Below are 72089 nucleotides of genomic sequence, written 5' to 3'. Positions count from 1 at the left end.
TATTTAAAGATGACAATGAGAAGACATTATTACTTATTTTCCATTCTTTGAAATTTATCAATAAGTATCACACCAAAATTAGCTTCTGAAAAAATATGTTTAAAGCAAATAAATTAATAGAAGTCATAGACAAATGATATGCTATGATAATGCCAGAAAAAGTCATAGAGAAATTCAATAAGTGAGTAGAAGAATGTTCAAACTATTTAATAATTTAAAACACACAACTTGAAGTAATAAAATACTTTATTTAAAAAAAAAAGATTTTATTTATTTATTTATTTATTTATTTATTTATTTATTTATGAGAAAGAGTGTAAGTGGGGAGAGGAGTAGAGGGAGAGGGACAAGCAGACTCTGTGCTGTGTACGGAGTCTGACTCGGGGCTCCATCTCACGACCCTGAGATCAAGACCTGAGCTGAAATCAAGAGTTGGACACTTAACCGACTGAGCCACCCAGGCACCCCAATAACAAAATATATTTCATAGGAACTAATAGATAAATTGCTAATATATTGTGTAAGAAAGTAAAAAAATATGCATTCACATCAATTTTTAGTGAAAGCATAAATTCGTGTAGATTTTCAGAGAACAAAAGCAGTGACTATCAGGATTCTTTTAAAAGATGCATAGCCTTTGCCCCCTAAAATTCCCCTTCTAGACTTCTCTCTTATAGAAATCTCAATGTGAAAAATATTTAAGTTGACTTGTTTATTTTGTTTTTTAGATTCCATATGTAAGTGAAATCAGATAGTATTTGTCTTTATCTGACTTATATTTTAGCATAATATACTCTATGTCCATCCATGTTGTTGGAAATGATAAGATCTCATTCTTTTTTATGGCTGAGTAATATTCAGGGGAGGTGAGTAGGAGGGTGGGTGAAAAAGATAAAGAGGATTAAGAGGTACAAACTTCCAGTTATAAGATAAATAAGTCACATAGATGAAAAGTATAGCATAGGGACTATAGTCAATAATCTTATAACGATGTTTGGTGACAGATGATGACTACACTTGTGTTGGTGAACATTTAGAAATGTATAGAATTGTTGAATCAGTATGTTGCATACCTGAAACTAATATAACATTGTATGTTAATTATACTTCAACAAAAATATTTAACTTGAGGGTGCCTGGGTGGCTCAACTGGTTGGGCGTCTGCCTTCGGCTCAGGTCATGATCCCAAATCCCAGGACTGAGGCTTGCATCGGGCTCCCTGCTTGGCGGGAAGTCTGCTTCTCCCTCTGACCCTTATCCTGCTCCTGCTCTTTCTCTCTCTTTCTGTCTCTCTCACTCTCTCTCAAATAAATAAATGAAATCTTTAAAAAAATATTTAAGTTGAAAATATAATTGGTAGCATTGTGTGTGATAGCAAAAAAAATAGTCTATCAAAAAGCGACTAGTCAACAAAGTTAAATATGAGATAGAATCTTAGGTAGACATGAAAAGAACACCAAATATGTAATGGCTACTTTATGTCATGATACCAGAGGATAATCATTTATATTATTTAAATAGAGAAAAACATGGTAGCCCAACTTTTTATATAAAAAAAAATTCAACACATGTAAATATTTTTGTATACATTGAGCTACAAAATGGCAACTCTTACTATTTAGACTAGCAAAGTCTTGCACAGCCCCTCAGCTATTACTATGACTTTTGGGGGTCAGAAGTTCACTCTAGTGCTAATTTGATGTTTTTATACTTTCAGAGGCAGGCATGGTAATTGCCAACCAGAGGCAATTTCAGCCAACTGTAGATGTAGGCATGTCAACGCTAGATACTAAAAACAGGAATGAGATCAGGGCCTTTCTATTTTCCCTGTAAGTAGATTTCACTGTATGTCTTAACACATTTTAGAGCTCTAATGTATCTTGGCTTATAAGTACAGTGCATTAAAAATGTTGCCAACTTTTTTTCTCAATAAGTAAACAGTTTCTCACTGTCACTTAAAATAATCTCTTAGAAACTTGTAAAGCAGTAAGAGCAGAGAGATTCTTGTTTAGAAAAAAACAGTTTAGACAAATACACATTCTCCAAGCTATCTAAAATATTTTAAGCTAGAAAGCAGGAACAGATAGAAGTTAACAATGGCCATAAAAAAAGATAAACACAATAGTTTAGAAATCACTGTAGGTAAGAATATTTTAAATATATTTTATTATATATTTCTGATGCAAACCTTGAAAAAATCAGAATATGTTTTTGGTTTTGGATTTAAGCTTCAGTTAGGGTGAGACAGAATGTCCTCCCATATGTGGTTTACAGGTGCTATGAACTAACTTAAAAGCTTGTATATGGGGGCGCCTGGGTGGCTCAGTTGGTTAAGCGACTGCCTTCGGCTCAGGTCATGATCCTGGAGTCCCTGGATCGAGTCCCGCATCGGACTTCCTGCTCGGCAGGGAGTCTGCTTCTTCCTCTGACCCTCTTCCCTCTCGTGCTCTCTGTTTCTCATTCTCTCTCAAATAAATAAATAAAAATCTTAACAAAAAAAAAATAAAATAAAAGCTTGTATATGAACAGAGACTAAAACTTTGATTATGGGAGACAGTATTGTTCTTTGTTTATTTTTTCCAGGTTTATTGAGATATAATTGGCATATAAGATCGTATAAGTTTAATGATAACATGACAATGATTTCATATAGTACATACTGTGAAATCATACCACAATAAATTTATTTAACAGTCATCATCTTACATAGTCAGAATTTTTTTCTTATGATGAGAACTTTAAAGATTTTTTCTCTTAGCAACTTTCAAATATACAAGACAGTATTGTTAATTATATTTGCCATGTTGTACATTACATCCTCAGAACTTTTTTATCTTATAACTGGAAATTTATGCTTTTTGAACATCTTCACTCCTTTTCCACACCCCCACCTTCTGCATCTGGTAACCACTAATCTGTTCCCTGTTTCTATGAGCTTGTTTTTCTTTTCTTCTTTTCTTTTGGATTTCACATATAAGCAAGATCATATAGTATTTGTCTTTCTCTATGTGACTTATTTCACTTAGCATAATGCCCTCAAGCTTCACCCATGTTGCAGGATTTCCTTCTTTAATGTGGCTGAGTAATATTCCATTGTGTATGTACACTACATTTTCTTTATCCACTCATCCATCAATGGACACTTAAGTTGTTTCCATGTTTGGGTTATTGTAAATAATGTTGCAATAAACATGGGGGTGCAGATATCTCCTTGAGATTGCAATTTCATTTCCTTTGGATATATACCCAGAAGAGGAATTACTGGTCTTGTGCCAAAAATGACTTAAATATTTTATTTTAATATTTTAAAAATAATACTTAATCACTAGCAGATAGATATTGTATATAAATTATTTTACTAAACGTTATTTTAATATTTTTAAAATATTTATTTAAAATTAGTTTGCTTTAAAGGATAATATTTTTAACTTCTCCAACAGATTTTTTTAATGTTGACATGAAAATCATCAAATCATCAAATTTATAAAAATCAAATCTAATTGTGTATTAATTATTATTATATATAATTTGTTGAATGAAGTAAGCTATAGCGAAATCATCTATTAATTGTCAAGATGGTTAATCACTAGTCATGAAGTTAAGATTGCTATTGACCAAACTTTTTTTTTAAAAGACTTTATTTATTTATTTGACAGAGCAAGAGAGTACAAGCAGGGGGAACAGTAGAGGGAGAGGGGGGAGAGGGAGAAGCAGACTTCCCGTGGAGCAAGGAGCCCAATGTGGGGCTTGATCCCAGGACCCTGGGATCATGATCTGATCCGAAGGCAGATGCTTGGGGCGCCTGGGTGGCTCAGTTGGTTAAGCGACTGCCTTCGGCTCAGGTCATGATCCTGGAGTCCCGGGATCGAGTCCCGCATCGGGCTCCCTGCTCGGCAGGGAGTCTGCTTCTCCCTCTGACCCTCCTCCCTCTCATGCTCTCTGTCTCTCATTCTCTCTGTCTCAAATAAATAAATAAAATCTTTAAAAAAAAAAAAACAAAAACAAAACGAAGGCAGATGCTTAACCATCTGAGCCACACAGGTGCCCCTGACCAAACTTTTCTTAATGACCCTTATATTTCCCCATGCTGAATACTGTCCCAATCTATGCCTGTGCACCTAGTGACCTTATCTCTTTTCAGTTTCATTGCTCATGTGCTACCCTGTGACTTTTCCCTTATGTTCTTAGATACCAACTATGGTCTTTTTCTAATTATAGATCTAAACACATGTGTTTTCTGCTCAGGAATGAGAAGTTAAATGCTACAGAGGAAAAAAAAAAAACATAGTTGGTATCTAAGAACAATTTTGTACTTCTATGTACATTTTGTATACCTCTCTCTGTACATCTCTTGATTCGAACACCTTTAAAAGCTAGTTCAAATTATTACCCATCCCACATATTATTACAATATTTTGTGTAAAATTACTTCATTTGGGCCTTTGAAAATAATTTTAGTAGTCATTTTTTTTTTCAGAATTCATGACTTTTTTGGTAATTTCATAAACAATATTTGTTATTTGATCTTTTGAAGAGTTTATAGATGTCAGCATATCTTAGTTTTAAAATAAAAAACAGCATACATAGCACTGTAATGTGATAAAAAATGCTCACTGCGTCAGTGTGTAGTGGAGTTTTGGTAAGAGTTGTTGTTATGCACAATATATACAGATGTGGATATAGGTATAAAATCACCTTTAAAGATTAGTAGTATTGTTTTCTTTCTTCCAGTTTTCTTTTTGCTTATTAATTTTTGTATTTTTACAGACATGACCGACATGTCATAAAGTGCCCTGGAAATGGTTTAGCAACTCTCACTTCCATAGTGGGAAAGTTAGAATAGATATAATTAATAATGCTTAAGGAAACATTGTCTACAGTGGGAACAGCAACATAGCATAGACAATATGCCTTCTTTAAGTGTTCTCCATATTTATTTATTTATTTATTTTTTTTTTAAAGATTTTTATTTATTTGAGAGAGAGAGAGAATGAGAGACAGAGAGCATGAGAGGGAGGAGGGTCAGAGGGAGAAGCAGACTCTCTGCCAAGCAGGGAGCCCGATGCGGGACTCGATCCCGGGACTCCAGGATCATGACCTGAGCCGAAGGCAGTTGCTTAACCAACTGAGCCACCCAGGCACCCCAAGTGTTCTCCATATTTAAAGAATAATGTCTACAGAGCAATACAAGGCCTTCCATGAACTAATCTTTGACTTTTTATTTTCACTAGTCATTGAAGAAAGGACTGGGGCTTGGAAACTTGAGGAAAAGAGATGAGGTAGAAAGATATTGTAATAGTTAATATGAAAGTTGATAAAGCTTGAACTAAGGCAGTAAGGATGGGAAAAATATAGTGGGATTCAAGAGACCCTTTTGATAGAATTGAGATACTTTGCTTATTAGTTGGAAGTAAAGAGAATGACTGCAAAAAAAAAAAAAAATTGCGGGGCGAAGGGAAAATGTACGTCTTTTCCTTGAAATGATGATCTGTTTAATAATGCGATCCCAAAGCAGCATAGAAAAATGGCAGATCTGAAGGTGTTGCATTTGGAATCAAGTTAATGATGTGACTTCTGTTTATACATTCTTGAGGTTTTCTGCTCAGGAATGAGAAGTTAAATGCTACAGAGGAAAAAAAATAGCATGTCAGGCTGTATTCTTAGTATTTAGCAAATATATTGTCCATTAAATGGAATGCAATTTGAAAACTAGACTCTAGATATGTAGACATGTTTCAGAAATTGGAAACTATTTCAATGTAGGACTTTGTGACAAATCAAGGTGTTATATAATAATACCATTAGATGTTAAATTATGCATCCATGGAACATTGGGTAGCAAGCACACTTACACAAAAGTCAAATATTTTCAAGTTTTCCCACTCAAAAGGACATAAAAAATGAAAACAAATGTCAATAAAATCTCTCAATTTTAAGTTTCCCTGCTCAATATTTTTCAACCTTTGATACCTAGCAAGAAACAAAAGAAAGAACAACAACAAAAAAGTTAAATGAAAGTAATGGAAATGTCAGAAATATGATTATAAGAAAATCTTATATGTATTACTTTTTAGTTGCAGGAACTTGCTTACATATACCCGGGTATTTTGTTAGTAAAGTCATTACTATTTCACAGAAATGATTAAATATATCAGTTCTCCTGAAATTCTTTAAATAGCACCATGACTTCCAGACTCACTGCCTGCCCCCTAACAAGTGTGAATTACAGCTAGGAAGCTACACTGAAAATAGGTGGGGATGGAAATGAATAAAGAACCAAAAACAAGAGAGAAAGGCAGGAGAAGAGTGATACAAAGGGGAAATAACTTTATTTCTTAACTTTCTCCTCTGTTTCAGTCTCTGTGTTAGGATTAATTCTTTCATTATTTTTTCTATTATCTTCAATTCCACTATGAGATGGCATAATTTTAATAAACAGGTGAGAACCTGAAACCCAGAGAAGTTCAATTACTTTCCCTAAGCCTCACAGCAAGTAAGTATCTGAGATAGTTTAGACTGATTTCAAAGTCTGTTTTACTCTCCCAAAGCTAGGCTATTTTGAAGGCATAAAATTAAGAGCAGTTAATCAGCTAAACTCAATAGCTTATTAGATAGATTCTAGTTATTTATAATTTAATGGAAGAAAATGGCTAATATTTTTATTTGCGGGCTGGTGCTACTATTTATACCTCCTTAAATAGTTCAAACTCATCTGGTTGTGCTTGTTTTGCTCAAAAATGAAAAAAAAAAACAGTTTTTAAAATGCACCTTTTAAACTAGAACAAAATAAAAACATGATAAAATTCCAGAAAATCAAGTAGAATTCAAATAAGATAAACACAGATTTAGTGGCCTCATTTCAATATACTAGAATTAGGACACACTCCTTGAATTAAGATTAAGTTTAGTACATGGCCACTTAATTTAGGTCTACCTTAACCACCATTGGGGGAATGGACCTGCCATTCATTAGAATAAGAACTTTCCCAGAAGGTCTAGGATATTTCAATGTAGCAGCAATTCAAGAATTGGGACTAAAGATATGAGTCTGATCACAAAACATAAAAATTTGACTATAGCCTTTGATTAAGTGACAAAATGGCCAGGAATTAATTCCAAGAATTATGTCAGGTATTTGTTTCATAGCATATCATTTTTTTCTCCCCAGTTCTGATCTCAGCTTAATAATAGAATCTAAAACTACTCTCTGTCTGTGATCAGATTCTTAGCTCAGAGCCTCAAAGTTTACTAAGCCTGTTTCCTTTCTTTGCTGCCCATCCAACCATAAACACTTGCATTAGGTTTACTTACATTCTCTACCTTCCTCACACACACACACACACTCCAGGAGATGAAAGCAATGTTTCTATCTTGAGCTCAGATTGCCATGGTGCACAGGTGTTGTACCTAAAACATCTCAAGTATAACTTTCCAACATAGGAGATGAAACTTGAAACAAACCTAAGATATTTAAATAAATCCATAAGTGATGAGTATATGGTTGGTTTTAAGAGAATTTATGACACTTTGACCAGGGCCATGTCTCATTTATTTGTATGGTATTTGGCACAGCACATAGCACCCATAGAATAAATATTCAATAATCAGATGATTAGTTGAAAAGAAACATTGATATCAGTAAGGTTCTTAGATTTAAGCAAATGAAGCTGACTCTGCCTGATTCAAGTAGCAAAGGAATAGACTGAAAGATTGGGGGAAAATGTTGGGACATGAATCTTGTACAATGGGTAGGGACAAAGGCAGTTAGGGGAAAGTGAGAATGACAGAATTACTCTAGAGAATGAGTTTGGTGCAGACACCACAACCACTGTTTTGAAACAGATACCATAGCTTGCTCCATCATCATCACCAGATGACCCACACTGGACACCTGACTCAGCCTCTTGCATTGCTGTCTCTATTGTCCCTTGAAGCTTGATCATGTTACTACCATCATTTGTCCACCTCCGGTATTAGGTGGTTCTCTGACCATGTCTCAACTGTTCTGTTTAATTTGAATATTGTATTCTATTTAAAATAAAATAGCACCAAAGTAGAGATCAGGGTGGTTAAAGGAAAACTGGTTGAAATATTTAGCTTGAGAAGATGAATAAAAGCTGTTTTAAATATTTAAAAGACAAACATATGAACTAATTTCAACTTTTTCAGGAGGATAGAGCAAAGATTAATGAGTAAAAATTATGACAAGATTTCTTTTTAATATAAAAAAGCCCAGAATTGGAATCGGCAAGATCCCTGCTGCAAAGAGTAATTATGCAGGAACAAGACAGTCACTTCCTAGGTTGTCATGGAACAAATTACTGTTTGAGTATGAGACTGGACTACATAATTGGTAAGATTAGAGTAACTCCAAGTCTCCACAGTCCTTTGATCTCTGCCTTTGAATTTCATGTAAAATATTTTAAATAGTTTACATTGCTAATTGGTCTTCAAGTTGAAAGAAATTTTACGTTTGTACAAAAGAACAAAATTTGCCTCCAGCCTCTTGAGCATGATTATTTATTTGTGATGCCACACCATTATTATTTCTCAGTGCTTTTCTTAGCAATTTATGGTGTTAACAGATACATCTCAACTTGGTGTGGCTATGGAATTATTTGAACTATGACTATTGGAAACATATATCCTGTGTGCTTTTGGAATTTAGTATTTGGATTTTCATTCAAATAGTTTGCTAGACATTATAGAACATTTCATGCACATTTTTGCATGATTATTTAACTTTTTATTTTGAAAAATATTCCAAAGTATAAAGAAGTTGCAAAACAGTACAAAGAGTTCCTGTTAGCCCTTCACTCAGGTTCCCCAAAAGTTAATGTTACTATATTCGTTTAATCATTTTTTTTCACTGTGTGTGTGTGTGTGTATGATCAAAGAAAAATTGCACTGATGGAGTTAAATAGGTAAAAAAGACTATTTGAGACTATCACAGTAGAGGAGCGAGACTGAACTCAATCCCCCTGAAACAAAATGTGAGAAGAATTTTAAACCGTGGGGTGACCTAATGGGTAGGTACTGGAGGACATTATAGAGGAGGTTGGTCAATGTGATCAGGCCATCTATGTTTGCTAATTGGTGTTTATCTAAATTCAGCTCCTACTCTCCCTCAGAGATGGGAAAATAGGGACACTATCTTTCTTGATGATTACATTTCAAAGGGATGACTCCTAGGTCATTGAGAAAGATATTGCTGAGTTATAAAACTGACAAAAGCTATGGAAATATTTACATCTCTAAGGGGCAAGAAAGAATTTACAATTGCAAGTTTTCCAAAGTAAATACTCTAAGAAAAAGTGAAGTGAGGGGCCTAGGGTTGGGAAGGAAGTTGTCAAAAGGTGAGAAGAATGGTAAGGCCATGTTGGCCAGTGTGTGTCTATATGGGTCATGATGGGTACAAATTATGGCATCCAGAGTTCAAAACAGCAGATGAATACACACACACACAAATACCTATATACATGTACATGTGTACGTGAATGTGTGCATATTTATATTTTTTCTAAAATGTATGAGAGTATGTTGCAGACATGTTACCTCTTAACCTCTAAACATTACAGTATGTACTCATACAAACGATATCATTCTTTTCTATACATTTTCATGTATAGATTTTCTTTTATTTTCTTCCATTACATAACCATAGTATAATTATTAAAATCAGAAAGTTAATCTCACATGTTTTTCACAACAAACCCAGGCTGGACAGTTACTGTTAGGCTAGTTTCTACAAATGAAAGGACCATGCATATTAACATTTGGCCCCAGTACTGGGGGCCAGAGATCTTCCCCAGATTCTATCGATTTAGGAAAGAAAAATTATTTAAGATTTACTACATGCTGTTTTCTCAGGATGCTGAACAGTAATTGATAGTGGTTAGGCATGTTTGTAATGAATATGAGGATTTATGTTTTAGTAATCTCAAGACGATATGTTTTCCATCAAGGTCTCTAGAATTTTGGAATTCCCTACTACTTCTGGCTGTGTCAGAAAACTGAGTAGTTTGAACTTAAATGCCTGTGGTGAGACCCATATGTTGTATTATGCTTTTGCCAGATTGACGTAGGAAGCTCAGCAAAAGCAAGGGAGTCCCTTCCATTATTAATGATTCTCTAGGCCCTTAGCCACACTCTGTGAGCCATAAAAATAAATAAATGAAATATTCATTAAAACATTTAAACTATCAATATTGTATAAATGAAGATGAAAGAAATGACATGGTATGAATAGACGCTCATTAGACCAAGTTATCATGTTAAAATTTTCCAAGAAAAATGAGTAGCTTTTGAAATCCCTCAATAATTCAAAGGATAAATTATTTTTTGTAAGTATCTGTAAGTCTTCAGTTTGGCTAGATACAAAAATCCACAGATACCAGAATGAGTATTTTTATGTATTAAAAATATCAGTAAGGAAAACAAGGGAATTATCCTCCATTTTACCATTTCTAGTAAATTTGCATTTGTAAGCTTCTAGATATAAACTAACATTTTTAATTTAGATCTTAACAGCATCCTGTTAGCATGTGGATATACAAGATACCTGATTGTTGAACAAGAATTTTGATTCAAAGTCCCCATCAGGAGCTGACATGTTTTTTCTGTAAAGTGAGATAGTAAATACTTTAGGTTTTGCAGGCCATGTATGGTCCCAATAACATATCTTTTTAAAATTTCTTTTGCAGCTTTATAAAAATATAAAAATTATTTTTAGCTCAAGGGCCATGACAAAACATACCAAGGATAGTATTTGGTTCATGGGTTTAAACTGTTTGCTAATCCATGGTCTAAATCATATATATATTCAGCTGCAGAAGATTATAATAAACATAATTTATTTATATGGACTCATAGAAATTCTTAATTTTTTTGTTTAAGGAATTCATTGCTTTAATTTAACTGAAAACATTCAGTGGCAACAGTTCTAAAATGTATGTATTGCTGATCTTATTGCCAAATGACTAACAAACTGGTGATTCAATTAATATTTTAGGGCTGAGTAAAATGAAAGGCTGAATTCAGGTTTAGAAAATATGCAGTTTATATTTGTCAACCTATTGGTATACTTGTATAGACAAACCTAACATGTTCAAGGTTATTATAAATCAATACCTAACTGAATATGGAAACAGTAATGCAGGGGTTACTTAGTTATTGTGTGATTTTGTGTGTGTATGTGCATGCATTTGTGCATGTGACTGTGTGTGTGTGATTATATCATGCAACTATTACAATTACTAATTAACCTACAATAATAATGATTGTTGTAAGCAATTTTAGTTGCAAAATGAAGAAGCCTGACATGAGATGGGCAAATACATTATGGTTTATTTTACTCACCACTATATAATTAGTATTTAGTAGAGTGTATCCATTGAGGATACTAAATAAATACTAAATGAATGGATAAAAAGAAGTTCCGATGAGCAAACTATTGATATCAGTGGGGCTCTAGTGATAGAGAGAAAATCAGGCCTGAAGTAATAAAGGAAACCAAACAGAAAATCAGGACAAGATTCAGACTCAAGGGAAGAGACAGGGACGACTTCTGGAACAGGAATACATGATAGGAGTTGAGAGTTAGGGTAGAAAAAGTCCCAGTACTACAACTCAAACATAAGAACAGAGGGGAACCATGCTGAATCCCTGAACTGATGGCCTGTAAACTCTTGTTTCTCTTGACTAGCAAATTTGGCCTCAGAGTATGTGTTGAGTTGACCCTACAAATGGTGATCTGAGGGTTTCTCTGAAAAAAAGGCATCTTTGATTCGCCTTTCCCTGAAGATGAGCGATGTTGAGCATCTTTTCATATGTCTGCTGGCCATCTGTATATATTCTTTGGAAAAATGTCTATTCAGGTCCTCTGCCCATTTTTAATCAGATTTTTTTGGTGTTGAGTTGTATACGTTTTTAATATATTTTAGATATTGACCCCTTGTCAGATACGTCATTTGCAAATACCTTCTCCCTTTCAGTAGGTTGCCTTTTTGTTTTGTTGAGAGTTTCCCTCACTATGCAAAATCTTTTTATTTTGATGCAGTTCCAATAGTTTAATACACTAACAACAATAAAAAGATGTGTTCTAACCTAAAAATGACATCTTTGATTCTCAAAGGCAGCCCAGAGTCTGACATCTGACAGTTGTTTCCTACTTAACTAATTAAATAAATAAATATAGTGGAAAATAAGTCAAGTAGATCATTAAATTTCCATTTTTAAAAATTTATTTGTATGTATAAAGTGTCCACACAGTCTTTATGAAATGATTACTAAATATGTTGGGACTCATAATGACTAACAATTTAGTAACTAAATGCTATTTTCTTTACATTATGATTCATAGTTACTAATTACTCATCATGATTTTGATATTAATTCCTTGGGCTGTAGGACTAATATCAGTTCAAACCATGAACTTTTTTTGCCTCTTTCTTATAAAATCAGAGTAAATATGTCATAAAAATATCATTTAAAAATAATATTACATATTACAGGCACTAGTAAGATGCATAATTTCTGCAATAATAAAATCAGTATGAAAACAGAAGGATTTAATAATTTTATTTCACAGACAGCGCTGCGTTTAGATGATTTTTTTATTCTTTCAAAACTAAGAATTGGGAAAAATGATCACAAAGAAAACAGAGTAGTAATGTAAGTAGAAAATGCCTACATAACTTCATAGTGCTGTTAGCAATGAACTCTGAGTAACAGAAACAGGTGAATTGCTCTTCTATAACTCCGGATTTTCCTGAATTCCCATCCAGCCTAAGAGTTGCAATACTTCACACAGTTCTTAGCATAACATAGTAATCCATAAATAATTGCTGTGCTGCAAAACCACAATTTTTTTTAACCAAAATCTTGAATGAAGTTTCAGACTCTAAGGCGGAGGAGCACTACGGCTGGCCCCTATCAGTTTGCACAAGCAAAGTGTTCACTTTTCAGGAAAGATGCAAAACCTTATTGAACAATTAAATTGTATGAACTTAAAATTAAATTATACTAAAAACACAAGTAAAACATACGGAACTCACCATTTCCTAGCCATTTGATTACAGTGTACTACCTTTGATCCTGATTATTTAGATCTATTGTTTCCAGGTGGTGAAAATACTGTATATGGGTATATTTACTGCGCATCACTTCCCATTTTCACATTCAGCGAGGTCACTTTATAGCATGAAGTATGCCATGGTGGAAGTATTTATAGCAAAGAAATTAGCAAATGCTATAAACCAGAGCTATTTTCCAGTTAGAACACCCATCATTAAACATTTACCAGCACATAAATGTTCATCAAAATCAACATTTCTTTTTTCTATTTGTAGGATGATCGTATAAATGAAACAAGGGCTGCAAAGAGAGAACTTGATTCAAAATATTACACAAGGTGAAAACAAGTGACATGTTCATGCAGGTTTACTCATCAAAGAAGTCCTTCTGAATTAGGTAATAACACAGAAACAAACATTTTACTGGAAAGGACAGTCTGAATTATCCTTTAAGAAGACTTGCTAAGGTAGATCAATCGATATGTAATTGTCTCTAAATGGCAAGAAGACAAGGACAAGTTATTACAGTCTGCATGTGTTGATGAGTGATATTCATAAAGGTTCAACTTTTTCTCAGCCTTGAAAATGTCAAACATGTTTTTCATTTTGACCTCTACATTGACCACTGTATTAGTAACTATGCAACATGTTATTAGTGACATGAGCAAGCTTCTGGAAGTTGGATTCAGACATTTGGTACATTCATTAGAAGCCAAGCCTGGAGATTATTATCCTCTCTGAGCAGCCTCTTTATTAGTTTTACTTCCTATGGAAGGAAACAAATTTGGAAGAGAGATTGGCACTCATCAAGGGGAAAATAAAAACTCCCGGGAAAATAGATTCAAGATTAGTGTCTAAATTTCTCCCTGTTAACCATTGGGTTTGTATGGATGTGGCAAATGAGAGAGGAATTAAATAAACAAATAAAATTTCATTTACAAACTCCAGAAATACAGATATGTATATGAATGTGTCTATAGAAATATATTTGCGGGCGCCTGGGTGGCTCAGTTGGTTAAGCAACTGTCTTCGGCTCAGGTCATGATCCCGGAGTCCCGGGATCGAGTCCCACATCGGGCTCCCTGCTCGGCGGGGAGTCTGGTTCTCCCTCTAACCCTACCCCCTCTTGTGCTCTCTCTCTCACTCTCTCTCTCTCTCAAATAAATAAATAAAAAAAATCTTAAAAAAAAAAAGAAATATATTTGCATACATACACAATAAAGAATTTCCCACCAAATATTGACAGTAATTGTCTCTGGGTGGTGGTGTGTATGGTGATTTTATTTTCTCTCTTTTTCTTAATTTAAAAATTTACCATTTAAAGCTCTTACAACTAGCATGCATTCCTTTATTATAAACAAAATAAATTAAAATAAAAATTCTAGAAAATTTAAAATATTGAGTTTTTAATATCTTCAAATTTGATATGGAGGTAGGTTGTTCCTAATTTCCTAAAAAATAAAAAAAAAATAGAATTTAAAGCAAGAAGCCAAGTTTGCTCTCTTAAATGCAGTAATATTTCTTTTTGTCCTAAAAAAACCCACCAAAACTAAGTAGGGAAACAATTCTGTACAATTATATATAGATATGTTATTGTTTTTGCAATTTAAGTATAAAGTATAATTTAAGTATAAAATACCGGTTAAAAGTATAAGCTGCAAATGCCAGCAGATGCAGCTTAAAATCTTCACCACACCATTTACTATGGGATTTTGAAACAACTTATTTAACCTTTCTCCTTGTTTTCTCAACCATAAAATAGAGATAATAAAATCTACCTTGTAGGAATTTTATGAAGATTAAATATGAAAATACGTCTAGCATGTAATTAGCCATCAATAAATAGTAGCTTGAAATATCACTAAAAGTGGGAAAGGAATTTCAGAAATACATTTTAGCAGACTTCAATGGAATCCAGATATTCAGTCTTGAGATTTTGTTCTAACATTAGAACGTATTACTTTCACGTTGGAAAATGAAATGCTCAGACCTCTGACATTTAGAATGATAGCCATGATACAAGCGTTCATTACAAACTAAAGTAACTTATGCTGCTAGGAGAGTTGTGTAATCTTTGCTGCTCTCATTGGTGTGGTTGCAGTGTCTGCATCCTTCTGAACAGGCAGGAAGCAGAGCTGCGAATGTTTCCAGTTGCTGTTGCTTCAGGCTTTACACTCTAGCGTTAACTTGTGAAGCTCTAATGTGCAGAGCCAAGGATCTTCTTGAATATTTTCACAGTGCCTTTACCTGGCAAACTGTTATTTTGTAATCTATGAGTCTAGGTGTTGCGTAGATTTGTGTTAATGTAACGCCTTCTTCAAATGTGGCAGAAGTCCAATTCAATGTGATACATACAGTCACCCAATAGTTACTGAGAGGCCGCTATGTGCTGGATCTTATTCCTGGAACTAGGAATCAATGAACACAGTAAATAAGTATATTTTATGAAGCTTATCCTTTAGTTGTAGGGAGATAATTATTTTTTTTATTTTTTAAAAGATTTTATTTATTTTTCAACAGAGAGAGAGAGACAGCGAAAGAGGGAACACAAGCGGGGGAGTGGGAGAGAGGGAAAAGCAGGCTTCCTGCTGAGCAGGGAGCCCAATGCGGCCCTCAATCCCAGGACCCTGGATCATGACCTGAGCCAAAGGCAGATGCTTAACGACTGAGCCACCCAGGCGCCCCACTAAGCCTGCTTCTCCCTCTCCCACTCTCCCTGCTTGTGTTCCTGCTCTCTCTCTCTCTCTCTCTCTGTCAAATAAATAAATAAAATCTTTAAAAAATGATAATAATAAATAAATAAAAAGGATATAAGACACTGGTGAGGAACTAATATAATAAGCACTCTCATAGCTTTCAAAGATTTTTTTTTAACTACAACCCATGTTAAGAAATACACAAGCAGGGGGAGTGGGAGAAGGAGAAGCAGGCTTCCCCCTGAGCAGGGAGCCCGATGCAGGGCTCGATCCCAGGACCCTGGGATCATGACCTGAGGTGAAGGCAGACGCTTAACGACTGAGCCACCCAGGCGCCTTAGTTGTAGGGAGATAATTATAATAAGTAATTTATAGATATGTTAGAAGCTGAGACGTACTGTGCGAAAATAGTGCAAGGTAAGAGAATTTGGTAAGATATATTTACGTGTACTTCTAGTCCCTGCATAAATATCACCTCAATGACACCTCCCCTGGCCACACTATATAAAATTGTAATCTCTCCCCAAACCCAAACTCCAATTCCGCTAAACTTGCTCTATGTTCTCCATAGCAATTATTGCTATTATTATTTATTATCTTTCTTCTTCCTCCCACGTGAATGTAAACTTCATGAGTGCAAGGATTGTTGTTTGTGCTTTGTGTTATTCTCACTTTAGGCAAAACCACCACTGGGAAATGGGTCCATAATGTGGCAGAAAATCTTGAAAACTGAGCAAAGAGCAAATGACTACGGGCCATATTAAGGAAATTCACACTTAGTGAACTGGACATTGTGAGCCACCGGGCACACGGCATAAGCTCTTTTGCACTTTGGGACAATTATTTCACTCTTGCCATAAGATGAGGGATGGATGGAGGCTCCAGGAAGTGCTGATGGCCTCCTCCAGGCAGTGGCAAGGAAGCTAAGAAGATGTGATGCCAACAAGAGGGGGGTGGGACTTGGTATCAACTGGAAATTGAAAATTAGAATTTAGAAGGACTTTCAAGGTTCCAGTTTGAATTACTAGGTGGAGAACAATGCATTTTAATGAACAGTGAGATTTTCAAAAACAGGAGGAAGGACACATTTGAGGATATATGTTCAGTTGAGACATTCTGAGTTTGAAAAAATAAGTGGCATATTCAGGCAGAGTAAGTAAACACTCGAACCCAGGATAGGAGTCCCAGATGTAATAGGATGGGGATTATAGCTTTGGGAATCATGAGCATATTGGTCAAGTTGAATAGTGTGGCTAAAAAAATAACAATGTTTTATGTGCTAGGGGAAAAACAAATAAAAAGGGGATTTTTTTTTTTTTATGGCAGCATAAAATCCCATTGGCACAACAATCCAGAGCACAGATGAAATAACTCTCTCCCTTGAAATAGGCCAGGAGGATACAATCATGTTTACTCCTATTCCTACTGATGTAACTACAGGAAATTTCCTTTTCCTCCTCTCCACTTGGGCTAGGCACACATCTTAGTAATCGTTCTAAACAATCAAACCTTCCTCGTTCATTACCCTTTCCCTATCTGTAGTACTTAGGGATTTGGGTGGTGATGCAATCTGCTACAAATCAACTAAAGATCTGAGCTAAAGGCACACTTGGTCAGCACCAGGTGATTCCACCTTTCACAGTTACCCAACATCTAAATCCCTGTCTCATACGAGCCTAGATCACTGCTATTTTTTCCAAACGTTCTTCATCTGATGCTAAGGTTATAAATCAATCATTTGGATTCCCTCTCCTTAAGTGTAAATCCCTCAGGAGTAAAATCATGTATAACAAGAAAGAGTTTTCTATTGCTTTTTGGTTCTTCTTTTGTACTCATCTGGAAAATTCACCTGTACGGTTCAGTTTCTACCTGAGCTATTGCGATCTTGAGGAAATCACATAAATATGCTCACAAGGATCATCATATATGTATTGTTAGAAATTTTTACTGGAGCCTTATCACTGATGGACAAGGATTAACTTGTTTTCCATCTCTTTTTCACCCCACAGTTAGAACAATTGCTAGTTTACTTCTTTAGTGATTTCTAGAAGCCTAAATTCCAACACCACTGACTCCTTAATTTAACACAACTCAATTCTCTTATTTCACAGAGGAAATAGAAGCCAAAAATTCTTTCAACTTCTTACACACCACTGACATATATCTTTCATCCTGACCCTTGTTATAGTGGAAAAAATATATTCTATTCCTGTGTTAAGATTTTTTTTTCAGTAAATGCCATCCCAAATTGTAATACTCTAATATCAAAATCTTTCAAAATTTCTACTTTATACTTTTTGCTAAATATTTCCAATTTATCATTATACTTGTATTTCCAATTCTATAATCCATGGCATGCAACAATTTTTTTGACTCTTCTTTCCCTTCTTTATTTTCTTTCTTATTGTATTTTTTTTTTCAATTTACAACAACCTTCTTATAAAGACTGTCTGCTTTCTTTGACCTGAAAGTGAGGAAGAATCACAATAAACCTAAGAGAAGAACATCTCATTATTTCTGCCATAGTTATATTAGCTTCACTTACAATGGGATAGACCCTGTGCTAAAAACTTTAAATAAAACATTTCACTTAATCCTCATTATAAACCTATAAAATAGGTAACTCTTTTTTTTTTTTTTAAATAAAGAAACTGAGACTTAGGACATGTTGAATTATTGTCCCAAGGTTCCACAAAAATGGTGGTCTTGTTGGGGCGCCTGGGTGGCTCAGTCGTTAAGCGTCTGCCTTTGGTGCAGGTCATGGTCTCAGGGTCCTGGGATCGAGCCCCGCATTGGGCTCCCTGCTCCGCGGGAAGCCTGCTTCTCCCTCTCCCACTCCCCCTGCTTCTCCCTCTCTCACTCCCCCTGCTTGTGTTCCCTCTCTCACTGTGTGTCTCTGTCAAATAAATAAATAAAATCTTTTAAAGAAATGGTGGTCTTGCTTCTGACTTAGGCAGTTTGACGTCAGAACTTGCGTTTTCATCATACATGAGAAAGGAGGTCACACACACACAATTAAAAAGAGAAAAAAAAGAAAAGAACAGATGTTATAGTCATGGTCTAGACATTCAGACCAAGTGTGAAAATGTGAAAAAGCAACAGAAGATGTGGTTGTTTCCATTCTCATGGATGTCCACTGCTACTTCAAGAGCAGTGGAGCATCATAACAGATCTAGCAGCCCTTACAAAAATTGCAAATTATTGCTGTTTTCACGTGAAACTAAAAATCAGTTGCTTAGATTTAAATTTAACCTCAGACACACAGTGAATATATTTTATTTTCAAACATGTACATATTAGCTTTTTATGTTGATAATATAAGCATTGTCTTGTTTTCCATTCTACCTATAAACAATTTCTGACTGATTATCAAGTTGTGAAGACCTCCAACCTCAAGTAGTTTCAAAAGCAAAACTAGCTTCAAAATACAAAATCTGCTTCTCCTAAGTGAAAGGATTTAAAATACATTGTGGATAAGGTGTTGTAAGCAAACCAGCTAAAACAGTGTGTCATTTAGGAGGTAAATGGACCGAAACAGATGGAAGGGGGAAGAGGAGAGCCTTCCTAGAGGCACAGTGTCTGTGTGTCACCAGCTGTTGCTGGGAGATAATTTGCAATGGCAAGTGATGTATAGGAGGAAATCCAATTGCCTGTAGTCCTCTGCTTTGGACTGTTAGGAGAAAGAGCCTCTACTTGAGTTCTTTTAATTGAAGGTGGAAGCTGGGATTTGCAATGCCCACTTAAAATGACACTTTTTGATTTGATTGAAATGTAAAACAATACTCAAAAATTGCCTATTTTATTCCACAGTGGGATTCAGCTAAAGCTGAATTCAGGGAGGGAGCCAGGGGAGTTTTGTGGGGGAGAGGGTAAAGGGTAAAAGGTAAGGGAGAATATGTTAGTAATCATGCCATATAGTCTGTAAACATTTTTATTATTTTAAATTTAAACTAGAATTTATTTTAAATGTTGTTATTTAAATATACAGAGGGGAAAATTGCCATTTAAGCCACAGTGGCCTGAATTTGCTTTTTAGTAGGGAAGTCTAATTTCTACATTAATTGATTCCTTTATTATGAAAGACAAAATGCCAAGGCATGAGGTGGCTAGCCTAGAATATAATAAAGAGGGCTGAACTTATCTAGGAGTTATAGTTTTTCACAGAGGCTGTATAAAAGGGGGTCTGTAGATGAGGGAAAGTCAGAGAAGGTATGATTAGGACATGAAGAAATGGTCTCAGATGATAAAGAAGCCAAAATAAATGGAAGAAGCCTGGGAACAAAGTCAAAGACAGCAGTTGAATACTTGAGTACTTATGTGATATCGTAGACAGGCAGTGCCTGGAAATTACACATGCTGGAAGCAGACTGTGGAATAGTATCCAGTAATTACAAGCAAGGTATTTTATTTGCACAGACAAATGGGTCTTAACAATGGTGTGCCAAGTGAAAAAAAATGATACTATTTATAATAAGATATAAAAATGAGGCTATTTCTGTAAATTATATGCATGCAAAAAGTGCATTTTATGAATTTTCAGTGAAATAAAAGATATGTTTAACACATGAAAATGAATACAGAGTGAGGGGAAAGGGTTTGTGGAGACAAAGTATATGAGGAATGAATAATCAATCAGACTTGAGATAACCCAAGACATATGAGGGAAGCTGGATGAGTCTGCTCTGGCTGCCATAACAAAGTTATCACAGACTGAGTGGCTTAAACAATGGACATTCATTTTCTCACAGTTTGGGAGTCCAGACATTCATGATCAAGGTGCCAGAAAATTTAATTTCTGGTGAAGACTATCTTCTTAGGTTGTAGACAACCCCTTCTCACTGTGTCCTCACCTGGCCTTTCTTCTGTGCTCTTTCAGATAGAGAGGTTGAGGGAGATCTTGGTGTTTCTTCCCGTTCTTTTATGACACCAATTTTATCAAATTAGGGCTCTACTAATATGACCACATTTGACCGTAATTACTTCCTCAAAGGGATTACTATATAGTTAACAATAAAGAAAAAAAAATCTGCACTGGAAGAAGACTTGTTGCTTTCTTCAATGTTACTATATGGTTTATTTAAACCAAACTATGATAATATAGAGAAGGGACTGAGGTGGCGGCTGCTAGAATCTGTGGATTTACAAAAGCAAACTGGCGGGACAGGAGTCCTTGAACCCACACTTCAGTAACAGACAGACAAGTCAGTTGCGTGCATACAGAGAACATAAGACAGGAGACATTTCAGTTTTTTGCTTTGTGTTACCATCTTATACATATGTATGTTACACTTTACATTTTAAATGACTACATATTTTGTGACAATGGCTAAAGATGTAACAGTTCCTTAGCCACTGGAATGAGATTTGCAAGAAGAGGATGGGGGGATTCTATTATCTCCTCTGGCTGTGGTAGGTAGATATTTGGGAAAACAGCAGGTCTAGGATTTTCAGCAGCTTCAGATCACCTTCTTTAGTGCTAGAAGCATTTGATTTCATCAGTGGTAAATTCCTGTTATTTTGGCATTTCCTAATTCCTTTTCAATCAACAGTCACCTTTCATAAATTTTATAAGCATGTATATTTCCTGTATTAAATCCCTTTTTGTTAAATATCTTGAATCATTTGTTTCCTGGAAGATTACTGAGTAATCATAGTAATTATTCACTAGGAATATTCTAAATCCTCTGTTAATAAACTAAAAATAAAATCTGATTGCTCAGCATTTAGTTAAGTCAAGTTTCTATTTACATTTAAGATTTTATGACCTATAACACTTTCAGTGAAATCTCATCTTGATAATTTTAACTTACGGTAATAGAGTCTATTGAAATTTTGTCCAAATTGTAGAAGAGTTAAGTATTTGAAAACTATGATTAATACAAGTTGAACTTGAATGTAATTTTATAATAAATTTATTCAAATATCAGAGAATTTATTTTATATATTAAAGAACAAGCAGAAGAATTTGGAAAATATTGAGCAATGGGGCTTAAAAGGGTATTTTTAACTCCTAAAGACTATTTTTAAAAAATATATATTAATTTATTTTTTTCCTTTTTAGTGTTTTTTTTTTTTTTTTTTATCATAATGTCCTTTCAGGGGAAAAGAGTAAAGTATATGAGAAGTAAAGTAAAAATAAAATTAAATAAAAATAAGGAAAAATATGGGACTATTTTTTAGTGGTAAGGGGAAACTGAGGTGCCTTGCTTTAGATCATTTATTTATTCAAAAAACATCTTTAAGAACATTTTTCATATATATATATAAATCTTAGATCATTTATTTATTCAAAAAACATCTTTAAGAACATTTTTCATATATATATAAATCTTAAATCCCTTTTTAGAATTCTTTTTCTTCCTTCTAGACAACTTTTGATTAGGGTTATGATTTTTCTGAATTATTTAATTTTCAACTTTTTGATCCAGGTATAACTTTAATTCTTTAAGTCTTTGGAGGAATAAGACCTGATTTTGTTAAGGTCTTAGGATCCCATTATCTAGGTTTTTAACTTCTTGCCTTATCAGTTCTTCAATGGTCCATCATGCTGTGCATTACTATCTCGTTTTCTTTTTTCTTTGTTTTTTTCTTTGTCTTTTTTTAAAGGATTACATTGTATACTTTTATTTCAGATGAATCCTGTACTAAATATATATATATATATATATATATATATATATATATATATATATATATATTTAGCAACAGAAACATGATAGTGGTTGCTATTTAAAAAAAAAGAAATCTTTTTGTTGGGTTTATAAAATTCTGATTTAAGAAATTTCCCATGTTACATTGAGAGATCAAGCCCAGGAGAGACTCTGATTAATTTAACCCAGATTCCTTTCTTTTCACTTTTATTGAGATATTATTGACATACTTTACTGCATAAGTTTAAGCTGTACAGTATAATGGTTTAACTTACATATATTGTGAAATAATTATGGCAATAAGACTATTTAATTCTAGCTTGTTTTAATGGATGATTAGCCCAACAGATTTTCACAGACTAATTCCCATAAATACATTTAAATACAGAGACTTTTCCTTTTCCCATTCGTCTTATTATTTTTTTAAAAAAATTTAAAGATTTTCTTTATTTGAGAGAGAGTGAGAGTGAGAGCAAGAAAGAGAGAGGGAGAACATGAGCAGGGGGAAGGGGCAGAGGCAGAGGGAGAAACAGACTCCCTGATGAGCAAGAAGCCCAGTGCAGGACCTGATCCCAAGACCCTGGGATCATGACCTGAGCAGAAGGCAGATGCTTAACCGACTGAGCCACCCAGGCACCCCGACCATTTGTTTTAGTTGGCTAGGGTTGCCATAGCAAAGTAACACAATTGTGGCTTTCTAACAACAGTAATTTATTTTTTTTACAGTTTTAAAATTTAGAAGTCCAAGATCAAGGTGTTGACACAGTTATTTCTTCTGAGGCTTCCCTTTGGCTTGTAAATGGCCATCTTCTTCTGGTCTCTGTATGTTCCTGCCTATGTCCTAATCTCCTCTCTTTATAAGCATACCAGTCATATTGCATAAAACCCACCCTAACTATCCCATTTTAATTTAGTTACTGCTGAAAGGCTTTATTTCCAAATAGTCACATTTTAAGGTGCTAGGGATTAGGACTTCAAAATATGAATTTTGGGAGAACATAATTCAGCCCATAACACATATCTACTTACTGACCACAAAATCGGAGAGAGCAAGATTAGTGAGCACCATCCTAATCCCTCTAAGTTTGGATATAATAAATGCAGTGGACTAATATCCTCTATTAAACTATTACCAAAGGTGAAAGACCATTCTCATGTCAGTTAGTGACCATTTATGTATATAATTCCTAACAGGTAGAGATAAAAAAGGTTTTGACTTACCTAACATGTATAAACCTTCTCATGCAAGACAAAAATAATAAAAAAAAAATTCTAGAAAATGTGAAAAGTGTTTAAGCACAATAATTCAAACACATTTGAAGAGGAAGAGAAAAAAAAACCTTTCAATGCATAAATGTACTTAAAGATGTACCATGAATAATCATTTATATTTTCCCATAATGTAGAAAGGAAAAAATACATTTAAAATGATTAATACTTCACTTTATTATAAGATGAAGAACAGCTTATTTTAAAATTTAAGAAGTATTGTTTCTGGTTTTCAAAATGTACTTTAGAATGAGGATATGTAGCTACTAAATATAGCAGCCTGATTTTTTTTTTTCTGAAAAGATACTTCTCAGTTTCAATGGGACATACAATTCTGAGAATGACTCAAATATGACAAAGTTCTTGCAGAGTTTTACAGTTGTTATAGGTCTTTGACATTGCTAGGAACAGCAAGTGAGGATTTAGATAATTTTCTATGGCAGCAAGTGGGTGTAAAAATTAAAGAAGAAAAGGTATGGATGAAGCTGACAAAATTAATGACTTGCTTCACTTTTAATTAATACTCAATGGCAAACTTTGTGAAATTATTGAAACCTTATCAATGTTAAATTTTATTTTTTAGATGTTTCAAAAATTCTTAATTATTTTGTTGTTATTGCCCATGTATATTTCACTTTTTCCTTTATTCTTTCTTGTATGTCTTAACTCCCATCTTGGAAGAATGGGAGAAAATGAATTGGTACTGTTTGTCTAATATTATTTTAGACATGTTGATATAAAGTCATTATCAAAAAGAAAGAAACAAACAAGAAAAATAAAGTCATTATCAATTGTCCTTGATGCTTTCAACCATGAAAAAGTATTTTAAAATTTATCAGTGCTTACTGTATCTAAGAAAGGGAAAACCTTTTTCCTTTAAAAAAGATTGTACTCATAAATATTAATAATTTCATAACATAATTTTGTATCATTTCTCTGCTGAATGTGTATGTTTGATAAATTTTAAGATTCACACAGCTAAATAAATGAACATGATATCTAAAGGTATTTTGTAAATTTCTGTTAGCCCAATATCTAGGTTTTACATTTTGAGGAAATTATTTTTCCTTAGAATGTACCCTACCTACTGGCTTGTAGAAGATTTCAGACATATTTAATTGTACTGAATAATGTATGTAAATCAAGAGTGTAGATATTATGTAAATATAAGTAGTTTATATCTGTTGTGGACAGAAATCTAGGAAATAAAAGAATCATGAGAGGACTAATGAGGAAAACCAAAGAAAATATGTATAACTGAGACATTTTAAAATAAGAAAATGTAAAAGAATGCAGTAAATTTTCTAAACTTCACAATGTCTTAAACTCCAGCTACATCTAATACTTTTAATATTGAAATTCTTGTTGACTCTTTTGGGTTCATCAGATTGCACATGTTTAACTATCAATGGAGTTTCCTTACACTATTGGTTATCCTTCTGTCAAAGTGGAAAGATGACATAGGCAGAACAGGTAAGATCTTCTTTGTTCTAGACCTCCCCATCATGACCACCATCTAGTAAACCTCCCCTATATTCTCACCACATATGCTCTGCCATGATCACATTGTGTTATAGTGTGTTGTATGTACATCTATTTCCAATAGTGGAATCAATAGGCATTGATTCTCAGTTTAAATGACAATGTCTGAAAATTTTAGCTCTCTGTAACAGTCTTGAAATAACATCTGAACCACTGCTGGGAAAAATATGTATATATAATATCAAAATTATGGTAATAAACAAGTGATCAGTTTAACAAGCAAAAGATCAAGTACTATGGAAAACTGAGAGGAGAAAAGAGTGGTTTTGATACTGGAACAGAGAATACACCTTGAAAGAGGCAGCATTTGAGTTGGACCTTATACATGAAAATTCATTAATTTTCAGGGTGGAATTTTAGATATGTATTACTCGTTTTAGCTACCATTTGTCATTGTCATATCCTAGCCTCAAAGAAAAAAAATCAACATGTGAGCTAGCCTTTATAAAATATGGTTATACATGAATAAGAAGATGGAACTTTCCTTTTATATTGTTTCCTCTTAAGTTATTTTAATGATGTGATTTCAGAAACAATTTCTGATAAAATTACTGAGTGTTATTTTATAAATTTATGATAATGAGGTATAATTTCCATTAAATTAAATTACTAGGTCAATAATATTGCTTGATATGCTGAAATACAGGTTCAGACACAGGGAGCATGTTGATTCCCTGAAAATTCATACCTGCTTTTGAGCTAAAAAGTAAAAATGGTGATACAAAATTAATGTACAAAAATCGGTTGTGTTTCTCTACACTAATAATGAAGTAGCAGAAAGGGAAATTAAGAAAACAGTCCCATTTACATTTGCACCAAAAAGAATAAAATACCTAGAAATAAACTTAACCAAGACGTGAAAGATCTGTGCTCCAAAAACTATAAAACATTGATGAAAGAAATTGAAGATGACACAAACAAATGGAAAGATATACCATGCTCATGGATTGGAAGAACCAACATTATTAAAAATGTTCATTAAAAAAGTAAAAATGGAATAGAGTTGAAATTTGTATTATTGTTGCTATTGTTTTCTAATTCTTAGTAAGAGCTGTTCATTTTGAAACACATCGTGTGACTAGCTCATGTCCTGTGATGAGGACATTTGACATTTCTACCCTATTTTCTAAATTACAACTAATACATGAAAATTATACCTTCCTTAGAAAAGAGTTATATATTTTATTGTCACATTTACATGATGTTACTCAGAGTTTCACTTCTTCAGAAGTAAATGTGATCACTTTTTGCCTGCTTATATTGTCATTTTAATAAGGAAAAGACTGCTGTACTGAAGATTGTTAAGAATTATGCGACAAAACTCACTCCATCCTGTGAACTTGAAAGAATTACTTTCACATGCAATCTTTTTTTCTTTCACTTAAAGTGATACTTTTCTTAAAAAAAATTAAAGTATTGTTGACAATGTTACATTCATTTCAGGTGTACAATATAGTAATTGGAGAAGTCTATGCAATTTTTATACAGTGGGTTTCAACTGATGGTAAAAATTACTGATGTTCCTTGATAACTCTATAGGTATCTATAGATATACTGAATCCATAGATATGCCAATCCTTTTTAATGTTTGAAAAATTTTTGTAACTATTCTAGATACATAATATTATAATGTCCATTAGCAGCTGGAATATTGAATTAAGTGTGGGATTATTAAATGGTACATCAAATTATTAAAAAAGGAAGTATTACACAAAATAAGGACTGTTTTTAAATTGCTGTAAATAAAAATTCTGAAACACAGGGTAAATTTAAACAATATGCTCCATTGCATCTCTTAGATGTTTTTTAGACCATGCAAAACCTTTCTTAGCGAATAGATAAATGAGCAAAGTCTAGGAAATAAACTATTCTACTCAGTGCCAGAGTGGTCCAGAACAACCATGTGGAGAATGCAATGAAACAGAATCCAATTTAATTTCTTCAGCTGAGTTGTAAATAAAATGTTTTCCAAGTGTAAGCCTCAAAACAGAAAACCCAACAGCCTCTTCTTTAGTTGACTATGTTTACTGCATATTATCTGTAGCTTTCCTCACTTTATATCTAGCATCACAAACTGGATTTACAATCTCTTAAGCAGGTTGTACTTCTTTTGTTTATCCGGTGTACTTACCATAAAATAATCCATTGAGTAGGCGTTCTATATATATCTATTGATTTTGTGTGGAGTAAAAATAATGCATTTCTACATTATCTGAACTGAATATTGTCCTATGATAAAAAAACAACACAAGTATACCACATTTGAAAAATGAATGGTATTATATATAAACAAACATTGAGTTGTTTTTTCAAGATTAGAATATATTCTCTATGACCTATTTCATTCTCTAAGTCTATGATTTGGCTAAGAAATAACTACCCAGTGTTGTCTATATATTATTCCTATAGTACTATTTGATTCAAAAGTCTATTTTCTTGAATTAGGTATTCAATGCATACACCAACTCCTGCAAATGATGAGCAGTTTTTTGTTTTTTGGTTTTTTTTTTTGGCAAGCTTGCCTAGGTAGTTTTAAAAATGAACCCAGCCATTGACTGGTGTGTTTTAATTGCTATAATTTGAATAATTAATTCTATGTTTAGAAAATGAGTTCAAGGTGGTGTGTGATTAACCATGTTTAATGAAGTCATTACCTGATTAAAACGCATTTCATGCCCATGACTGATTATATCCAAATGCTAATCAATTTGATTTAAATTGTCTCTATATATTTGAATTTGTTACAGGTTTGTGTTATACCTAATGTGATGAAAACTACATTGATATTCTATTATGGGTTATTGTTTATACTTTTGAACTCACTATTTCTAGAAGTATAGGAAATAGTGTATCAATTTCACTAAAAAATGACATCTGCAGAAAATATTCTTGGCTTAGGAAATGATTTCATTTTGGAAAGTGAGCTTTTAATAAAAGGGACTAGTTTGATTAAGAAGAGAGCTCTTTAGTGATAAATTAGGTGACTGAATTTCTGAGGGGCTTTCTTATATATTAACTTTAGCTCTGAGTCTTCACAAACAGAACATGTCAAACTTGTTATGTGGTCTTGAGAAAGTGAATGGTTTTAAAGAAAAGACATCTGAAGTATCTTTAATAATAGAACTCAAGAGTGTGAAGAGAGATTTTTTAGAGGACAGGCACCAGCTGTTTTTCTTCTACACTGAGCACAGAACAAGAGAAAATATAATTAAACTAAGAAATGAGGTATTTTGGGTCTTAGGATTGCTTTGAAAGTATAAACTAAGTCTGTTATATGTTGAAATGCATTACTGAGGTTAGACTATGATACTCTTTTGTAGAATTTTAAAAGATGCATAATTTCTCATGTGATTTAGTTATATTACATGACTTCCTGCCCGAAGTGGTCAATAGCCTTTCAAAGTTGCTTCCTTCAACAAATAATCTTTTAGCGCCGTGGGACAAAATTTTCATATTTTCAGTACAAATCAGGTTTCAAAGAACAAGCCGTTGTTTACACTGTGAACTCAGCTGTGTTGACTATGATCTTTGACATTTACAATAAATAAATGCATACCTACTTACATACATACACACACATACATACATGCATGAATCAGTGCTCTTCCACTAGACTTTAAAAAATGTGTTTCATTGTGCAAATTTTCACATCTGAAGGTAATAGATTCTTCAATAATTATTAATAGCTTGTTGCTATTGGCTGATGGACAAAAAACATAAATATATTTTCCAGAGAAACATGATTTAGATTTGTTGCATAATGCATGGGGCGATTTTGAAAATGTATAAGCAGGTCAGGGGTTCTCAGCCTTGGCACTATTGACATTTGGGGCTGGACAATTCTTTGTTGTGAGGAGCTTCCCTGTGCCTGCTATGATGTTTAGCAATATCCCTGGCCTCCAGCCAATTTATACGAGTAGCATCCCAACCCTCAAGTAATGACAATGAAAAATGAACCCCAGACGTTGTCAAACGTTCTCTGCAGGGTGGGGAATGTGGTGGTGGTGACAAAAGTGCCCTCAGCTGAAAACCACTGAGGTAGATAATGACCAGTCTGTATCAGCACTGGTTTTGTTAATATTTATAAACATATGATCTGTGGTTGTTTTATGATAATTAATATAAAGGAGTAAAACTAATATAGTCTCTAACATATAAGTTCACCCAAGAAATACTTTTATCGAAGTGAACAAATGGATAAATGAATTAACATTAAAATGAATAAGTGAAATACAAGAAAAGTAAAAATTACAATGAATACTACAATCTGGAAGATGTTTCTTAAAAGATACTGATAAGTTTTGTATGTATCACTGTTCAACTCAAAAATAGATTGTCTTACGTGCAATTTAAACATAATATCATGTAAACATAACCAAACTAAATTTATTTTTCAAATTTTTCTAAGCTTTATAAACTTTTTGGATATTGGAAATAGCCAAAAGTAATTTGAATTTTTTACCATGCTTTACATTTTCAACTATTAAACAATTTTTAATACATTTTTACAACAATAGAATTAATTTTCTTTTCCTTGATTATTCTCTGCTTGGCAGTGGCTACCAGTAATGTGAGGTACACAAATGTGACTGATAACAGGAAGGAACATTGATTAATGATCACATGTCTGCCAACTCATTTTTTAAAACCACACTTTTTTTTCCAACCAGGAGTCTAGGCTTCTACATTTCTAAGAATATCTTTCCTAATACCTTAGGGAAGATTATATTAGTGATTCTTAAAATGACCAAAGCTGATATTCTCACAGGTTGAACTTCATTACATTAAGAGGATTTCTAGGGACCCCTCGGTGGCTCAGGCAATTAGGCAGCCAACTCTTGATTTCTGCTCAGGTCATGATCTCCAAGTCCTGGGATTGAGCCCCATGTGGGGCTCCATACTCAGTGTGGAGCCTGCTTGAAGATTCTCTCTCTCTCAAATAAATAAATAAATCTTTTTTTTTTTAAAGAGGATTTCTTACTCCATGAAAATGTGCATTACCTAGAAAGCGGTCTAAGTTTTTTAAAATGAAAGACAGTTAAAAGTCATTAAAGTCATCTTAAAGTCATCTTGGCTGTCACCACCTTCACATATGAGACCACCATATACCAGTCATCCTCAGTGGACTCACCCTAATGGTGAGATTAGTCAAGCCATGTAAACCTTACACAATCACCAGTATAAAATCATGAGTTAAATAAATATTGTTTTAAAATACTACATTTTGGGATGATTTATTACACTGTGAAAGCTATCTATATAATGTCCTAAATAGCAAAGCATAGCAAAATTAAATGTATACATTATTCTTTTGACCAAGAATTATTATTATACAGGGCACCTGGGTGACTCAGTTGGTTAAGCCTCTGACTCTTGATTTTGGCTCAGGTCATGATCTCAGGGTTGTGAGATTGAGCCTTGCATTGGGCTCCATGCTGGGTGTGGAGCCTGCTTAAGATTGTCTTTCTTCCCCTCCCTCTTCCTCACTTCTCTTTTTTTCTCTCTCTCTGTCTCAAATATATATAAATATCTTATTTAGGTTCCACACCCAGCAAAGCCCAATGTGGGGCTTGAACTCATGACCCTGAGATCAAAACCTGAGCTGAAATCAAGAGTTGGACACTTAACTGACTGAGCCACCCAGGTGCCCCAAGAATTATTATATTTTTAATCAACAGAGACTGATAAAAATAATTGAACCTCCCAAGAATGTGTCATTTATTTATAGCTAAACAATCTTAAAAGAGTACTACACCAATTGTTACTTTCATAGAATTACAATTCCCAGAAAACCACATAATTCTATGAGACCTAAAAAATAATTGTTTATCCAAACAGAAGAACGTTAATTTCTATAGATTTAATTACTACAATATAAGTAGATATGTATACACATTACTATGAAATATAATCAATATTTAATAAATATTAACATATTCATCTATAGCAGGGATCTATGACACTAAAAATTTTTATTTTTATCAGTGTTGTTTTGTAAAACTTTACAATCTTATTTTCTAGATAGAATAACTGTGTGATATGGTTCTGTAGCTCAAGTATTTTTGGCTCCATTTAAAATAATCAAACTAGTTTTTTGTTTATTTGTTCACAAGTATTTAAAAAGCTAGAAACATTTAACCAAATAGAACAGGCTGAAGATCATTTGGGAATTCTATCACTACATATAAGTGAAAGAAATATTATTCTCTATACATGTAAGTTCATTCTTGAGACTATAGGAATATATAATCAAAACATTTTAAAAGCCACTAATGTTATTTCTCTATAAAATTTGATTTTTTTTAAGATTTTATTTATTTATTCATGAGAGACAGAGAGAGAGAGAGAGAGAGAGAGGCAGAGGGAGAAGCAGGCTCCCAAGGAGCAGGGAGCCCGATGTGGGACTCGATCCCAGGACCCTGGGATCATGACCTGAGCTGAAGGCAGACGCTTAACCATCTGAGCCACCCAGGCACCCTATCTCTATAAAATTTGAAATAGACTTATTATTAATAACTAGACATTACTAATACATTGGCAGAGTACACATTCTTTATCACTGATTCCCTTATGTTTTTAGTCTCAGGCTTTGGTAAAGGTACAACAGAAACGAACTTCGTAAGATATTTAAAAGGCATGGCATAAAAAAGCAAGATTTCGATTCATTCAGCTTTAAAAAAATACATGAATTAAGGTGATGCAAAGCAATATAGTTTTAAAGTATATACTTGCTAAATAAAATGAAGGAAAAGTCTTGCTAATGGTGTCCACATAGTAGTGAAAGAAAGAATAATGTCCTAAGAATTAAGTTGAAAAAATATATCCTCTTTGGAGTAGAAAATATTCTTTTATTTTAATTTAATAAACCTGATATTTTGGATCAGTTGTAGATACACAACAAAATTGAGCAGTCCATAACCCTATGTTTTTAGTATGGCCATCCCCCATCAGAGTGGTGCATTTGTTACAAGTGATGAACTTACTTTGACACATCATTATGCCACAAAATTCATAGTTTACATTAAGGTTGCTCTTGGTGTTTTATAGGCATACCTTATTATTTTATTGTGCTTCACTTCGTTACATTTCAGAGACATTGAATTTTTTACAAATTGTAGGTTTGTGACAATTCTGTGTCAAACAAGTCTATCCGTACCATTTCTCCAATAGCACTCACTCACTTCATGTCTCTGTGTCACATTTTGGTAATTTTCACAATATTTTAAACTCTTTCATGATTATCGTATTTACTATGGTGATCTGTGATCAGCAGTGTTACTAGTGTTATTGTTTTGGGGTGCCATGACCTGTGCCCACACAGGACAGCAAAGTTAATCAATAAATGTTGTGTGTGTTCTGACTGCTTCACCACTGGCTGTTCCCCTCTCTTTCCCTCTTTTCCCTTGGGCCTCCCTATTCCCTGAGACACACCAAAGTTGAAATCAGTCCAATTAATAACCCAGCAATGGTTTCTAAGTTTCAAGTGAAAGGAAGAATCACATGTCTCTCACTTTAAACCAAAAGCTAGAAATAATTTAGTATGGAAGGCATGTTGAAAGCCAAGATAGGCTGAAAGCTAGACCTCTTGCACCAAACTGTCAGTGAAGTTGTGAATACAAAGGAAAAGTTCCTAAAGGAAATTAAAAGTATTACTCGAGTGAACACATGAATGATAAGAAAATAGAGCAGCCTTATTGCTGATATGGAGAAGGTTTTGGTGGTCCGGACAAAAGATCAAACCAACCAAAATGTTACCTTAAACAAAAGCCTAGTCCAGAGCAAAGTCCTAACTCTCTTCAGGTCTACGAAGGCTGAGAGAGGTGAGGAAGCCGCAGGAGACAAGTTGGAAGCCAGCAGAGGTTGGTTCATGAGGCTTGAGGAAAGCAGCTCCCTCCATAACATAAAAGTACAGGTGAAGCAGCAAGTGCTGATGTGAAAAGTGCAGCAAGTTACCCAGAAGATCTAGCTAAGATAGTTAATGAAGGTGGCTACACTAAACAACAGATTTCCAATCTAGATGATGTAGCCTTCTATTGGAAGAAGATGCCAGCTAGGACTTTCACAGCTAGAGCAGAGAAGTCAATGCCTGGCTTCAAAGTTTCAAACACCAAGTTGGCTCTCTTGTGAAGGGTTAATTCTTCTGAGGGATCTGGGCAAAGTGAATTGAAAAACTTCTGGAAAGAATTTATTATCTTTAGATGCCATCCATGATTCTTTGGTAAGAGGCCAAAATATCAACATTGGCTAGAGTGTGGAAGAAGTGGAGTCCAAGCCTCATGGATGACTTGGAGGGGCTCAAGACCAGCAGAGGAAGTACCTACAGATGTGGTGAGAATAGCAAGAGAACTAGAATTAGAAGTAGAGCCTGAAGATGGCACTGAATTGTGGCAATCTCATCATAAAACTTGAACAGATGAGGAGTTGCTTCTTATGAGCAAGCAAAAAGAAAGTGGTTTCTTGAGATGAAATCTACTCCTAGTGAAGGTTATTGAAATGGAAACAAAAAATTTACAAGATTACATAAACACTGCTGATAAAGCAGTGGCAAGCTTTGAGAAGATTGACTCCCTTTCTGAAAGGCTTACTGTGAGTAAAATGTTATCAAAGAGCATCACAGGCTACAGAGAAATCATTCATGAAAAGAAGAGTCCGTCAATGTGACAAACTTCACTGATGTCTTAAGAAATTGCCACAGCCACCCCAACTACCAGCAACCACCACCTTGATCAGTCAGCAGCCACCAACATTGAGACAAGATTTTGTACCAGCAGAAGATTATGACTCACTGAAAGCTCAGATGATGGTTAGTACTTTTTAGCAATAAAATATTTTATTTTATTTTATTTTTTAGTCATAATTCCATTGAACACTTAATAGACTACAGTATAGTGTAAAGATAACTTTTATATCCATTGGGGAACCAAAAAATTCATTTCACTCACTTTATTGCAATATTCACTTTATTGTGGTGGTCTGGAGCCAAACCTACAATATCTTTGAGGTATGCTTATAATATAGAGTTCTAAACATGGCAAATAGCACAATCCGTTAAGATGAAATTACAACAGCAATATGTGAAATGTGTCTCTCAAGAACTTTAGTGAATTTATCTAAAGTTGCAGAAGTATATTTGGCATATTTTCTAAAATGTATTAAATTACATTTGCATATGGATACAATTTAAAAGTTTACTTCACTCAATCTGTCTTAATCCTTAGTGGATTACAAAATAACAGGAAATGCTGAAAGATGTTTTACTTTTCTTCAAGAATTTGATTATTGAAACATACTTCATTGGGTTGATTTGTTTATGGTACATAATTCTCTAGAATGTGTGCATGTTTTAAATTTAGATACATGTTCAAGTGACACCAATACATACAAGTTTTAAAGGCATTATAAAAATAGAAATATTTAATTTACAAACTTCTGATCTAACAATCATGATATCATAGACTCAGATTTGGAAGGGACTTTGAAATCTATATCAGTACCTAAGTCATTTATTCATTGGAAAGCTCAAAACTCAGATTTTAACTCATGCTTTGACAAGTATTTGATGACAATAGTATAATATCTAATTCGCTTGTTTTGCTTTTCAGGCTATTCATTTTTAGTTAGCTCAATTATTATTCAGTATTTTAATACTAATTAATAGTATAGGTATAATTGTCACAATTATAGTGACATCTTTTTCAGCTTCTAGAAGCTGTCTGCATTCCTTGGCTAGTGGCCTTTTCCTTGCACTATCCTAACATGTTGATTTATCATCACATTTCCTATTCACTCTGATCCTCCTGCCTCCCTCTAAAAATGACCCGTGATTACATTGTATTCATCCAGGTAATCCAAGGTAAATTCCCATCTTAAAACCTTTAATATATTCACATTTGTAAAATCTCTTTTTACAATATAGGATAACATAGTCACAGGTTCAGGGGATTAAGGTATAGACATCTTTGCAAGGGTAGGGGACATTATTTGGCCTACCACAAGTGCCTAATATGGACCTGCAATAGTCAGGAATCTGGAGATATGGCAGTAAACAAACATTTGAATTTATGTTAATAGGTCTTACATTCTGGAGGATAAAAAGCATCAGTCACAACATAGTGACTGAATTTAGAACCCTGAAATAATATGTGTGGTATAAGAAACCTTTAAGATAATCTCCCAAAGATCCCCATCTCCTAATATTCATGCTCTTGTGTAATCCCCTTCAACTGAGTATAAGCTAGACCTAGAGACTCATTTCCTAAGAACAGGATATATCAACAGTGATAGAACATCATTTTCTCGATTACACTACAAAATGCCTGTGGCTTCTATTTTGCTTCCCATTTTTACTCACTCCCTAGCTTGCTCTAAGGGAAGCCAGCTGACATATTGTGAGCTTCCCCACTGAGAGGACTAACTGCCCTTCCCAGTGTGGATGGGTCTTTACAATTCACTGAAGGCCTGAAGAGAATAAAAAAGGCTGAGGCAGGGAGAATTTGCTTTCTCTCTCTATCTTGGAGCTGAGACATTGGTCTTCTCCTGCCTACAGACTTGGACTTAGACTGGAACTTATACCACCAGCTCTCCTGAATCCCAGATCTTCAGACTTGGACTGGACCTGATCTTGGGATTTCTCACCCTCTGCAATCACATGAGTCAATTCCTTATAATCTCTTCATATACATCCTATTGATTCTGTTTCTTTGGAGAACACTAACACAGTGCATGTTGTCCCATTGGTTAAAAATTATGAGGGAAGAAATGAATTCTAGAGCAGTGGGAAATGAAAAGCCCAGCTTTGGGGCGCCTGGGTGGCTCAGTCGGTTAAGCGTCTGCCTTTGGCTCAGGTCATGATCCCAGGATCCTGGGATGGATTCCGCATCGGGCTCCCTGCTCAGTGGGGAGCCTGCTTCTCCTTCTCCCTCTGCCCCTCCCCCCAGCTCATGTTCTCTCTCTTGCTCTGCTGTCTCTCTCTCTCTCATAAATAAATAAAATCTTAAAAAAAAGAAAAGAAAAATCCAGCTTTGACCATAATATATTTGATTTGGAACATCCAATTGCAGATGTCAAGAAAGAATTTTGTTAACAGAGATCGAGTTCTCTTATTCATTAATTATTTAACACATTGCGCCTTATGCCAAAGATGTGACAGTTCACAGAGGTCTGGGAAGTGTAGATTAAAAAGACAACAGCACACAGATGGTGTACCAGTTAGTTATGCTATCTCTGAAAGCAACAAAATGTCTGACAAATAGTGACTTAAATAGTAGGAGTTAATTTTCTCATCTAGCAAAAACTCTGAAGGTAAAGGCTTGCTATGATCAAGGTAAAAGTAAAAACAGTGGTTCAGGGGCTCAACAATATTAGGAATCTGTGTGTTTGTGTGTAGGTATGTGTGTGTTTAATCTTCCTCTCACTGTTGCAAGTTCACTATAGCAGCTCCAAACACCATGTCATGTTCAAACATAGAAAAACGGAGCAGCATGGAGTAGAGTCCTTTTTAGCACATGCAGCCCTCTCTTGAGAGATTCAAAATCATTCCCAAAAGCTCTTTAGAAAATTTTCTCTTTCCTCTAATTGGTGGAAAAAAAAAATTAACCATAATATCACTCCAAAACTGAGGGCTGGGTTTACTTTTCTATAAACTTAGGGCTCTTGATTTGATACATGAAAAGAAAAATAAAATTCTACTTGGTAAAGAAAGAGAGAGAGAGAGGAGAGAGAATGATTTAGAGTGGGCATCTTAATAGAACTCCAAATTTATATAGGAACTGATTCAAGGCCAGGGGATGAATTAGTTTTATTTTAATTAAATTACGGCAAACTTTTCCACATTACAGCAAAATTTTCCACACTGAGTTTTCTTCATTGGTTTATGAGTGAGCATGTGACCCAATTCTGGCCAATAAAACATGAAAAGTATTTCTGAAAGCTGTGTCAACGTTACCTTCCTGTTACCTGAAGACATCAGGAAAACATTTTTTTTTTTTCAGGCTTTCCTCTTGCTTTCAACTCTATTGTATAAAAATAGAATGATTCAAGGTATGGCAGCCATTTTGTAACTATGAGATAAAGACCAAAAACCAAAGCCACTTACAACACAACTTCCTGACTTCATTGATTCACTCAACTAATCCCTTATTATTTAAACTCATACAACATGGACATTCTGTTATTTGTAACTAAAAAGAGCATATATAATATAGATACCATTTAAATCCATAGAAATGAAGGTATTTATTGTAAAGGGAAAAACTGCCGAGAACGGAGAGAAAAAGTCTCATTACTGAGGTTTGGCAACATTGAGGGAGGAATAGATGAGGAACCTGCTAAGGAGATAGAGAACTGGTAAAAGGACAACCAAAAGAGTAGTGTGTTCTGGAAACTTAAGAGGGTGTTTCATGAAAAGAAATCATTGTGAGCTATATAGAATGCTCCTGAAAGTCTGAGCATATTGAAAACAGCAATTTAAAAATAACTTTGGCAATATAAAGGTCTTTGGAAACTTTGAAAGGACTTCTCTTTGAGTTACTGAGAGAAAGAAGCTATATTAGAACACATAGGTTCAAGGAAGTATGACTATAATGTTTAGAAAAATATCTGTCAGTGTTTGGCCATGAAGTAAAATTGATAAAAGGCAGTAAATGAAGCCTGTTTTGTTGTTGTGATTGCTATCTAGTGGAAGGTACTAAAGGAAATTTGCATGGTGATGATGTTATAAGCAATGGAGAAAGAGATATTTATGATGCTGGAGAAAAAAGAAGCCACAGGAGTACTCTTGAGAGGAGATTATCTCTGGAGCACAGGAGAAGAGATTAGCTTCTGAGGAAGGGTTGTTTTCTTTATTGTAACAAGAAGATGTGATGATGAGGTAAAGACAATTCTTCGTGGTTTTTTGAGAGGCTGAGACACTTTTGCTGGCCCATTTTTCTCAGAGGAGGATCCCTTTACTCTGTCTACCAATTCAAATGTTAATCTCATTCAGAAACACCCTCACAAGCACAACCAGAAATAAGGTTTAGCCAAATATCTCATTACGTCATGGCCCAGTCAGGATGACACATAAAATTAATGATCACAATCATCATTGAAGAGGGAGGGATTGGTCTTTATCTCATAGTTACAAGATGCGTACAAGAATGTATGAGGTAACAGACTTTACTTAAGTTGAGCTAAAATGCCAGAACATTTTCTTGTGAACAAACTTTATGTCAAGGATCCCTCATCTTTTACTATACAATCAAAGCTTTGACGTTAAAGGCAACATTTTCAATATATTCTCATTAAATTATATTAACTCAATTTTACACAAGAATACCTTTCTTCAAACTATTTTAATCATGGTTTTTAATTGCTGATGTTATTTCTCCTTTCTAGCTTGTTGGATCTGCAATTCTGGTAAACATGTGTTTTCTGTGGGCTTGTCATTCAACATTAGCACTGGGCCCAGGGCAGAGATCAGTGGCACTTTATGAAACATTAGGATCATTAGTGGTAGTAATATTGGCAGATATTCCTAAAATATTTTTAAAAATAATTCTCACTGTGGACCTCAAAATTGAATCAGATTCATAATTCTGGAAAAATCTAAATCTTAATAAAATTTTACCAAATCTGATTTTAAAGATGGAATTCCCTAAAATTTTATCTAAATATCATTCAGATGTAGAAATTATTTATAGGCAACGTGAATCTGGTTTCTGTTTTGCAAATGGTTAATTTGCCCACATTCAGTGCTTTTTATTTATTTTGTTCTGTTTTCCTATACTATGTATATTTCACAGCAATCAATTATTCCTTAGACTATTTTCAGGGAAAAATACACATATTTCAAAATCAATTCATATTTCCTGCTGCCTCTCTAGAGGTGTCATGGAAACCAAGAATGTGGACTCTGGAGAGAATCTACCTAGGTTATAATTCTGGTTCTGACATTTATTAACTGTGTGATCTTTAAAAAACTTACTGTGTCCTCTCTATGTGAAAGAATAATGTTTTAGTTGGTTTAGGCTGTAAAGTGAAATAGATGGGGTAGTTTACAAACAACAGAAATTCATTTCTCACAGTCTGGAGGCTGGAAGTCCAAGATCAGGGTACCATATGGTTGGGTTCTGGTGAGGGTCCTCCTCTTCGAGGGTGTAGACTGTGGACTTCTTGTTGTATCTTCAGATGGTGAAAAGAGAGCAAGGTAGCTCTCTGGCCTCTTCTGGTAAGGCCACTAATCCTATTTCCAAGGGCTCCAATCTCGTGATCTAATTACCTCCCCATGGCCCTACAACATATGAATTTTGAGGGAACATAAACATTCACTCCACAACAGACAGAGAAACATTTCTCCATATTTACATAATCCAAACACCTGCCACACAGTGTTGTTAATGATGTAAAAATTTATTTAAGAACTACTTTTTGCAAAGCATTGTTCCAAGCACTTTAAATGTATTAATTCATGTTATCATATAACAACCCAGGGAATAAATATGTTAATATTCCCATCTAATGGATGAGAAAAATCTAAGTAACTTGCCCCTGGTCACACAATTTATAAGTGGTATAACTGGGATTAAACTCGAAGCAAAATTTTGCATAAAATTTACACATTTAATTATACTTAGAAATCCAGTAGGCAACCAATCAATTTATCTGTGATCTTTGTGAATTGAAGCAGGTTTTGAAAAGCTGTTAATAAAAACAACAATCAAACAAATAAAAAGCAGGTATACCTCAAGGTTCACTGTATATTCACATCAGATTATATTCAGTATATGATATTACAATATTAAGAAACAAATATAAATATATTAAATTGCCAGCTTATGGATTTTGAGGCTCATTTTGATCCTCGTATATTTTTATTAAACATAAAAAGGTTATTGAACAGTCTGAACCCAGTATATCCGTGACATAGTTTTGTGTGCCTTCAGTGACCTCTTTCTAACTTTGCTCCCACATCATTTAATCAGATTTTAAGCAAACCCCATAGTTGTCTGGTCATTTTCAGTTATTCAAAATAATCCAATCCAGTTTAAAATAGCAGTAATCACAGATATGGTGAGTAAGCTATCCCAGTGTTATAGCCTCTCTCCATACTACAATGTCTCTGCAATATGTGCTCAAATCGACCAGAAAAGAAAATCAGCAAACAGATTTCCAAACAATTCTTTCATTCATTTATTCACCCATTTAGCAAATATTGAGTAACTACCATTTGCGCCTACTAGGGAATCGAGCAGTCAACAAAACTAATAGAACTCCTGCTTTAATGGACCTTATATTCTAATGGGGGCTGGGGGTGGAGAGTGTCCATTGGAGATAGGTGCTTTGAAGAGAAACTGCAGCTAGGTAAGAGGAAGGGAGTTAATGGAAAGTTATTTTTTAAGGCTTGACAGGAAAAGTCTCCATGAATAGATGACAACTGAGTGAAAGTCAATGAAGTAAGGGAGGACTGTTCTAGGCAGAGAGACTGTATCTGGGAGGGCACTGTCTTAAAAGCATGTTTGGTGCCCTAGAAGGTGCAATGGTGAGTCATGGAGGAGAAGGAAGGTAGGAGTTGATGTCCAAGAGATAGCCAAGATCAGTTCCTACTGGACCTTTCCAGGTTATGCTAAGAGCTTTATATTCTTTTTTTTTTTTTTACTTTTTTCATGTTATGGGAATCCATTAGAGGGTTTCAAGAAAGGAGGAATGTGATATAACATAGGTTTTAAAAAGAATTACCAGCCGAAAGGTGAATCATCAACTGGGGTCAAGATTGGGAGGATGAGGTAAGTAAGGAAGCTATTGTAGTCTAGGCAAAAGTCAATGGTGGCTTGGCCTTTACTCATAGTATTGAAGTTGGTGGGAAGCTGTTGGATGCAGGATTTCCTGATGGATTTATATAAATGTGGGAAAAACAAAGGAGTTAAGAATTATTACAAGATCTGTTTGTTTGGGGGCTTACACAACAAGGTCAATGGTAGTGCTATTTTCTGAGATAAAAAGAAGATGAGAGAATACCAATAATTTTGTTTATGGCATATGAATTTGAGATGCTTTTTAGTTAACCTGGTGGAGTTATAAAGATTCCTACTGTCCTGATGAATATAAATTGCGTTTAAAAAAAGACCCTATTTAAAATATAGCAGGAGAGCTGTCTTACTGGTAAAACTTGTTTGATTTTTTTTAACTAGCATAAAGTAATTTAGTAGAAAGGATGTTGGCAATAATTTATTAAGAGCAGATTTGCAATTATGCTAGTGTATTAAATGCAGTCACCCTTATAGTCATGTGCAATTGACCGATATAATGCGCTGCTTGCTAGGTCATTCAATTTAAGAGGGTTATAACAGCTAATCTTTTTAGCAATCAAAAAGATCCCACGACAAATAAACATTTAGAAAGAGGGTGAATTTTAACTAGTGAAAGCAAGTGGGGATATTATTTTTGCAACCTGGAAACAAGTCTACCTTCTTCTTATATAAATAATTTAAAATGTGGAATTTTGATTTGGGGTGTTAAAGATAACTTTCTCTCTCTCCTATCGATCATTTATCTATCTATCTATCATCTATCATCATCTATCTGTATCTATCATCATCTATTCTCACTCCATTTCCTCCTGGTGGAAAAAGTGGTCCCTTTTCTCATGTTCGAAGCAAATCCCTCAATTTGTGCCTTTGAAAAAAGCTTTCCTGCTTTGACTTCTTTAGTCATAAAATTGTTCACCATTCATCAGTCCTTACGTTTTTGAATCTTTAACTCTTCTCTCTCTGTCCATTGTCACTGCTTCTACACATGGAACAAAGTGTTTGTCTTTGCAAATTTAAAAATAAAACTCAGTTGTCTCTGCAATACTTTTTTCATTCTTCCACTGTTAAAATTCTTGCTAAAAAGAGAATGCTCGCTGCCTTTATTTCAAAGTGGGAGCTCTCACATTTCACTCATTTCTTTCCCTACTGCTGTCAAGCTTCTGCCTCTATTATTTCGTTGAAATTCCTCTCTAAAAGGTTACTTGTGGGCCTGCTAAATTCTAAAAGATTATTTTTATCTTCATATTACTTGGATTTGTTTAACATTTAACATTTTTTGATCATCCTTCTTGGCTTTTCTCCTTTATTGGCTTCTAGGATCCCAATTTCTAGTTTAAAATCCTAGTTTTTTTTTAATTTATCTAAATATTCCCATTCAGTTTTGCATTTTTCTTCTTGTAATGCCAATTAAGGTTAAAATCCACCAAGATTCCATTTGCACTTTTTCTCTGCTCATCACTTCTCTTTCTCTTTCTCTCTCTGTTCCTCTACCTTTCCTTTTTTCACTTTTCATAAAAATGATCATCCATCCCTATTAGGACAACTTCTGCTGTTGACCACAATATCTAGTCTAATGCAATAGAGCAAATGTTCCTTGAGGGAGGCTTGCTCACTGTTGCATCCCCAGAACACTACCTGTTACATAATAGGTTCTCAATAAATGTTTACTAAGCCAATCTATATTTACTGTGCAAATTGTCATCTAAACTCTGGACTTGTATACATAAGAGTATAGGAGATACCTGTAAATAGCCTCAAAGCACCTCATACACAACAAGAACAAAAGGATAACATTAATTTCCCCCAAATATTTACCATTATTCACTCAGTCATCTAAATTCTATTTAAGGGATATAATTTAAAAAGCCACCTCTCCCTTAAACCTACAGGCAATCAATCACCATGTCCTGTAAATTCTATTTCCTTAAACTCTAACTCGCCCTCGCTACATTCATGACTTCTGCTATAGATTATATACTCATCAGCTCTCACTAGAACTATGGGTAAAACTGGTCTCCCTGCCAATAACACCCCCTTTTCCAATTCATGTTCTACATTGCAGACAAAAGCTCTATCTGAAACACAAACTCAACAATTTCTTCTCCTGAATAAAAATATTTGCTGATATTCACTGCTCAGGACAAAGTCTACATTCTTTGCTGCTGTACACAAGACCCTTTAGGAGCTGTCACCTGCTTAAAGCTTACTTCTTCAGATTTTACAATATTTTGCTTTCCTCCCACTCCTTTACAACCTACGCTTCAGGCAAACCAAACCCATTTACATTTCATAAATAAAAATCAGACTCTTATAAACCAAGTTTTTTTTTTTTAAACTCAAGAGATACACTTTCATTGTCATGTTCTTCCCCTGCTGCCAATCTTAGCAATCTAGATAACTCCTTCTTATTTTTAAGACACATCTCAAGTGCCCTCTTCTCTGGGAAGAATTTCTGAGGCTCTGCTCCACAAATAGAACAAGATGCTTCTACTTTCTCTATATCAATCTTATTTTATTCTATTATTAATGCAGCTGCTTATTTCCCGATTGACTGTAAACTCCCTAGGAATATTCTTACTTCATTAGCAAATTTCACAGTGTCCAGCACAAAAATAGAGCCTTAATATAGATCATGAGTTATACAGATTTCCAAATGGAGCTTGGTTTTTAATATCCATCTTAGCTTTCTTAGTCTAGACAAACAATTCAGAGGGGAAAATCTCTGTAGACCACACAATACATTACAGACACAACTTTTTCTTATTAGCATAGACTCACATCGCAGTTTATGAAGATGGCACTTTTCCTAAAGTTCATTTGTCTTCAATCTTTTAGGATATTTCAGAGAGTACTCTTGCCTTTGTCAGAATCTATGTCCCACAAATGGCTTTGTGACTTGGGATGGAAAAGAGAGGTTTATTTTGTGAAGGAGGAAGAAATATGTATATCTTGAGAGTAAAGGTTCATTTCATAGATGGGATAAAGGCAAGGTAGCCTGATTTTGAGAGTAAGTGTTACTGTAAGGACAGCATCCAGGGTGATTTCTGAAGAGAGAATAAAAGTTTGCACACGTGCGCACGTGCACAGGACCAAGTTCATAAGTCCTTTAAACACGTGAACAAACAGAAACTAAGAATCTAGATTAAAATTATATTTCTGGAGAAACTCCAGGGAATGCTCATGAGAACACAGGTTAATTATCCTTCTAGTGAGCCAAAAAGAAATATGATTATTTTTGAAGACTACTCTTGCAAGATAATGAAAGCTTACCAATAAATGTTATTTTAACTTAATTTCTGATAGTTATACATTCGACGATATTAAAGAATTATTTATTAGAACAACTTACACAATTATTATCAAAGAGTTGCCTAGAGAGTCCGAAGGCGAGAGGGTCACGACTACTGTTGCAGATTACTTCACAACTGATCATCTGCCTGTCATAAATATGGTTGTATTTATAAATTGACAAGGTCAGGAGAGGGAGCAAAAGTAATTATTTCCTTTTTCATTCTGCAGTATAGCTCAATGCCTGCAGTAGGGTATATTTTCAAGGTTTTTTTAGATGGATAAATAATTATTATCAAAAGATCACTTATTCATATTGAAAAGCATATTCACCTAGTTAAATAAGGGAATGTGTAAAAGGATTATAGGTTACTAAAATTTAAATATTATTGAAATTATCAAAAACATAAAGTAAACAGTAATTAACCATTGGTAGTTGGGAAAAACATCTTATCTGTGGAAAAATTAAATGAATTTAATTTCCATTCTGAGTCAAAAAATAATGGGCTTCACTTTACGTCTGACGTACGCTCTTCTATCCTTCAAAGCACAGTCATGCATTCAAAGAGCCTATGTACTTTTTTAAATAATCAGAATCCTTATGGGCTCACTGGAGACATAAAAGTGGTTTTTTAAATTTTTCAGATCACATGATCTTTCAAGTAAAAATCTTTGTTGCAGAGGGATTTTCTTATTAGCACTTCTGTTAGGTTCCTGACTCTTCAGATTGTTAAATTATTTTGTTTTTCATTTCAGGAGGCAGTACTGATACCTCAAGCCTGTTCTAGCGTCGTTAGTGCAATAGGAGCAAAGAAAAGAACTTGAAGCACACGTTTTCTTTGTCAAAACTTCAATGCAGTCCTGTCTCTCCCTCGCTCGCTCCCTCCATCTCCGCTCGCTCTCTCACTCCTTCACTCTCTCAGATCTTGTTCGAGATTTTCTTCTTTTCTTCCCAGAATTCAAGCGCGCCTTGTCCTCGCTGCCGATTCAGTCTCAGGACGGCCACACGAGAGGTGGTTCCTCAGAGCTGCAAATGTGTCCAGGCGTTTCTCCACTGTCATTTTCTGAATCTCAGTTAGAGATCAATTCTTTTTTCCTGCTCGTTTTTCCCACATGGCCCATAGAGTTTCTTTTCTTTTTTTTTTAAGAATTTTATTTTTTATTATTTTTTTAAGACTTTATTTATTTATTTGAGAGAGAGAGAATGAGAGAGAGCAAGCACATGAGAGGGGATAGGGTCAGAGGGAGAAGCAGGCTCCCTGCTGAGCAGGGAGCCCGATGCGGGACTCGATCCAGGGACTCCAGGACCATGACCTGAGCCGAAGGCAGTCGCTTAACCAACTGAGCCACCCAGGCGCCCCGAGTTTCTTTTCTTACTAAGTAAATCCAATTTAGCATCAGCGCGGTCTCACACCTAATGCAGTTGCTTTCCCGAGAAGGGCGAGCAGTCGGTGTCACCACTGAGAACATCAGCATCTCTGGGCAGCATTTAGCCTGGCAACTGGGTTCTCTCTCGGCCCTCCGTGTGACCCTCTTACGCTCCTTGACAAGTTCTTGCTACTCACCAAAGTTTTTAGACTATTATCATTCTCTTCCCTACTTTTCATCAGGGGCAGGCATGCAGCATCCACATTCATGATGTTATTATTTTTTGTGATACTTCTTTTAGTTTCCTAGTAGATTAAAATAATAAAACAAAAGTATTGCAAATATAGGCCTCTAAAAGCATCTATTTAGGTCTCAATTATCCAAGGTAATAGCTAATGTAAAAAAAAAAAAAAAGAAACATGAATAGATATAATCCACAAACAAGCCCTTGGCTCCTTGATTTAAAACTGCAATTGATTATCATTAGTAGATTTTAGTTTCATCAAGAGATGCACAACAAGAATTATCTGAATAATTAAGTTCATCTGTATAATATTTATTTGATGTCAGACTCTGTATATGGCGTATTTCTTTATCAGTTTGGGTAAGCCTCAAAACAGCATTGTGTTAGTATCTATAATTTGAAGTGGAAATGGTATCATAAACACAGGCTCTGAGCCACTGATACAGAAATGTGAAAAAATAAACTAACGGGCAGGAAACTAACGTTGGCACACGGCGGGGAGGGGGTACGAGCTGCCTGGTTGTGCCTGAAGCATCCAGAATGGGAGAAGAGAACAATGGTGATTCTACTGTACACTTTGTCATGAGCATGGGAAGCAAGAGTTTCCAGATTTTACACCACACACACCCTAGCCTGTCTCCTCTCCTTTAAGTCAAGTTGCAAAGTACATGTATTTGTTAAAGGTATTTCTTTCACTTTAGAATAATTCGCCTTTCCATGGAAGGGGAGAAAAATTAAGCTGAATACTAAACAGTTGTTTGAGGTTCCACAAAACAAGATATAGTATAATGATCTCTTAGAGATTAAAAAAAGGCATTTATGTGTGGAGCTCCTGAACCATAACAATGGCTATAGTGGATTATGGATTTTAAATTTTGGTGTACGTTGAAACAATTTATTGGTTCCTTTGGCTTTGATTTCCAACTTTGTGGTGTAAGCAATTGAGTAAAGTTTGAGGTATTCTTTTTTTTTTTTTAACTATTTTTCTTACACTACTAGAAAAAAATATATTCAAGATGCCAGAACGTAGACAAAGATTTTTCTAAATATTTCAATACCATCAGATGTATCATCACTCAAGATATTCTATTGGAAACAAAATTACCTGAGTCAAATTCCTTTAATCTAGTTTTGAAAGATGTTTTCTCCTATTTATATTGGAAAATCAATATGTTATACTATGGAAAATTCTAAAATATAGAGAAGGGAAAATAATAAATGATTATCACCGTTGTTCTCTGTTAAAAAATGTTTTGATTGTTTCCAAATATACATGCAAAAATATGTAACATGGAAGGAAAAAATGAAATTTTAAAAACTGGTGACAGAACTGCCCCTGAGGGTGGGAAAATGTCTTTCTTTTAAAAAACAACTTGATGATGGGCTTTTGAATCATACCATGTGAGTGCAAATCCCAGGCCATTGATCTTACTGCCTTTGTACGTTTGGACACTAACAAGTATTTGGCCTCATCTGTAAACTGCACAAACTATTATTTTCTGTTCTGTGGAGTTGATTTTATTTTTTTATTTTTTTATTAAAGATTTTTTATTTATTCATTTGTCAGAGAGAGAGAAAGAGAGAGAGAGAACACAAGCAGAGGGAGAAGCAGGCTCCCTGCTGAGCAAGGAGCCCGATGCGGGACTCGATACGGGGACCCTGGCATCATGACCTGAGCCGAGGGCAGATGCTTAACCGACTAAGCCACCCAGGTGTCCCTGTGGAGTTGATTTTAAATTAAGTGATGAAACAATCTCTTTTAGCCAGTACCTGGCCCATAATAAGATTTCAATACACATTACTCGTCACCAGCAGCAGCAACATTCACTGAAGATCCTTTGGGCTGTGAAAGAAGCTCCCAAGGCATGAATAAGATAGGAGAAGACAAAGATTCTCAGGTAAGACAGGCTTTGAGATCTGTCTCAGAAAGAGGGGATTTGGAACTCAGTGATAAGAGAATAAGGAGGAAGAGAAAAAGAGTAACAAAATGGTGGGAATTGCCCAGGCTGCGGAGAAAATATGGCAGGCTAGAGATTTCTTTTGATGGCAATGACCAAGATATTTCATAGACAGGCATGATTTATATTCAGTTTTCATTTCTTTGCCATGCAGCAATGAGGCCACCTTCCGCTACTCCTGAAACAGGAACAAAACTTGCTACATAGAAATTGAATGTGTAAGGGTATTTTGAGAAGTTCAGGAAAACATTCTGTGCTTCATGAGGGCCTAAAAGAAGGGAGCTGCCCTATAAGGAATTAGTGTGATGGAGAATTCATCAGGAGTAGAAAATCACAAGATGTGAGCCTTTAGAGATAAACAGAAGTTTGAATGCACTGTGGCTTGCAAATGCATATAAAATACAACATTATTTATTATTTGCATATATATGTAAATGATCACAAACCAACAAAATGAAGAAATGCACTTATGTTTATTTTGCACTTATGTATATGCACTTATGTATATTTAAATTGGTATCCTAATATAAATGCTATTTTGTAACCCACTTTTTTTAAAAAAAAAGATTTTTATTTATTTATTTGACAGAGAGAGAGACAGAGCGAGAGAGGGAACACAAGCAGGGGGAGTGGGAGGGAGAAGCAGGCTTCCTGCTGAGCAGGGAGCCCGATGTGGGGCTCGATCCCAGGACCCTGAGATCATGACCTGAGCCGAAGGCAGACACTTAACGACTGAGCCACCCAGGCGCCCCATCCCCGCTTTTTAACTTATTATGTCATACATATCCTTCCACATCTCTAAATACTTCTTACAGTATTATTTTCAAGGACTATTAAAGGATAATTTTTTAAAAGGTAAAATTAAAAAATTAAGACTCTTGAACAAATGTACAAAACTCAGAAGGTAAAGAATAGCCTTTCATATTGTAGGTGAAGGCATTAACTGATAAAGGAAGAAATGAAGAACCTAGAAATTGATCAAGCTATGTGAAAAATTTAACACCTCTCGCGGCTTTTTTCAGTCTCCAGTATTATGGATGGGGACAAATCAAATTCCATGGGTAAGTTTTGTCCTTAATTGTGCCTCTTTATATTCTAGAACAAATTGACACTGTGAGACAATGATATACTTGCTCAGTTGGTTAATAAGGTTAAACCTATTTTGATAATAATAATGTTTTATGTTTATATATACATATAATGAATGTTACCATTTTCTGATGAATCAAATCAATTTTATTAAAGTTCTCTTGGTTTTAATTTATACTATAATAAATATTGATGATTATAATCCTCATTATAAAAAACAACAACTTTTGGAGACCTTTACTAAATTTTAAGAGTGTAAGGAGCTCCAAAGACCATAAAGGATCTCTGTCTTAAGACAAAATGCATACAGTTGTGTTTCTTTGTTACTTATTACTCCTGGAATAGTCTAAACCACTTATATTTATTATAAATGCAAAATGAACTCTTTTTTATCTAATATAAATAGAGTATAGAGATTTTTAAAAATTTTTTCCTCGTAAGAGAAGAAAAAACATTCACAAGATGATATAAAAAGATTATTACTTAGAAAGTGACTTGAAGCATGACTGAATTAGAAATATAGTGAGTTGAGAAATAGGAGAACTTCTATTTACATCATTAGGTCAGTACAGATAAATTAACCATTAACAAATGAACTTCCATTTAAGCTAAACTTACTCCCGAACTCTACCTTGGATTCCTATAAAGGACAGAAGAACTTGCTGAAGAGCAAAGGACAAATACAGAAGCCACAGCTCATGCATCACATAGTCATTAGAGACCAAAAGTCTTCAGCCGGAAGACTGAAAATTTAGAATTTGAAAGGAAAATGTAATTACTCCATTCTCTAATATAACAAATGAACCACCTGTTATGCGCCAAAGGCTATACTCATGGCTGAGAATAAAGAGGTGAATAAGACAGGCAAATTCCTTTTCTTCTGAAATTTATATGCCACCAGAAAAGAAGACACAAGTAATTGCCAACGTGCTAAATATTAGAGAGAAGAAAGGCACAGAGCTCCAAGAAGAACTAGAGACAGATATAATAAAAATGTTGGTTGGGTAAGCCAAAAACTAAAGGATAGATAAGAAAAGTCCAGAAGTGGAAAGGGGGAGAAAGTTCTCAGAGCAAAAGCATAAAACGATTAGGTGTATGATTTACAAGAAATCTAGAACTTGACTTTCACTAGTACTACAATGACCAAATAAATAGTCACTGCCTGATGTATATGAGTGACCATACTGATTTTTTTCCCCATCAGAATGTAAGCTCCAAGGAGATACAGTATTTGTGTGTATTGCTCAGTGCCGAATCCCCAGCTCTAGAAGGGTGTTTGGCATATCATGGGTGCTTAATATACATATACTGGGTGAGTAAACAGGTGGATGGTTGTTGGAGCCAATGAATTTTATATCTTTCTAACGCTGAATTATAAGTGAAATCATCGCTCTACCAAACAGTTCTAAGAAAACAGTGGCAAAAAGTGGTATCAAATGGTAATAAAATAGCAATACACCTAATGCTGTTCCTCTTCTTAATTCGGTTAACTTTTATAGGAAATTTTTTTTTCACACCAGCCCTTCATAGTTCTTTCCAGTCTACTCATCACCTCGCTGGTCTCCTCAAGTCCACAGTCCTAGGACCCCAGTGTCATCCGGTGCTTCCCTCCGCTGTAACGTTTTAAGTGTGTCTCTAAATTCACTGATGGCCTTTTCTGTCTTCTCCCTTAACTGGAACTATTTGAGGGTAGAAAGACACTTATTTGTCTTTAAGCCACAGAGCTTTGAATTATGCCAGGGAAATACTCGGTGTTGCATAAATGTTTGATGAGTGAATTAGTGATTGACAGCCGGTTCTGAAACAGACTTTTTGTCTTTGTCTTTGTTTAAATTGAACTTAACTCGAGTGTTATTTAAAGGTTAAAGACAAATCCCTTTTTTTCTTATTGATTTTGAAATCTTTCTGCCATCTCAGATTCCCGTCCACTCTGCTTGCTTTTGCTAACCTCTTTGATTTTTAAAAAGAGATTTCTATTTTGAAATTATTTGTTTTTGTTTTTGTCTTAAATAATCAGTTTTATCCCAACTAAATCAAAGGTAAAAAGTCCCGACCTTGTGAAATATTTCTACTTCTGGGTGAAGACCTTTGCAGCATCAATAACAAATACTCCGGCTGACCTAACGGGGCATTATTTCATTGCTTTTTTATTTGCTCAATCACTCAATAATTTTCACAGCGAAAGGGCTTACTCTGCCTACATTACGTCTTCTTTCTTTCTTCACTGACCTTTTGCTACAGCACTGTATTTCTTCTTTTTTTTTTTTTAATTTTTTTTTTTAAGATTTTATTTATTTATTTGAGACAGAGAGAATGAGAGAGAGAGAGCACATGAGAGGGGGGAGGGTCAGAGGGAGAAGCAGGCTCCCTGCCGAGCAGGGAGCCCGATGCGGGACTCGATCCCGGGACTCCAGGATCATGATCTGAGCCGAAGACAGTCGCTTAACCAACTGAGCCACCCAGGCGCCCCTGTATTTCTTCTTTATAGGTTCGGATTCTTCTTGCTTATGAAAGTTATTCTGTGTGTTGAAGTGGCACAATGCTCCTTCTTGGAGTAATTCCTATCAGAGCTGACAATAAAATTGAAAGAAAATTCTCTTATGCCTGTAATTTTTTTCTATTCCAGAATGAAAACTGATTATAAAGAAGACAGTAATAAGTTATTGTAAATGGCCATTTGTTGTTACTTGGTTCATCTCCTGGCCTTCCTTTTTTGTGTTGAAAAGTTGAAACAGCTTGTGCTTTTTATTTTAATATTTTTAAAATGTATGTTATTGCTCAATGTTTCAATAGATATTCTTAGTTGCAAACTATAGAATAAGGCCCTGATTTATGAGGAAAATAGGATTGTAGTAAAGGATATCAGGTCGATTGCAGAATCTCTGGAAGGTCAAAAGAGTCAGGCTCCTAAATTATGCAGCCAGAATCCCCAAATGCATTTTGAGAATGTTCTAGCAAGAACGCCGTGGCTGCTACTGATGATCACCCACATGGTAGCTTGCACAGAATGTCCATCTTACGCACTTGACCCTGGGGCCGCAGCTCCAGGTCAAGCTTGACACCTCATCTACACGTGTCTGTATGAAGCTGGCACCTTCACTAAAACAGGGATTCTTCACATACCCACTTCTTCCCGTCACATCACAGTTTGTGCAGGTTCTCATTTGTGCTGGTGCTGCCAGGAAGCCTGAGAAAAAGTTTTCTGGTTTCCACTAGAGAAAGATGAGCACGTAGCGTAAGAAATGGTCAAAAAATAGGAAGGCTGTTCAAAGATGTTAGTGGTCACACATGTCCATGGCAGCCCCTCCTTATTTCCCTAATATCTTCAGTCTCTTCCACCGCTCTTCAACTTCCAAATGTCAGTAAAAATTGCATCATGGTCCCACCCAGATGCCCACATGGATAGGCAGCTATCCTTTTATTAAAAAATGAACGTACCTACTCTTTCCCCCCCAAATAGCACATATCATTTCTAAAGGCCGACCGTAATCAGTTCTAGTTCTGGTTTTGCTAGTGATCGCAATCCTATCTTTTTTTTTTTTTTTTTAAGATTTTATTTATTTATTTGACAGAGAGAGAGCACAAGTAGGCAGAGTGGTAGACAGAGGGAGAAGGAGAAGCAGGCTTCCTGCTGAGCAGGGAGCCCGATGTGGGGCTCGATCCCAGGACCCTGGGATCATGACCTGAGCCGAAGGCAGACACTGAATGACTGAGCCACCCAGGCGCCCCATCGCAATCCTATCTTGGTATCTATAATCTGTGGGCTATTCGCCACCACCACTGTACAAGATATAAAATGGTAGAACACACTAGGGGCCAAAAGAAAGGGAAAATTAGGTCAAATGTATAAATATATAAATGGCACAACCAGAAAAGGAGTTGAGAAGATACTATACTTCCTCTTTCTGCTGCCTACCATTAGGCCATACAGAGATTTCATAACTTCATTAACCATGCGATATCTCTTTCCTGCTCATCTGGTGCCTCATTTGGTCATTCTGCTTGACCTGAAGGGAAGATGGAGTTTTCATTCCTAAGTGAAGTCACTAAAGTAATCTAGGTGCTTTACCCATTGGACGTGGCAGCATTATCAGGTGCCTAAGAGGAGCCCCTACCTTCCTGACATGTTCTTTCCTATGCCTAGTGTGTAATATCAAAGTCCATAGTAACAAGTAAGTGAAGTTAGTTTGCCAGTAGGTTAAGAGAAATAATAGTGAGAGGGGCCACTCTCCTTCTACCCCTTGGATTCTAGAATCATGAATTTCGAGTATAGGAGAAGAGCTATATCATACATTGGCTGCTGGCTTAGAACACATCACACATGCTATTCACAGCATCTCAACTTCACAAGATATTCACCATCTTGTGACTCTTCCCATTCTTCTACAGCTATTGCCCCCATGGAACAAGAGAAAAACTCACTAAAGGGTATATTAGAGGTGCCTGGCTGGCCAGTAGGTTAGGCATCTGCCTTCAGCTCAGGTTATGATCTCAGGATCCTGTGATCAAGCCCGGCATTGGGCTCTCTGCTCAGTGGGGAGTCTGCTTTTCCCTCTGTCCCTCCTCCTGCTCGTGCTCTCTCTCTCTCTCTCAGATAAATAAATAAAATCTTGGGGCGCATGGGTGGCTCAGTCATTAAGTGTCTGCCTTCGGCTCAGGTCATGATCCCAGGGTCCTGGGATCGAGCCCTGCATCAGGCTCCCTACGTGGCAGGAAGCCTGCTTCTCCCTCTCCCACTCCCCCTGCTTGTGTTCCCTCTCTTGCTGTGTCTCTCTCTCTGTCAAATAAATAAATAAAATCTTTAAAAATAAATAAATAAAACTTTTAAAAAATAAAGGATGCATTAGCTGGTGGACATCTTGTGGAGAGTTGCTCCTTGATGACGGGGTATGTGAGAAGAAAAAGTGAATCCCATAAAAAGCAGCTCATTCTCTTAATTCCTGGTGTGCAAACGAGTTCCTGGGTCAGAGTGTGTTGCAAGGACTATGAACACAGCAGCCTGGATTACTTGAACTGCAGAAAATTATATTCCGCTTCCTGTGGATGCTATGAGGATGAAATAAAATATAACAAATGAAGAAACAAACATGGTTACTCATGTATGGCAAGAGCTAAATACATGTTACTTATTATTGTTGATGTTGTAGGAGGGAGGGAGATCAGATGAAAGAGAGTGAGAGAAGGACGAAGAGGTGGAAGAGGAGGGAGAAGAAGTCCTAAGTGTGCAACAGGAAAGGAAAGGGAAGGAAAGGAGAGGAGAGGAGAGGAGAGGAGAGGAGAGGAGAGGAGAGGAAAGGAGAAAGAAGTTTAGGACCTTCAGCAATTAGGTTAAGGGTTAGGAAGGTTAGGGAAGAAGTCCAATTGAGTCTTCAGATTCTTTAAACATCAAAGGGCCATTTATTACATTTCATGAAATAAAGATTGCATAAAAAAACAAGGCTATACTATTCTACAACTTGAGGCTGTAAAAGTAATAGGAGGCATAGCCAACAACTGAAGTTTAAACATTCTTTTCTAATTGGAGAGAGTCTAAGTGCTAGAAAATATTAGCAGGTCTAAGTGCTGGATAAGTATGTTGGAAGTACCGACAAGATACAGCAAAAACCCTTGGAGTATAGCATCATTGGTACGACTGTTGTAGCAGACCTCTGTGATTCAGGAGTCAATTAGTAGAGTGAGATAAATCTAACCAACTTAAACAACAGATATACTCATGCGAATGCTTAGAGTAGATGTGAAAATCCTTGCCCTCTGTGGTTTAGCATTGTAGAACTTCCCAAATCCAGATCTAAATCTCACATACAGACCTAGAAGACTGAATTCATGAATCCTTCAAATAATATGTCATTTAATTAAAGAGAAGTATCATTTAACAATTAGCTTAGTAGGTAGTGTTTTTATTTGTTATTAATTCCTCAATTTCTTAAATCTATCTTGAGTAAAATATATATATATTAAAGTTATTAGCAAATTACCACTCTAAATAAGTGTAATTCCAGATTTTCTTTCTAGTTGTGCATATATAAGTCTTAAGAATAAAATTAATTTAAATGGTATTCGAAATGAATTTGAAAAATTCAGTCACACAGTACTTAAATTTAACTTAAAATAGTAAGTTAATAGGTCAGTGTTTTCTTTTTTAAATTTCCTTTTTTTTCCCCCTTGAGGAGCCCTGAAGCCCTGAGATATTCTAAAGCCTTATGTAAAATTATACATTGTTGATTGTGAATGGGTGGGCCATCCCATCCCTTACTGACAAGAGCCTTGCTAACTTCTGGTATGAATGATTGAGTCCTTTCCTGTGAATAATGAAACCGGTGGCTTCAGTTTGCTAAAGTTAATAATAGCAGCTGACAGTTATTAAGTACTTAGTTCATGCTACATATTTTTTACATGTATTAGCATATTTTATTCTAAACAATGACCCACGAGTGGGATAAAACTAGGTTTACCAATTTACAGAACAGGGAACTGAGCCTGAGACAACTGAAGTCACTTGCTCAGGAACATCCACCTGAGTTCATACTATTAGCTATGATAGACTACTTGAGATTTCATAGTAGTTTATCATACAAAAGCACGCTCACTCAGCTTCAGTGGCATATTTTCAAAAGAATTTCTTATTCGCCATGGAAATTTTTATGAAATTTATTCTTTAGTTATAACAAGTGTAGAGCTCTGGAAGGCAATGGCATGCCATGACTTTGCATTGGTTTATATCCTGGGAGATTTACAAAGACCAGTCTTCCTGAGGCATTTGAGCTTCTTATTCTTGTCAGATCTGTATAATGCATGTCATATGTGGTTGGGTCATAATATGGTCCAATTAAGCTATATGTTTAAAAAAAAAACATGTTAAAATATCAAAGCATTTCATTAAGGTCCCTTCATAGCTGCAGAGGGTCTGAGTAAAACTAACATTAAGCTCTAGAAGAGAACTTATTAAACTAAAAGTTTAGAAGGAAAGATTCTGGGATAGACTTGAGTTCAGATCCTGGCTTAAGTAGCTGGTGAAGCTGTTTGAGCATTAGCCAGCTACTTAAATTCTTGATGTTCAACTTTCCTCATCTGTTCAATGCAGATGACAATGCTGCTCTCTCCTGTAAGGTTTCTGGAGGATTAAATGAATTGATATATTTAAAGCACTTTCTTTTACATGCATGACATATTTTCTCTTAATATTAACACAAACATAGAAGATTTAAGAAGATTCCAAGATTATAAGTGCACTGCAAAGCAAAGCCATTTAAATATTATTAAGTGATATGAAGACAGGGCTTGGGGAAATTTGGGAAAGGAGAAACCAAACTGAAGAAATGTGGTAGATGAACAGAAAGGTAAGGTTTGGCTAAAAAAAAAAAGAAAAAAAGAAGCAGCAGCAGAATCTGATGGAAAAGAACGCTGTGAGATACTTAGACATGAACCTGAGTGAAAATCCTCTTTATGACTTCATGTCATGCTGATATTCATGTTATGAGCTTCAGGCACTTTGCCAGTGGGACCCAACCTCTAAATCATTCTATTACTATGGCTATAGTCACACAGCTTCTCCTGCTGAATCTACAAGTTTATGATAGCTTATCTCTGCCCTTTACAGCACACCATTAATGGGGTCAATTCTTCATGCCAGGCAATACTTTTAGCTCCTTTTAAAAGGATGTCAATCTATCCAAGTTTTATACTCATAGAAGTCTACAAAAATTTATAACTCTCTTTTCATCTCTCACTCTACAATTTCATAGCAACCCTACGAAGAAATTAAATGAAGGAAAGAGACAATCTGAATTATGGAAAAACAGAAAGTTAAGGTCCCATCTTTGTAAAAAACCTGCCAATATTTAGTTATATTACATTACGTTCTGCTACAACAAAATGTTTAGAACACTATTTTATCAAAGAAATAATATTAGTCTTAAAAATCTATTAACTGCTGAATTTAATCCCATTGACTTAAATGACAAGTAACATTGCTGCAACAAACATTCAGGAAAGATAAAATGACATAGCCAAGATACTCATCTTTTTTTGTCTTTTATTTTTCTATGATTGCAGCCATTATACTTTTGTTAAATGGGGCAGAGTTAACTGAATAAACTATCTACTATCCACCTGTCTTTTGTGGATTCTGATTTTAACATATTTCCCTAGGAGGTTTTCTAGGGAAAGTAAGAGATTAAAAAGAAAAAAAAAAAACTAATCTGAAAAATCTTACAGTTATAGTCTTTTGGAGGCAGGGTATAAAAACAAACAACAATACCACTAAAAATATTACTATTACTACTGCTACTACTAGCTAACTTTGACAGAGTACTTTTGATGTACCAATAGAGTCCTCAACACTGTAGCTATAGTAACTTCTTTGATCATCACAGCAGTCTAATGAGGTTAGTATCAGTATTAACCCATTTTTCAGATAAGGGAACAGAAGCACTAGGAGGTTAAATAGCTTACCTTAGGAGATCTAGCTATTTGGTAGCAGAGCCAGAATTCAAACTCTGTCTCTTGAGCCCTAAAACCCTTCCTTGTAGCCACCACATTTTACTGCCTCCAGAAAAATCTGCCTTCATCCAGTTAGCCTGTCCTGTGCACCTTGCAGATCCTTTATCGTGACAATTACTCAAGTGGCATTATTAAATGGCTTCCTGGTGAGCTTATTGAGGACTGGATCCAGATCTTCCACCTTTGCTTCCAGTATCTTTCATAGCATCTGGTAGAACGGCATCAATTCATGCTTATAGGATGTGTACATTGATGTTCCTTCTGTGTAAGAGAGCCTTCCCTTAAATTGTGTGGGACTTATTTTATTCAGGTATCTGCTCACATGTCACCTCCTCAGAGGAGCCTTCAAAAACTCTGGATCAAATTGAAAAGTAGCCCACAATCCTTTCCTCTTAACTTGTTATATTGTTACAGTTTTTTCTTCATGGCATTTTTCACTGCAACTCATTTTTACTGGTTTGTTAACTCTCTGCCTCATTGTCGGTATTGTAAAACTCATGACGTATTTTGTTTTGTTCAGTCCTGCGTCTCCTGTGGCTAGAAAAGCATTTATTGTATAGTAAGTGTTCAATACATATTCATTTAATAATGAATGAATAAATGTGTGAATGGATGAAATGAATATCTGGAAGAATCATGGGGAACTCATAACTGGTTAATTCCAGGAAGGCAGCCTGCATAGATTAAAAGTAAAGAGAAAATAAAACTTCTTACAAAATATACGGGATGTCCGGGTGGCTCAGGCAGTTAAGTGTCTGCCTTCAGCTCAGGTCATGATCCCATGGTCCCGGGATTCAATCCTGCATCAGGCTCCTTGCTCAGCAGGGAGTCTGCTTCTCCCTCTGCCTGTCTATTCCCCTGCTTGTGCTCGTGCTCTTTTGCACTCTTTCTCTCTCTGACAAATAAATAAATAAAATCTAAAAAAAAAAAAATCCTTGCAAAATTTAATATTACTAGAATTTTGTAAGAGTACCTATGGACATTTTTATTTTTAAGCAGTATTATTTATAACTACTTTCTGTTTCAAACGAAGATTTTGTGGGGTCTATGCAAATAAAAAAATATATTTCTACTGATATATATTAAATACTGTCAATATTAAACTAAGATATTTACCCATAAGCTCATTTACAAATTATGTATTTTTTAAATAGTCTTGCCTGTCATAGATTGAAGTTAAAATACATAAACTTCAAGATTTTGAGATTATTAAGTACATGGGTATTAACCCATCAGCAATGTTGCTTCTATGTTGTTACTTTTCAAATAGGCTCAGAAAACATATATTAAAAAGCTGGATCCATTTTCTTTAGGAAATCTTTTTAATTGAAATATATTTGGCACACGGTATTGTGGAAATTTAAGGTGTGCAGCACGTTTATTTGTTCATTTGTAAATTACAATACAATTGCCATTGCTGAGACAGCATCTCTAGCAACTCACAGAATTATCACTTCTTTTTTGTGGTGGGAATAATTAATTAACTTTGATTATTTAAGATATGTTAAAAAAATCCCTATATAAGCAGATGTCATGAAAATAATCTGCAATTGTAGAGGAGTGGTACTTAAATATTCCTTATATTTGGTAGAAATCGTGTTGACTTAATTCTAATTTGGTAATGTTAAGGAATAGTTTAAAAATGAAATACAGCATGTGGGAATTAACATCATTAAAGATACAAAACTTTGTTTCTTTATATTTTAAAAGTTTTAAAAATGTGGTTTATTGTATAATGTACATTAGGATAATAACTTAAAATATAATTTCTGACAAAATTTTATGTGTATATATGTACATAATTATGTGTTGTATAACACTGCACTTAGAACTAATATGAGCTGAGAGCTATTATTTTAATCACAACTTGCAATTAAAGTCCCCCATACTCCCTACAAAATCCAAGTTTTATTCCTATGCTTTAATTTTCTTCACTAATTGTTTTCTCACTTCAGTGATAAATCTGTCTTCCAGTTGCCTTGGGATGTAATAGTCACTCAATTTTCCTTTCACATAAAAAAAGCAAGAATTATACTCATACACATGTTTAATAATGTCAAAGTATTCATTCTAAAGAGCTTCATTTACATAAGAGAACTATCATTACCGGGCCTGGAATGCATTCATTCATTAATTCATTCATTCACCCAATATTCTTTTTCTTTTTCATTTACACACTCATCCATTAATCCATTCATTCAACACATATTTAATGAGCTTTTTCGGAGAAGACATATTGATAGAAATTAAAATTATATTTAAAAAAGGAGGATCATAAAGTTGTCTTTGAGGCAGAGTATGAAATTCAGGTTGTTAGAGTGAAGCCTGAGGGTGGGAAAATGATACGGGATGAGGATTGACAAGGAACGGGAGCCATATTACCAAGGATCCTGCAGGCCTTAGTGAAAGATACAAGTACAGTACTGAGTTAGATGAGATGCTATTAAACAATTTTCCTCAGAAGAGAATGGTCTGGCCTTTATTTTCAAAGAATAACTTTAAATGTTATGTGGAGAACATACTGTAGGATGCAAAGATAATGGTGGAGTAGAGACTGGGATGTCACATCAAAAACACCTAAATTATGAGGCCAAGATGTCACAGAAAATTGGGAAGAAGAGCAGTGGTTTTAACACATGAGCAAATTCAAGTGTAAATAATTTTTTTTTTTTTTTTGCGTCAGGAAACATAGGACATGATTCTGAAAATAATAATAGAAGCAACACCAAAAATAATGGTAATAGCTAATGGTTAAGCAGTACTACTATAGAGTAAGAAAATCTGTGTATATTAACTTGTTTATCTCCACAGAGTTAGCCAAATTCAAGTTTATGAGCATAGCCCTCCACACTACTAAGTCTACCCAAACTTCAGGTATCAGCCACAAGTCAGGAGGTCCCCAGGGTCACCCTCACTTATGATCAACTGACTACAAAGTTGGGGGATCCTATAACCACCTCCAGTTTCCATAATTCTTTAGAACAAGTCACAGAACTCAGGAAAGTACTGTCCTACTACCTAAAATTTCATTTTTTATAGCCAAAGGATACAAATCAAAATCAGACAAAGGAAGAAAGGCAGAGGGTGGAATCTGGGACTGAAAGATTCCAAAAACAAAGCCTTTATTTATTTTTTTTTAAGGATTTTATTTATTTATTTGACAGAGACACAGCGAGAGAGAGAACACAAGCAGGGGGAGTGGGAGAGGGAGAAGCAGACTCCCCACTGAGCAGGGAGCCCGATGCGGGGCTCGATCCCAGGACCCTGGGATCATGACCTGAGCCGAAGGCAGACGCTTAATGACTGAGCCACCCAGGTGCCCCAACACAAAGCCTTTATATCTTTAGGGAGGTGGTACCCTCCCAGCATTCACGTATGGTAACACACAAACGGAGTATCACCAACTTAAGAAGCTCACCACAAGTTCAGTGTCCAGAGATTTTATTGATGCTTTATTACATAAGCATGATTGATTGAATCATGGTGTGGTCAAATCCCCTGCCCTCCCCAGAGGTCCGGCTGGTGTCATGTGCCTCAACATTCCAGTGCTATAGTCACAGGCTTGATCTCTGCATGGATAGTCTCCACACTGAGATTATCAGAGGTAGTTGGCCCTATCTTTAGTTATGCCATTAGCATAAATGATCAGACATGGTTTTATGGACCCACTACAGATAACAAAATCCCTCCTATAACTGGGGAAATTCCAAGGGTTACGTACTAGGAGCTGGGACAAAGGCCAGATCCCTCTTTGGGTGGGATTAATTCTTGATGATGATGATGATGATGATATTAGTAACAACAAAAGCAAATACTAATAGCAAATGATTAAAAAGCACTTACTACACACTGAGGAAATTTGCATGTAGTAACTTGTTAATTCTCATAATAATCCTATGAAACTATTGCAGTCACATTACAGATGAAGAAACTGAGGCCCGAATAAATTAACCTGCCCAAGGCCAAAGATTAAGAGGGATGTAGACATAGGATTGGAACTCTAGGAAATTGTCCTTAAATCTGTGTTTTTAACAACAATATTATGCAGCCTGATGGTAGGGATATCTGAAATTAAATCTGGAAACAGGATATCAGCATTAGGAGATAGGGCTAGATAGGAAATGAGGGCCAAAGTGCTGACTTTTTAAGATCCTACATTTCTGAGCTACAGAGAATGATCAAACCATGGAAGAGTCTCTAAATTGAGTGATGCCAAATGCATGATGATTAAATTCATTTGAATTCTTAACAGTATCTTAATAGCATCTTGAATAGTGTCTTGTGGTCCAGTCAGCTTTCTCTCACACTCCTCAAAACCATTATGTTAAGTGTTCTCCATACTCCTTTTAATGTGCTCAGAAATAGCAATCAGAAGCCTCTTTTCCTAATATAAATGTTGAGAGAAGTGGGTTCTGTGATCTTTAGATTTTTAAAACAATGTAACTGCTTTTAAAGAAAAGAGTTTGAGATGTCACATTGCTGTCTCATTTGGAAACAGCTGGTTTTATGTCAAGCATATTCTTCAATTTACTAAAGGCAAAACTTGATTTGTCTTTTCTAGATTACTCCAAGACCTAAAGGTGATCTTAGGGGTTGGGGATGAGAGTGGTTGAGAAGGGAAGGGAGATAGAGATTTCAAAGCACTGATTATATAACTCAAGAGTTCTACACTCTATCCTTTATTTCTTGCAATCTGTACACTGTCCGTAGGAAATTTCTGGGGTGCTCATGGCTTAAGTAGAAGCTTTAGTTAGTTTTTAAGATTTATTTTTTTTTTAATTTTTAATTAATTTATTTTTTAAAGATTTTATTTATTTATTTGAGAGAGAGAGAATGAGAGAGAGAGAGAGCATGAGGGAGGGAGGGTCAGAGGGAGAAGCAGACCCCCCGCCGAGCAGGGAGCCCGATGCGGGACTCGATCCTGGGACTCCAGGATCATGACCTGAACCGAAGGCAGTTGCTTAACCAACTGAGCCACCCAGGTGCCCAAGATTTATTTATTTTAGAGAGAAAGTGTGTGAGCATGGGGGGAGGGGCAGAGGGAGAAGAGAATCTTTTTTTTTTTAATTTTTAAAAAAGATTTTATTTATTTATTTGAGAGAGAGAAGGAGCACAAGTAGGAGGAGGGGCAGGGGGAGGGGGACCAGCAAACTGCCCGCTGAGTGGGGAGCCCAACGTAAGGCTCTGATCCCAGGACCCTGAGATTCTGGCCTGAGCCAAAGGCAGACGCTTAACTGATGGAGCCACCCAGGCGCCCTGGGAGAAGAGAATCTTAAGCCGATTCTGCAATGAGCATGAAGCCCAAGGCAGAGCTCAATCTCACGACTCTGAGATCACAACCCTGAGATCACGGCCTGAACCGAAATAAAGTTGAACCCCTTACCAACTGACTGTGCCACCCAGGCACTCCTAAATAGAAGCCTCGGTTTTGAGAAAATAAATAAATAAATAAATAAATAAATAAATAAATAAATAAATAAATAAGAGCAACAACTCCCGACACCTATCAGCTGATATTTGTCCCGACCAAAAAAACTAGACCACAGTGTTCCCTACTTAACATAAACAATTTCATAGAATCCCAACATCAAACAAGAGCACAGGGTGACTGGTGAAATAAGAGCATTTTGTAATCATGCTTGAGTGTAGACAAAAGCTAGAACACTGCAATCTCAAAAAGGACCAAACACAGCCCTTCTGAGCTAATGGGAGTGACCGTTGCTTTACCAATTGAGCTATTCCATTCCTTCTACCTCGTAGATAAAAATTACTAGGGTACTCAATCATAGAATTGCCTTGTTTTCGGGCGCCTGGGTGGCTCAGTTGGTTAAGCGACTGCCTTCGGCTCAGGTCATGATCCTGGAGTCCCGGGATCGAGTCCCGCATCGGGCTCCCTGCTCGGCGGGGAGTCTGCTTCTCCCTCTGACCCTCCCCCCTCTCATGTGCTCTCTCTCTCATTCTCTCTCTCAAATAAATAAATAAAATCTTAAAAAAAAAAAAAAGAATTGCCTTGTTTTCTAAAAGTGCCCAACCCAGAACATATTCTTTGTGCTATGTCCAAAATTATTTCACACAAAATCTTTTAAAATATAAAACAGAATAAAGCTTTAATGACATTAATCTCCAACTTCAATCTTTAAATGACATTAAATCTTTAATGACATTAATTTCCAACTCCTAAATCAAGCCCTTCCTAACACTATCTCACTGACGGACTCCATATTTCCCTGTGGTGCATTGTTTTCTTTACTGCAAAAGTCAGTGACTCAACTATATTTGATGACAGATATGTTTCATGTGGTATTTGTCACATTAGCATTGAGAGTCTGCTAACTCCCAGCATTTATCTCTAGTTTGGTATTCTTTTGTGAAATCCAGAACCATCTGTCAACTGTCTACTGTTCAGTCCCAAGACTTATTTTCCAGGTAGTGGATAATTCGTGAATTCCAAACTGAAACATTACACGTCTCCCTCATTTGCATTTTTACCTTTATTATTTATTTTCATTAAAGACATTACTTTCCATCAAGCATTTTTTGACTGAATTTATTTTATTAGAGCAGTTTTAGGTTCACAGCAAAATTGAGGGGAAGGTATAGTGACTTAATATATATCCTCTGCCCCTACACAGGCACAGTCTCTCCCGTTATCAACAGCACCCAACAGAGTGGTACATTTGTTGCCATTTATTGAACCTACATTGACACATCAAAATCACCCAAAGTTCACAGCTTACATTAGGGTTCACTCTTGGTGTTACACATCGTATGGGTTTGGACAAAAGTACAGTGACATATATCTATTATTATGGCCCACCAAGTTTTTTTAAAACAGAATTATTGGAGGCATTTGTTGCTCTCCGTATTGGCACTGAAAGTCTAGTGTCCTGAGAAAACCCTCAGTCCCAGGAAAACCAGGACATTTGATCACCTGATATCAATTTACACTTGCAAAACATCTCTTGAATATAGATAGTTCTTTTATAGCAAATGCTATCACCTGAGTCCATATCTCTCATAATATCCCCTCTGTCTCCTAGAAACTTTCTTTTTTTCATTTCATTATTCAGTCTGAGCAAAGTAAGGTGAAATCAGATTTTGTTATTTGCATTTTAGTATCCTTCATTCTTCCCGTATTGCCTTTAGGATGGCATCCAAAAGCTTCTTCATTCTCTATAACAATATCAAGGGTTGTCAAACTATAGCCAAATCCAGCCAGGCTGATTTTGTAAATAAAGTTGGTTTTTTTAAAATTTTATTTGCAAGAGAGAGAATGAGAGACAGAGAGCATGAGAGGGGAAGGGTCAGAGGGAGAAGCAGACCCCCCGCTGAGCAGGGAGCCCGATGCGGGACTCGATCCAGGGACTCCAGGATCATGACCTGAGCTGAAGGCAGTCGCTTAACCAACTGAGCCACCCAGGCACCCGTAAATAAAATTTTGTTGGAATACAACCTCATCTATTAATTTAGTTATCTAAGACTGTTTTCAATCTACAATGGTAGAGTTAGATATTGTAAAAAGACTTTATGGCACCCTGGCTTTTTGTAGAAAATGTTTGCTGATCATTGCCACTTAAAGTGTGGTCCACAACCATGCCAGTCCATAAAGTGTGATAAGATAAATACAAAAATTGAGAGGAAAGATCTAGAAACTTTCATAGCAATTTAACAGAATAATTTCATGTTTGTTGAATCTAATAATTTAGAAAATAATAATAATGTAAGCTTTTATTTTAGATGTCTTTTTTTGTATTTACTCATTGTTATTACACTGAAAAATAATTGGTTCCCGAAAGACTGGGGTGTGTGTGTATGTTTGCATGGGTGTGTAGAGGCTCCTTCATATCAGGTGGTTTGAGAAGAATTGCTCCACCAATTCTGTTATGTCAGCCTTATCTTGTATCATTTTTCCCTTAGCTTTTGCATTTCAGCAGTTCTGGAATTTCTTTTCTTCAATGGATTATTCTCTCCTTTACTTCAGGACTTTTAATATCTCATTTTCTCTACTTGAATCTCCTACTCTCCCTCCCACCAAACTTGTCATCTGGCCAAGTACTTCTCAAGAGCAACTAAAATATACCTTCATCATCAATGTTTTTCTTTACCTCTCCAACCAACTAATACAAACTAAGGGAAGATTTCCTTCAATTCATTAGTACTTTATACACAGTTTTTAGTAACTCATTAGTCCTTTAGTAATTCATGCATAATTTATACATATTTTTTAGTCTGACCATATTTTCATTTTGTTTGTTGGACTACTTTATTTGGAATATGGAAAAGATACAGAAAAGTAATGTTATTCAAGAAAAAGAAGTCCTGTGATGACAACTGATTCCTTAATAGTGGATTGTAAGTTTGTGAGGGTGGGGCCAAAATTATCTTGTTCACCACTGTCTATCCTGAGTCTGACCTATTTAACACATACTCAAATATTTAATGAGTGAGTGAGTAGCTGAATAAATGGAATACAAGTGGTGGAGGTTCAGTGTCTGGCCAATTGGTAAAAGGGAAAGGGACACAGACTCTGAGGCTGCTAGGGAAACAATCTTGGGCAGGGAGGATGGGGGTGGGAAGGGAAATATAAAAACAAAGCCTGTGAATGAATGGATGGATTTAATGGCATAGAAGGAAATGGAAATAGTTATGTGAGTAAAGAAGGGAGCAATTACAATAATTTCATGGCAGAAATAATTTTTTGCATCTCAAAAGCACAAAAGCCATGTCATTTTATTAATACTAACACAGTTGTAAACCCTTACTATGTGGTGGCCACTGTTTTAAGCACTTTTCACATATTAATTTACTTAATTATCAAGCAATGTTATGACTAAATATTATTACTTTCCCTGTTTTATAGATGAGAAAATGTAGGCAGACAGAGGGCAAGTCCAAACACTTACAACCAGGCAGCTTTTTCTGCCCACAGGTCCTGTCCCTGTGCTTTAATAAAACTACTTTTTTGCACCAAAAAACCCCACAAAACAAACAAACAAAACAAAACAAAAAACCAAAAACAAAAACAGTAAGAGCCATAATTGTTTGAATCAACTATCTGGTCAGATATCTAGTGGATTCAGACAATGTAAATAATCAATTGTATTTTTAAATCTTCCCTAAATAGACTTCTATTTCGATTTACTTTTTCTAAAAAAACATCAAACTTGTTATTCACTACTCTTCAAATCATTAAGTGCTTTCACTTCTTTGTTAGACATAATGTGTACACATTTGCTCTCTGACACCTTCAACCTGTTCATCCAGGTTACAGTGATCCGTATTACTGCTCTCTTTGAATTCCTTTGAAAGTCATTTGTGCCTGCCCCCTGGATGTCCTGGTGGCCAAAGTAGGAGCAGGCTGTGTTTTGTATGATTCCTTCACAAGTTCACAATTCTAAATAATCTGAATAGCTTTTAGAACTGCACTTATTCTTTTTCAAAGGCTTAATTTATTCATCTAACTTTATGTGCTCACAAATCAATGACACTTCATAATCTTATTAAGATATGCAGGCTATGATATTAATGACAAAATCTTAACTAGTTTGTTATATACGTCAGACCTAAATGAGTAAATTTTTATAGCATTAAAGAGAAGCATTTGATATTCCTCTGCAAATCTATTAATAGCGATTATTTTTATTAAATTAATTGAATTGTTAGAGTGTGCAAATGCATATGTATATATTATAAACCAGTCAATTTTTGTGCTAATATTTCTTTGTCAAATTATTGTGATTTTATTTTCATTTTGCTTGTTGAATTATTTTATTTGGAATATGGAAAAGATATCAAAAAATTATGTTATTCAAGAAAAAGAAGAAGGCGCCTGGGTGGCTCAGTCGGTTGTGTCTGTCTTCAGCTCAGGTCATGATCCCAGGGTCCTGGGATCAAGCCCCCCATGGGTTCCCTGCTGAGTGGAGAGCCTGCTTCTCCCTCTCCCTCTGCCCCTCTCCCCAGCTCATGCTCTCCGGCCCCTCTCTCAAATAAATAAATGAAATCTTAAAAAAAAAGAAAAAGAAAAAGAAGTGTACTCGAGCTTAGAAATTTAGATATTTAAAATACTTCCATATCTCCCGAGTGGCAATTAATTCTGATACATTAAAGGAAAGATCTATCTTCACATTTTAGGAAATATCCTTGACAACAAGTTCAAATTCAGACATTGCTTCCTCCAGAAATCCTTCCTGTGGGCCACAACCGTGGGTTAGCAGTCCATCCTTTGTGCTTTTTCCTAATTTCCCTTTAAGGACATTTATCATACTTGTGCAAAATATTGGTGGGATGTGAGTATTGAAAGGGAATATTATCAATACTCCTGTGAACAGATGCATTTTGATTCAGATAACAGCTATCTCTCCTCAACAGGGCCTATGGGGAAATGGCAAACAGAAAACACAATAATGGCTTTTACTTAGCTGGCCTTGAGCCACAGTCCTGATGCAGAGTACCATACTGAGGGGAACTGGAACCCAGGAACTAATTCAGAGGCCTGACAGGCTTCTGAATTCCCATAATCTGCTGGAAAAATGCAAGTAAAGAGAAGATTTCTGGCATGGCCCAAGTGAGCTTCAGATGAAGAAGAATATTGAAAATAAAGAAGAGAGGAGAGGTTTCTTAAAAATGTCCTAAATTCCTAAATTGATTCATTCACCTCATATAAAGGGAACAAAATGTGTTACAAGATTTCACTTAGCTAGATTTTAAAGATTTATTGGTGGGAGAGAGACATGGTCCCTGGCTCATGGAGCTTAGTCTCCTAGTATTGGTATAGCATGTTTGTCTCCACTTAACCTAAAGTTCTCTGAGGACACAGATCGCATTTCTTCCGTTCACTGGGCTGCCTCAGCATATGGTGTAGTGCTTTCAACACAGCAAGACTCATGCACATTTGCCAATTTATTGTGCAGAATATACTGGGTGCTAAGACCTGTGTGCTCAATGTTAATAAAATATTTATGAATATTGGGCTAGACTGAATTTGAGAAAGTCTGCTTGCAGATGTAGATAGATACAGATGCAAATATCTATGTAGGAATTTACAGATATAGAAAGAAACTCACTTGCCCAGTTTCTCCTCTGTAGTGCTCCCTGTTGAAAGGTCTATTCTAAGGTTTGTGAGCTATGGCTGGGTAGACAAACCTAGAGCACACACAATACAATTTTCATGCGGCTGCTTTGCTGCAAATTAATATACATTCAAACTATTAACAAGTAAGGGTCTTTCGATTCCTGAGAAATTTAAAAATTAATTAAGTAATGCTAACCAAATAGGATTTGAACTCTCATAAATAGAATCTTGATCTGCAACAACAACAAAAGCTGAAAAAGTGGAAAAAAAATTTTAAAAATATTGAAGTCACTTCTGTGACTTTATTTTTTTTTTAAAGATTTTATTTATTTATTTTGAGAGAGAGAGAATGAGAGACAGAGAGCATGAGAGGGAGGAGGGTCAGAAGGAGAAGCAGACTCCCTGCCGAGCAGGGAGCCCGATGCGGGACTCGATCCAGGGACTCCGGGATCATGACCTGAGCTGAAGGCAGTCGCTTAACCAACTGAGCCACCCAGGCGCCCACTTCTGTGACTTTAAAGAACAGATTACCACAACAAAAGTAATAGTTTCTGATAGGGCATTGTTAAAATAGTTGAAATACCATCACCGAGAACATTTATTTAAAGGCATTTTGCTGAAACTTCCACTAAGGTGAAATGGAATGCCACACATCTATTGTATCCTTCCCAACCTTGTTTTCTCTTATGTTGGAAGAATACTGTACTACTCTTGTGTAGTAAGTTGAAGAAGGAGAAGAAGGAAAGAAGGATGATAATAAGGAGGACAGGGACTAGGACGAGGAGGATGAGGAGAAGAAGGAGAGGGAGAGGCAAAAAGAGGAGGAGGAGGAGGTGGTGGAGAAGAAGGAGAAGAAAGAAGTGGAAGAGGAAGAGGGAAAAGAAAGCGAAGGAGGAGAAAGCATCAGGACACTATTATGGTGAACAGAAGTTGTACAAGTGTCACTTGAAAACCTTAGTCTCACCTTCTTTTTCTATAGATCTGGTAAAACCTTTTAAATAACTGAAATATAAGCTGGGAAAATAGAAACTCTGGGGAAAGAAATTAATAAAGAAAATATTTTATCTTATAGAATCCAAGTACCTATTATCTAGGACACATGAGTAACATGGAACTATTGCCAATCTGTTTCTCGTATAACATACAAATGCGGAAAAACTAAATGACCCTCTATCTGCTAATGTCACTTACTGAAAACAAACCAAAACAAAAGAGGTAAATATTTTAAAAGCAACTTGCTGAAATTCAATAAAAAGTAAAATATGAACGCTTGTCAAAAGGACAGTAAAATTGAATACGGATTTTAGGAAAATGACGAATATTTTACTTGTACTCATATCAAATATTTTAAATAATAATAAACATGATCATGCAGATATCGATCACACAAACATTAAAAGTACTTAGGAGACTAAATTTACTGAGAATACTTCATTTTAAGAACCATCTATCTCTGTGTTTTTAATTTGTCACTCTTGAGTATGCATGGTTTACTTTAGGAAATATTTTTAAAGGAAAAAAGATTAGCATGTAATGAGTAAAATAAAATAGATTACTTTCGTAGTCTTGCTGCCACAAGAAGGGAATGATACTGTTTCATATTATTAGCACTGTTTAATTGGTGAAACACTTCATATTCACAGACACAACAATTTTGTGCAGACGGTCATGACTCAATCTTGAAGATAAGGCTGTAGGGGCCCAGAGAAGGTAGTGGCCTTTAAGCAGAGCACTAAGAGCCAAAAGAAAGACAAGGTGGTTTCTCATTGTTAGCTCACTGCCTCTTTTGTGAAAGATTCCACTAACTATAATTAGCAGTGCACCAAATACTACTTAGTTCCCATAATGTAAAAATACAGCAAACTAATGAAAAACGTCAGTATTCCAATCCACAATCTTCCGCTCTAAGGAAATGAATAGACTTGAATTCCAATCCACGATCTTCCGCTCTAAGGAAATGAATAGACTTGAAGTGTTTGACCTTTCCTCTTTTCACAAGGAACTACAAAATAAACCTCAGAGACACTGAGTCCAGAGAAGTTTCTTATTCTTAAGATCCTAAAGATGCATTGGAACAAGTCTTATCAACTGGTCAGTGTTTCCCAAACTTTGCTATATACCAGAGTAATATGCAGAACTTTAAAACGTCCCAGTGCCTTGGTGGCAGACTATCCCAATTAAATCAGAATGTCTGGGGGTAAGAAGAACAGGTATTTTTAAAAGATCCCAATGAAGCCAAGTTGGGGAACTACGGAAATGTCTCAAGGAAGTGGTTAGTCTTATGTGGACCCTGGGTCACCCTCTCTGTCCCTCAGTGTCTTTCAAGTTTCTCTGACAATAAAAGTTATCTTGGACTCTCCTGAACAACTGATCACCCCCAGCTCCTCTTTTGGAGATTCTGATTTAGAGGGTCTGGGTAGGATACCTAGGAATATGTATTTTTAACAAGTACCTCCCAGTGATTCTTAGCTCAGTGAAGTTTAGGAAACATTAAGAGGTGGTTGATAATAGAGAACTTATTGGAAACCAATATCCCTTCTGAGCAAAAATCCCAGGTGATTTTTTAAAATTCCTTTATCAGGGGAGGGAATCCTGCTGTGGAGAGAAATTCTTTATGTATCCCTATTTTCAAAATAGGAGTATATTAGTTCTACAACAGTATGAAAATTAATAGTATTTAATTCCTTTACTCATTAGCAGATAGAGATCTCCCTTCATCATGAAAGTACAGGGAAGTTCTTTAGAATTATGAAAACACAACAGAGAAGTCAAAACACCAGACTGGTTAATTTGCACATTCTGTATTTCTTATATTAAAAATAAGCAATTATTCTTATTATATAACAAAGATATGAAGTTCTTGGGAGGATTTTACTCTAATTTACTATGTGGTAAAGTGATTGGAAAATTGTGTAACTGACAAGATTATATAACATTTCTTCTATAAAGTCGAAACTTCCCAAATCTTATGCAAAGAGTATTGTAATAGATGATGTTTAGCAGTTTAAAGAGAATATTAAAGAGCTGGACAGTAAATGACAAATTCAGAAGAATAATTCTCAATATCTGGTCCCATCATCATCATTTGGGAATTTATTCAATATGTAAATTCTTGGACCTCACCCTAATTTATTGAATCAGAATTCTGGGGCCCAGCAATCTGTTCAAGTTCAAATTCAAATTCAAGTTCACCCCAAAACATTTAAAAGTGATAGAATTGAGACCAAATGCTCATCAAGCAGCAAAGAGGGCTCTATAATTAGTAGTGTGCCCATAATATTTAACAACTCTCCAAATTTGAGGGACCTCGCTGGCTCAGTCGGAAGAACATGCAACTCGGTCTCAGGGTCATGAGTTTGAGCTCCAGGTTGGGTATAGAGATTACTTAAAAATAGAATCTTTAAAAAAATAAATCTCCAGATTAAAAAATATACATGTATATGTGTATATAAATACACATACACATATACACATAGTTTGCTATACATTTTACTGTCATAAAGGATGTTTGGCACAAAACTCAAAAATAATAATATAATATGTAATCATAATGTTGA

The sequence above is a fragment of the Mirounga leonina genome, unplaced genomic scaffold (genome assembly GCF_011800145.1).
Source record: "Mirounga leonina isolate KUSES-001 unplaced genomic scaffold, KU_Mleo_1.0 Mir_129, whole genome shotgun sequence".
Classification (NCBI taxonomy): domain Eukaryota; kingdom Metazoa; phylum Chordata; class Mammalia; order Carnivora; family Phocidae; genus Mirounga; species Mirounga leonina.
The sequence above is the reverse complement of the archived record's forward strand: the minus strand, read 5'-3'. Positions refer to the sequence as shown.